The sequence below is a fragment of the Arachis hypogaea genome, chromosome 15 (assembly GCF_003086295.3).
Source record: "Arachis hypogaea cultivar Tifrunner chromosome 15, arahy.Tifrunner.gnm2.J5K5, whole genome shotgun sequence".
Lineage (NCBI taxonomy): Eukaryota > Viridiplantae > Streptophyta > Magnoliopsida > Fabales > Fabaceae > Arachis > Arachis hypogaea.
The window spans coordinates 153,026,405-153,087,352 of NC_092050.1; the positions used below are offsets into that span (position 1 = coordinate 153,026,405).

At 31.8% G+C, this 60,948-nt stretch overlaps 6 protein-coding genes and 1 non-coding gene across 7 annotated transcripts in view; 3 read left to right on the forward strand and 4 right to left on the reverse strand.

The window, feature by feature from the left end:
* LOC112751432 (CRM-domain containing factor CFM9, mitochondrial) overlaps window positions 1–2,405 on the reverse strand; it is a 3,476-nt gene extending 1,071 nt beyond the window's left edge. The window contains exons 1-4 of the mRNA XM_025800578.3: window positions 2,013–2,405; window positions 1,340–1,622; window positions 435–836; window positions 1–140 (exon numbers count right to left, since the gene is read on the reverse strand). The exon at window positions 1–140 is cut by the window's left edge and continues 1,071 nt beyond it. Of these exons, the coding sequence (XP_025656363.1) occupies window positions 1–140; window positions 435–836; window positions 1,340–1,622; window positions 2,013–2,092 (905 nt within the window). The 5' untranslated portion in view covers window positions 2,093–2,405. The remainder of the gene's footprint in view (window positions 141–434; window positions 837–1,339; window positions 1,623–2,012) is intronic.
* An 847-nt stretch (window positions 2,406–3,252) lies between these two features.
* On the reverse strand, window positions 3,253–8,439 carry LOC112749286 (SUPPRESSOR OF GAMMA RESPONSE 1). Its single transcript, XM_025797547.3, has 6 exons — window positions 8,042–8,439; window positions 6,793–6,922; window positions 6,500–6,686; window positions 4,767–5,263; window positions 4,230–4,580; window positions 3,253–3,846 (listed from the first exon to the last, which is right to left on the reverse strand). Exons 1-6 carry the CDS (start codon window positions 8,047–8,049, stop codon window positions 3,787–3,789), a joined length of 1,233 nt encoding a protein of 410 aa, XP_025653332.1. The 5' UTR covers window positions 8,050–8,439; the 3' UTR covers window positions 3,253–3,786.
* A 108-nt stretch (window positions 8,440–8,547) lies between these two features.
* TRNAD-GUC (transfer RNA aspartic acid (anticodon GUC)) lies at window positions 8,548–8,619 on the forward strand. The gene has a single exon. It is a non-coding gene; the product is annotated as a tRNA-Asp (tRNA).
* Window positions 8,620–9,013: 394 nt separating this feature from the next.
* On the reverse strand, window positions 9,014–13,141 carry LOC112751434 (serine/threonine-protein kinase STY13). Its single transcript, XM_025800580.3, has 6 exons — window positions 12,155–13,141; window positions 11,693–11,825; window positions 11,339–11,534; window positions 10,697–10,821; window positions 10,438–10,596; window positions 9,014–9,714 (listed from the first exon to the last, which is right to left on the reverse strand). Exons 1-6 carry the CDS (start codon window positions 12,283–12,285, stop codon window positions 9,400–9,402), a joined length of 1,059 nt encoding a protein of 352 aa, XP_025656365.1. The 5' UTR covers window positions 12,286–13,141; the 3' UTR covers window positions 9,014–9,399.
* Window positions 13,142–41,435: 28,294 nt separating this feature from the next.
* On the forward strand, window positions 41,436–44,413 carry LOC112751435 (glucuronokinase 1). The gene is made up of 6 exons (XM_025800581.2): window positions 41,436–41,818; window positions 41,923–42,072; window positions 42,698–42,886; window positions 42,985–43,101; window positions 43,398–43,558; window positions 44,051–44,413. Exons 1-6 carry the CDS (start codon window positions 41,615–41,617, stop codon window positions 44,286–44,288), a joined length of 1,059 nt encoding a protein of 352 aa, XP_025656366.1. The 5' UTR covers window positions 41,436–41,614; the 3' UTR covers window positions 44,289–44,413.
* Window positions 44,414–46,039: 1,626 nt separating this feature from the next.
* On the reverse strand, window positions 46,040–47,461 carry LOC112751437 (uncharacterized). Its single transcript, XM_025800584.3, has 2 exons — window positions 47,084–47,461; window positions 46,040–46,526 (listed from the first exon to the last, which is right to left on the reverse strand). The coding sequence occupies exons 1-2, from the start codon at window positions 47,459–47,461 to the stop codon at window positions 46,368–46,370; spliced, it is 537 nt and encodes a 178-aa protein (XP_025656369.1). The 3' UTR covers window positions 46,040–46,367.
* Window positions 47,462–47,610: 149 nt separating this feature from the next.
* LOC112751436 (uncharacterized) lies at window positions 47,611–52,468 on the forward strand. Its single transcript, XM_025800582.3, has 9 exons — window positions 47,611–49,177; window positions 49,905–49,960; window positions 50,082–50,164; window positions 50,286–50,364; window positions 50,695–50,805; window positions 51,171–51,280; window positions 51,647–51,730; window positions 51,931–51,968; window positions 52,062–52,468. Exons 1-9 carry the CDS (start codon window positions 48,142–48,144, stop codon window positions 52,130–52,132), a joined length of 1,668 nt encoding a protein of 555 aa, XP_025656367.1. The 5' UTR covers window positions 47,611–48,141; the 3' UTR covers window positions 52,133–52,468.
* The last annotated feature ends 8,480 nt before the right edge of the window (window positions 52,469–60,948 follow it).

Below are 60,948 nucleotides of genomic sequence, written 5' to 3' on the forward strand. Positions count from 1 at the left end.
GTGGAAGCAACTCTCTGGATGCTAGCCATGGCAGCCGGATCCTCGGGATTTACTCCCATCCGCCGGAGCTGCTGTTCTAATTTCTTTATGTTTAACTTCTGAGATTCGAGAGCTTGCTCAAATCTTGCCTTGAATAGAGCCTGCATACAATAGGAATTAGGAAATACTACATTACCTCCTCCAACATTAATTTCTTCCTATATCAGCTACTAGGGAGCAAAAGGAAGATTTCTTTTTATTTTTTATTAAAAGAAGATAAATAATAATAATAAAGGAAAAGTGCAATATATTTATCCCCTTGAACTTTGACTCACGCAATTTACCCTCAAAGCTGCATATGAATAAAGTTCAGGGGAGTAAATTGGATTTTTCAATATTGGCATCAAGAAAGATGTTATAAAGTACAACGAGGAATATAACAATGTGAAGCTCACCTTCCTCTTTGTAAGGGTGTTAACAGGTATTAAATTTTTAGGTTGACGATAATTTCTACCACGGAACATGATGATTGTTTTCACATCGTGAACATTAATCACAATCCCACCACTCAATCTTGCCAGCATTGAGGCCATCTCTTTGATTTTTTCCTTGGGGAAGTTGTCGCAACAAACTTGCACAGTCTCATGAAACTTCCAATGCATGTGCATATTTTGAACAACTCCTCCAAAGACTCCACGGACACCAACTGGAACATAATTCTTATTCTTGAATCCAATTTTTTTAAATGCCTGAAGCTGTTCGGGTGTTAAGAGCTCTGGATCATGCCGGGGGGGAGGCAGGTCTGGTAGTTCATATTTCTTGAGCTTTTGTAGTAGCAATGCCACTTTTTTCTTGGCCTGCACTAGTTGAAAAGTAAGTCAATATAGATTTAACATATAACAAGCGACACAACAATATTGACCGAACGTTAGTTCAAATGAGCAATCTACAATGTAGACGTAAAATCTATCAAAGAAATGACTTAAATGAAACTTAAAGCCAATACCAAATAATCAATTTCTATTTTCTTCGATCAAGAAACAACAGCAACCTTAAATGCTACATACTGTCTTAGAGAAACATTTGAGCTTACCCCGTTTCCCACAGACATCTAAGTTCAGGCATTATCGGTATAACATATAACACAATTCCTTTTACCAATTCAAATAAAGTCATTCAATCTTAATGAGCAATTAGAACAAAACAATTCTATTTACCGATAGCAACCACACCAACAAATGCAAATCCTTTATGCCAACTATTACAACATCATTACATGAACTTAGCATGAAGTAAATAGTCAAGTACAAACAGCTATTTCGATTTTCGAACTGCTCAAAAGAAGGAATCGAGAACTTACCCTTTTGAGATTATAAATGAGCCTCTCCTCCTCGGTCATTAGTTTCTTCTTCAGTTTCTTAGCTCTCCGAATCTCCCTTAATGTTTTACCAGACTCCTTCTGCATTCGCCTTTCCACCTTGCTTCTCATACTCCTTCCTTTCGTTGACATTGCCCGCGATGATCCATTCAAAAGATTGAATGTCTTAAAAGAAGAATACTTCGAAGTAACTTCATCATGTGGCTGAACTTGAATAATGTTGGTTGATATGTGCAGCTGTGCATGTTCTAAAGTTACAGCATTTCTGAGCAGAAAAAGAAAAGGAAAAAAAAAAATCAGAATCACAAAGGAATCTTGACAAATGGTAAAATAGCATCTCTATGCTAACAGAAAACTAGAAACACTATTAAATTAACAACAAAGAAATTCAATTTCTTGTTCATACTATACAATACACACAGACCTCGGTCACTGGTGGGATTGAAAACAAATGGGATCCCCAATCAAATTCAAACCTACGGCAAGAAAAAGCTACTGTTGCTAAACATCTAAAGTTGGAAGAGAGTAACAAAGAAATCACACTCATTTCAGCCAAAGCTATAAACTTTGAATTGAAACAGAATTGGGTATAGATGGAATTTCATTATTTAAATCCAAAAACAAAAAAACAGAGAATTAGAGAAGAAAGACATACTTGTAGAGATTGGGATGAAGTTGAAGGAGAGAGGGTAGCGACTTGAAGCAATGCTTCTGCAGATTCCTAGCAGCAAACATTGATGAATCGAAGAATCGAAGGTGGTGGTTGAATCAGTTAACAGTTAAAGTATATGCCACTATTCACTATTCAGTAGTCACTCACTCACTCACTCTTCTTCGCTGTTCTTTCAGGGTTTAATCGCTCTCTCTCATTCTCTAGCATGTCTTGAATATCATTCAAAGAAGAAGTAATCTGAATCAGTTCTCCATAGTTGTCGTTGCTATTGGAAAAAGGAAACTTTGCCAAACGCGCCCTTGAATTGTAGGTTTAGGTTTTTTGTATGGGAGAGACTAGAGAGAGGGTTTAGAAAGCTATGGCTATTGGTTAATTGAATCAATTTTATTTTATTTTCAATTTAATCTGATTCGATTTTTTTTTAATTTTTTTTTAAAGATGTTATTATTAAAAAATAAAAATAATTTTTAAATTGGTAAAATAAATATTCACTAAATAATAATATACGAATAAAATATAAATATGTAACAAATTAAAATATTATAACTAAAATTTTAAATTCAAGAATAAAATAATAATTTGATAAATGAGTGGAATGGAAATTTAACCAAGTTTTCCTTTACACAATTATTTAATGTTATCAAATTATTAATTAAATTTGTTAATAATATATAAATAATATTTGATATTATAAAATTCAGAAGAATTAAATATTATATTTGAATAAAAATATTTTTTAGTTATAAATAATATTTGTTTAGAATGCGAATAGAATTCAGATTGAGGAACTTAAACGCGGATGTAAAGTTAGGATAAAGTTTAACTTTAAACTCTATCTTACCCTATCATTATCAATATATCACCTTAGTTTTGATTAATTTTTTTATTTAAATTAAATTAAATAAATAATTTTATTTAGATTGCTTTAAATTTGAAAGCTCCTAACTTTAAAAAGGATAATATGCACTAGTTTTTTCAGTTAATAATTCTTCAATTTGTATATTTTAATTTTTAAGTTATATATAGACAGAAAAAGGATTATATCAGAGGCAAAAGCAAACTTTTTTAAACTTGCTTTTTGAAGATTAAACTTGTCTTCAACTTGTATCACTTTCAATGCTTACTTAGCACATAAACAGGACAACCATTTGTTAAAAGATATGGTTATTTTTATCATAAAATAGGCAAATATGATTATTTTCATAAGATAAGATGAGATAGAGAAGAATAAGGAGATTAGATAAAAATCTAATTGTCTATACCACAAAACAAAACAAAAAAAGATAAAAATCTAATTGTACAGTAAGAGAAATATTTCTTAAGATTAGGAGCCAATAAAATTGTGCTTACTTGTCACAACTACAAGCATTTTAAATAGTGAAACATTTAGGCAATCCAAATCTTGGTTCCTAAAAGGCTAAAACATATATTATGCTGCTATTATATGATTAGATATAACATAGATACAACTTCATATTCTCAGATGACCAAACTAACACAATATGAACTATCATATTACAATTAAACAACAATTTATTTACTAGTTAAAATATTTCATCACAACAATACGTTCTAAATTCTAAATTCTAAACTCAGACAAACAATGACAATACTTCTCACAATACAACATGGTAGAGTGAAACAGTTCACATATAGAAAAACCTTACACCTACTTAAGCTAAATGATTCAACTATATGATGATATCTCTTCTGGGATTAGCATTGGTGTCAAATACAACTTGGTTCAGCAAATACATTATGGTATGTCCAGCCATTGAAGGTCAATGATATTGTCTTGAGAACAAAATTGCAAATTCTGCATCACATATAAGTGAGAGCATGTTAACATAATCAAAAAACCACAAAGGTCATATTTGATGATTGTCTTAGAACAGAAATACAGATATATTAGAAAACACAAACTTATTTATAGAAATTTCTACTCTATGACTAAATGTGTTTATAACAGAACAAAAATTATTTCGGTATCTTTGTATTTTCTGTTCTAAGACACTTATCGAATATAAGCTAATGATATGTTTGGTTGCATGGTGACAATAGGATGGACAATTTCATGGAACAACTTTCATCTTTTAAACTTTTACATACAGTGCTCATCCATGAAAACTTTCGTTCCATTTTAATTTTACACTGCGAACCGAACATACCCTACGACGACAAGGGTGATCGAGTGCTTACAGAAAGATCAAAATCAGGAGGACTGTCCAGTCCCAGGTTATCCAGCACTGAAATTCCATAACAATCATTCACATCCCCAAACAATTCAGCTGCATTTCCATTTGCATTGCAAGCAAAGCCTTTCAGATTGTTGGACTTCAAACCAGAATCATTTAGGTAAGCAGAAGAAGAATCTAATGTCTGTTCCTTGCATAGTAAGATATCATCCAATCCAATAAAGTCAGAGTTTTCAACAGGTTGTGTTTCAACAGATAACAATGCAGTGTTGTTAAAGCCTCCATTATTTTCATCACCATGAACTTCAGATGGTGGTGGGGCAAGAGATTCTCCATGAATAGTAGGCTTTCCATCCTAGTCCATCACATGAAAATTCGATTAAAACAAATCAAAACGCGTATATAGTAAAAAAATTTAGCATAACTTAGTTCTAGGCCTATTAGTACAATCAAGAAATGTTCATAGAATTGAGGGAGTATTTCATTTCTCTTTTTCATTTGAGTTCACTAAAAGGATGATCAGCCTTCAATAGCTACCTACCTGAGTGAATAGCATAAGGTCAGTTTCATCAAAATTGTCATCACAGTCAACAGATTTTCCTGTCCGAGGCCGTTTTGGTGGATTTGGATTCGGTGTTCTTGGACTTGCTTGTAATGCCATGACAGAATCTTCAGCCACCAATGGATTCAGCTTATTCTTCTTAGTTTTCTTCTTCTGCTGATAGAAAATCTTTGAAACCACATATTCACCTTCCTTCTCACCTTCATCATTCCCTAGATGGTACTGATGCATCACCCATTTCGATTTATTCGGCTTTGCACCTCTTTTAGGCCTTATGTAAAGAACCATGATCTTCTTGAAGCCCTTGTGTACTCCATTTTCTGTTACAGCTTTGGTCTTACCGGTCTTATGCCAGCGAACATGCTCCTCACTTAGGCCTAGTTGATGATTAATCTTTCGACGCTTTCGTTGTCCGGTAGCATATGCATTAGTTGTTTTGTGAAAGAAATGAACACTGGCCCCATCTTTCTTAGCACCTGCAAACATTGCAGGTCTAATTTTTTTTGAGAATGTTGCAATGTCATTGTTATGAGGTAGTTAATTATATATGGTTCACAACTTTGAGAACTATACACAATTCATTGATTCCAAATGCTACATGAATTTCATATTCATTGTTCTTCTCTTTCCTTCTCTTGTTTCTGCTATGTGCATGAACTACTCTGAGTCTTAGGACATTGGTTTATCACACTTTGCCTTGCTGAGATAACTGTTACAGTCATGATTCGAATCTTATAATTTACACTTCGGATTGTATTACTTAACTACTGCCAAATCAAAATCAATTTGGATGCAAGGTGATCAAAAGGAACAAAGATCAAATTGAAATTGTGGCTACTATTCAAAAGGAGTTTGAACATGCATGGTGAAATGAACAAAGATCAAATTGAAATTGTTCAACTTTCAAACATATCACAAGTTGAAACTTGTGTGTTCATATGCATACATGGTAGATATACTTCGCCATCTTGTTCACATTAGTTGCTTATATAAAAGACTAAGAGTTTGGTGATTTAGATATATGGAATTTGAATTATGAGTTAATATTAGTGTTGTTAGTGAAAATTTGTAAGGTCTCATTTTGAGTGTTGTTTCTCCACATTAGTGTGTACCAAGTCTATTTGGTTACTCTTTTGGTTGTTAGAGAAGATTCGTATTAATTATTCGTGTCTCTCTTTGTATAGGGAGAAGTATTTTGTTCTTGTTTACTTCTCCTGAGAGCCAAGAGTTTATACTTTATACTATTTGATAGTACTATAAAGTATTTTTGGTGTATTTGAGACTTGGTTTAGTTTAAGTATTTGGTCATTATTTTGGTATCACATATTTTGTATTTCCTTCATATTTGTTTGTCGTCTTTGCCACGTAGGCATAAGCCGAACCACGTTAATGTATTTTGTGTCACTTTTTGTTATTCAGCTTACTTGCTCTTACTATCTAAAATCCTAACACTCAACTTGGAATTTCATGCGAAAGTAAGATCCACAATCCAAGCAAGTTTGTTATATGCCTGTTGATATTTGATTAAACCACTACATTATATATCCCAACATGCTAGAATGTATTGTATTTTTCATGCTTTTCTAGTTTCTTGGTCAAGTATAAATGTTCACAAAAAAAGAGCAATATCTTTAAGGAATAAGGTTCATAAGGAACCCTGATTTTAAGTTATTAGCTAACATTGAAAGAGAAGGTAACTAGAGAAACCTCACCTGGAAGATTTTCTGGATGTGTGTAGCATATTCCTTGGTCTCCTTCTAGTGTTGGGATGAAATCTTGGATAAAGGCATGAGGCACTTTGTTTCCAACACAACATTTTGCTGCCAAATGTTCCAACAGTTCTACGTCGGAAGGATCAAACTTCACGCCGGCCGGAAAGCCTGGCCACTCAGGAGAAACCTACAAAAGGCAAAGGAATGTTCTTAATGAAACATCTGTAATCATGAATTTATACATGAAGTTATGAACAGAGATTGAAGATTTTGTTGAATTCATTATAGCATACATCAATGTTATCAATGTGATAATGACATATTGGACATTCACAATATGCTCCACAGTCATTGATTTGATCAGCTAATGGCAGTGTATTATTCTTCACTTTCTTTGCAAGTCCTCCAATGTCAATAACCCAGCTAGAAAAAGAAGCATATTTGGGTTTTGAGAAATAAAAAAGAAAAAGAAGCAACTAGACTGATACATAAAGAGGTTGTGAAACTGTATTAGATAAGATATGAAGAAATGAGCCATAATATCATAAGAAGGATTCATAGAAATTAGAATTAGCATGCTTTGTGTTCTATATAGTTTCTAAGATATAACTATACGTCAAGTGAAAAATCTACTATTTCTAATGATTGCACTGATCATGTTTAAGGACATCAATGATAGAAGCCTTGATCTTTCAAACCTATGAGTTAAATTTAGACATGAAAACTAGTTTTTATGTGATGCCATTGATCATTAAAATTAGGGTAATAATTAAGAAAGGCTTGTGCATTGTAAGTGATCTCCAACTGTATCCTCTTCAGAAAATTTGTTCTACCAACTTCATTTTGAGGAACACAAAGGACAGATTTCAGACTCAAGGATGATGAACTGAAGTTCTTTATTTATGAATTAATTCTTGTTCATAAACAATGTAGTATATTTGGAAATCCAGCTAAACCATCTTGGCTTTTTTACTTCACATTTCAATCATCCAGGTAACTATGATCATCATTGAGTACCTCTCAAATGTTTCTTTCGCGCCAGAAAATAAGATTTAGGACATCTATATATCCTTTCTAAGCCCCAGTTCAGTGCATGCATGTCCAAATTTGCTTAAAATTTAGGTTTAACAATCACATTTTCTTCAAAAACACAAAAAATAAGCTAAGGTAAACTCATTGTAATGGGAATATGTAACATAATCCATCATCCATTTTCCCATGATTATTATTTAGGGGGAATATAAAAGCCAAAACATGCTATCATCCATGATCCATTCATCATCAAAACTCAACCACATAGTTTTATATTTTAATATATATATTTGTTAGGAAACTGAAAAGAAGAGAAAACAAAAACAAAGCTGAGAAACAGGGGAACATTCCTCTGACACCACCCTAAAAAAAACCCCAGTTGAAAAAGTTGAATTTTTATTCATCAACGCTATAAAGGGTCTCCAAATCACAAGAAGAAGAAGGTAGTGAAAGCTTTATCAGATGCAAAAATAAAAAATCTCCACATTCTGTTAAAAATCTATAGCTCACCTAGCCATTATTGCAATTCAAGAAACAACTTGCCAAAAATGGAGAAACCAATCAAGAATCAGAATCTAAGACACAAAGAAGAAATGATCATAGATAGATAGAGAGATAATCAAAAAGAGAAAGGCTCGTTTTGAAAGCGAGTTTGAGTATTTATGCTGTCGCGGTTTGCTTGAGCAAGTGAGTAAGGTAGTCAGAGAATGAGAGAGAAAGCGGGAAAACACTCTCGTTGGTTCGGTTATCCGAACCTAAACTCTTGTAAGAACAACATCTCTATGTCTTTGGTTCGGAGTGGGACCCACGATTGACTCCACCAATCCGAACCTTTGCTTTGGCGTTAAGTCTTCACTCGTTGACACTTGACAGTGGCATTATGGTAAATTACTCTTTCTTGTTCACCAAGCTGAACTTTAATAACGTTATTAACAATCTTCTCAGCACTAACCCCGAGATGACTCGAGTATGTAAGATTTGACAAATAACTGATTTTGTTGACAACCTCCCATCTTGTCGTTGTAGTATAGTGGTGAGTATTTCCGCCTGTCACGCGGACGACCCGGGTTCGATCCCCGGCAACGGCGATTATATTTTGTCAACTTTGTTTTCCAACTTATCATGGCTTCTTTTAATTTCAAATGCGAATGAATTCTCTTGGTTTTTTTACTATCAAGTAATGTTATTAAGTGTGATTTTTTTTTTTTACGACTTTTGATTATTAATTCAATTAGCCACAATTTTAATATTAGAATTTATATGCCAAATTACCAATTGTAAAGGGACAATATGTTCCCATTTTCTCATTTTACTTTTGTTGTTTCTCAATTACTTAAAAAACTATAGTCGTTTCAGTTCAATAACTAATACATGTTTTTAGCTCCTACAATATTAGGTTCATCTTTCAATCTGAATTTAGTTGTTCCATGAACATTTTTGCTGCTTAATGACTGACAAACACTCATGAATGGAACAAATAAATGGACCAACAGAACATTTTTCACCCTTATGATTTTATTATCCATGCCACATCTATATGTATATATAACAAGAGGGGGTGAAGGCAATTATATGAACCTTATAATTTACAATGATATTACATCTCAGCAACCTTGACCCCAAAATTTTCTGAGCTTTTCTTGGATATGCCAGTCAGAAATAAGTCAACATAATGTTAAAAAGCTTGCAACTCTTGCTGAGAGCTAAGGTGCCTTCTTTGTTACAATTGCTACTAAACTTGACTTATTTGATAATCATAGTTAACATTTTCTTATCAAGATTCTAGCAGTTACAATTGGTGCATGTGATTTTTATTTAGTTTTTCTTCCCTAACTGATATTGAGGGGTGCCCTTTTGTGGGATCATAATCAGTAACATTGGTTAAAGCAGAAGAAAAACCCTTTAGGTCTGTCTTCCATACCGGCTTTTGGGATTTCCCCGGAGTCGTCTCTCCTAGACATCAAAGCGCTTGTGCCGGGGGATTCCGGTGGCAATACAGCGTTCTCCGATGAATTCATCCGCTGAGGAACAACCGGCTCTTGTGGAGAAATGGTGGAGAGATATCGGAGAAGCATCTGTATGATTTGCGTGAAATTCGGCCGGTCATTTGGATCCTCCTTCCAACATGAAGTTACAATCATGGCTAAATCCTCAGGAAGGTCATCAGCACTAGGCCTTGTGTTCTGAAAGAGTAAAATAGTTGTATAATGAATCTTAGTAAAATCAAATAATAATGAGAATATAACAACTAGAAACTATAACAACCCAATGGCATAACCTAAGAAGTACAGTTGTTTATGAAAACAACAAAAACAAAACCTTATCCACCAAGTTCCTTGGTGAACTAATTTATTTACTCTCATCCGTTCACGAAATCGTTGGAACCTTTACTCATTTTGCACTACACCTGGGCAATAAGGTGTTTGGTCTATGTCATAAAGATTCGACAAAGTTTTTATACTAGGTGTTAAAGGCCTAACACAAACCTCCTCCTGTATTCTTTATGAAAACCTTTTTTTTTTTTTCGAAATAAGTTGAAACAAACACATACAATGAAATGGTTCCTTCAAATTTTTGAAGTCTGATAATCAAAATGTTGCATATTTTTTGCTCATTTTGATCATACTTGAATAAAAAAATTGAATAGACTTTTAACATTCTACGAAAATTGTCGATTTTTCATGACAGTATAAATATTGAATATACATTAATATATCAGACCAAATTAGACTCCAAATGAAAAGGTTAAATATGCCTATATGGACCCTTCAAAAAATGTAACTCAGCATAACTGTTCTACTACCAGAATGGAGACCTTTTGAGTTTTGTAAGTGGCGCAACAAAATTCTATATGATCATCTTAAGCCGAATTGAATATGAAGCCGAGTATTGAAATGTCATCTTACCTTAAAAGCAGCTGCGTATGCGGCCTGTAAATTAGACATGCCTTCAAATGGCAACTTATTATGGATCAGCTCCCACAACACAATCGCGAAGCTGTAAGCATCAACCTTATGGTTGTAATGTTTCTTCTCGCCTTGTCGCAGAGTGACGGTGCTATAAAGCTGCCACCAAACAAGAAAGTAATGATGAGTTCCATAATAATACGGCACCACCTATTGGAAATTTAATAAATGTTCAAAGCTTTTGAGAATAGATTCATACTTCTGGAGCCATCCAACGGTATGTCCCAGTTTCCGCAGTCATCATCTCCGTTAAAGACTCTTCTCTGGCCAGACCGAAATCAGCAAGTTTAACTGTTTTATGATCTCCTGTTAAGATCAAATTATCTGGGAAGTAAAGAAGAAACAAGTTATCAGAATTATGCTTTTTCTTTGATACATAAGATACATGCTAATATTATCAAAATATTCTATCATCTCAAACTCAGTGGCCTAGAATTTCCGGATAATATTAAAATAACAGTGATTTGCTAACTACCCACTCACTTTTGGCATGGGATAATAGTGGCCAAGAAAGAAAAGGCGCCACTTGCACTTTTCAATTTGCTTGAACGGTTTAACAATATTATCAAATGAGATTTAAATATAAATGATAATTACTTATTAAACATATATATGATTCACAAATCACAATAGAGCACTTTGGCATCGCTCAATCGATGTAGTGAACCCCACCTAATGGAACAAATCTTATTTGTTGGAAGGTCTAATTAATCAGGAGAACAAACTCCTTGCAATGTAACATGAAAAATGTGACCTAACTAGGATAGTTAACCGTGTCATAATCATTTCCATTAACAGCTACCAGCTCATTGTGAAAATTTTCAACAATCATAGAGCATACCCGGTTTAAGGTCCCGATGAATGATCCCATGGGAGTGTAAGCATTCCATTGCTCGAGCAATATCAAGAGCAAATCCAACTGCCACACGCATATCCAAGCAGTTTGGCCGCATACTCAAGAGATATTTGCGCAGCGTTCCACCTAATAGAAGTTCAGTTACTATAACCATAACAGGTTCTTTGCAGGCCCCAATAAACTGGCATCAAACCGAAACAACAATAAACATAAAAACTTTCATGAGACAACCAAACATGGCTTTTGTACCTGTCAACCAAACATAATGAAATGAAGCTATATATCTAACTTGGATTCAAAAGAAGAAAAGCACACAGTTCATGATATGGGGCTAACAACCTTAACCAGATTCTTGTGTTGAACTTTCGATAGCATGGCTACCTCTCTTCCGAACCGAGCTTCCCTCCTCGAAATCTCTTCTGGGGTTTCTCCTTTGTTGATAATCTTAACAGCAACATTCTGATTTTTATACCTGCATCCAGAAAATTCCAAAAATAGCAAGTAAGCAAACTACACAATTCATCAAATAATACCATCGAATGAATGCATAGTGTGAACTTAATCTAGATTGGACTTAATCTGAGATCAGAGGAGAACGAGATTAATGCTAACTAATGATTTACTAGTAAAACAAAAATTTGCACAAACCATGAAGAAAAAACAAAGGAAAGTAGAAATTGTTATGACTTATAAGGACAAAAACAAAAGTTGATTCCAAAATTAGATTTCAACTACAAAATCAAAGAGAGAAAAAAAAAAAAAAGAGAGAGAAAAGGAACCAGAGAAGAAGGGTTGACTTACTTTCCCTCATAGACCTTGGCATGAGCACCTTCCCCAATTTTTGGGCCAACAAAGAGTTGTTTGGGATCTATAAGCCACTTGGCATCTAAATTGAACTCTCCAACAGAATGAACTTCATTACCAGATCCCATTTTATATTTTATTTTATTTTATTTTTATTCTTTTTTTTTTCCTTTCCACCTTCAACAAATGGAACTACCTAACAAAAAGTATCAACACTTAAAACACTTTTCAAAACTCTCAGCATGCCATTCTTCTTCTTCCTCTTCTCTGCATCAATCACACACAAAACAAAACAAAACAACACAAGACCAACTAACTTAACTGAAATGAATCAAAGCTATTACACACAGAATACACAAAGGGAAAGATTTGGTTCCATGGTTTGAGAAGAGAACCAAAAAAAGGGATTTTTTTATTTTATTTTTATATGCAACACAACACAGACTCTATCCCCAAAATCACGCTCATAGACCAATTAAAGAAAACAAAAACAAAAATAAAAAATTCAACATTTGCCTTTGTTTAGGGGGCAAAGAATAAAACCCCACATGTTCAGAAGCACTCATCAACAAACCCAGTTTTAATAAATTAAATAAAGAAATCAAAATTTTAAAACCAAAGATCCAAAACAATAGGCTCTGTCACTACTCACTACCACTTGCAACGCACTGAAAATAAAAATCAACAAATACCCACAAAAAAAGAAGAAAAAAAGTTTACTTTTTTATGAATAATGACTAATATTAAGAATTAAGAGGGAAGAGATAAGGGTGAAGCTTGAACGGAAGGTTGAAAAGTGAAAGAAAGAAGAGAAAGTGAACGACCCAGATTGAGAGTTGGAGAGAAGAAGATGGTGGAAGATGAAAAGGAAATATCTTTTTTAAAATAATTATTCAATTATTAAAAAAAAAAAGTAATCTGCTACGCGTATTCAATTCTCTTTCTCTTTAGTAAAGTAAAAGCCGCGGAAGAAATGGCGTCCATGTCAGAAAAACAGTACTATTTTCCTTTTTAATTTACGTTTTTAGTTCTTAATAAATATATAAATCAATAATAATTATTATTATACTTATAGTTATAGAGTTATCAGTTATAGGACCAATTTGTATAATTATATTACTAACTTTTTCCTTCTAGAAGTGTACATTGCTAACCATTTTATAGAATTTTACATCCAGTCAATATAATTTTTTTGGAAAATAATTTAAATAAATTATTATTTTTATCTATAAAATTTAAAATTCTAAGATATTTATCTATAAATAAATTAAATTAACTTATATTCACAAAAAATATATTTATCTAATTATTAATTTTATTCATGAATAAATTTATTAATATTTTAAACTTTTATAAATAAAATATAGTTTATTCATCTTTTATTGATCTAATTTTGCTTATTTATAAATATATTTATTAATATTTTAAAATTTTATGAATAAAAAAAATAATTTACTAAAATAATTTGTAAAGAAAACATAGATGGATGAACAAAATATAGGAGTGGAAGAAAGGAGGAATCTGTAGTTGCCTTGAATATATAAAATTAGGTATTTAGTAGATCTCATTTGAATTGTGGATGTGCATGTGAGTGTGGTCAATTTTTATCATTTAGTTAAATTTACCTAAATTTAACTTGATTAAAATTGATTAATAATAATAAATTTTACATAATTTAATTTTTTTATTTTTTTTAGATAATTTTTATTATCATTGTTATTATCTTTTTCTTCTTTTACATTTTTATAATTTTTTATTTTATATTCTGATAATTTTTTTTGTTTCACTTTTTTAATAAAAGTTTATGTTATGATTAAAAAATTTTACTATTAAAATTAAAAAATTTCTTGTGTTACGGTTAAAAAATTTTAGTACTATTTTTTTAATAAATTCTACACAATTTAAAACTTTCTTCCTACTTTTCCTTTTTTTTTCATTATTATCTTTTTCTTCTTCTTTTTATTTTTATTTTTTTTATTTTACCTTTTTATAATTCTTCTTCTTTCATCTTCTTAATAAGAATAAAAAAATTAAACAAAAAAATAAAAAATACTGCAACAACCACTAGAAAGAGAAAAAGGAGAAATAAAAAAAATGCAACAACATCAAATAAGTTCCAAACTCAATAAGTGGAAGGCTTCTTCCTTATCTCTGGCAGGGAGAGCAATTCTAGTGAAATATATCATAACATCTATTCCTAGTTATACTATGCAAATTGCTTTTATTCTTATTGCTACTTGTAATATGATTAATCGTCATTGCAGGAACTTCCTTTGGGAAAAAACTGAACAATCAAAGAAAGTTCATCTTATAAATTAAAAGGATATTAGTAAACCAAAGAGAGCAGAAGGCCTGGGTATTCAGCATGCCAAGGGCTTAAACCATGTTTTTATGATAAAAATTGGATGGGGACTTATGAAACAGAAGGACTCCCTCTGAGCTAGAGTCCTCAGAGCAAAGTACAATTATGGGAATGATATAATACCAATATTTCAAATAGGAGAAGCAACTCAAATCTTTAGAATTGGATCTGTTCCACCTAGGAGGATGTTAATTGAAACTTTATTTGTTGTGTTCACATCAGTTTTTAGGAAAATAACTAGGTGCCAACAATGGGCAAACTTCACCAATATGCAACTCAGGTAATATCTACTACTGAATGTAACACATCGCTGAATGACTTCCTTTTCGTTTCAGGTACATGGGATACTAGGAAGCTCATGAAATGGCTATCGGATGAGGTAGTTATCAAGATTTTAACTATTATCCTGCCATCCCCATGAAAGACACCAGATCATGTAGCCTGGGCTGCCTCTACTGATGGCTCCGTCAACCTCAAATCAGCTTATCAGACCATTATGGGAGACAATTACAATTCGGAATGAGTGTTTAATATTAAATGGAATGAATAAGGTCTAGAAAAAATTCATTTTTTCTTCTGGTTGGCAGCCAAAAATGTCTTGCTGACCAATGATGAACGAAGGAGGAGGCATATGACCACTGTTGTTGCATGCCCAAGCTGTCACAATGAAGATGAAACTATTCTGCGTGTGCTGAGAGATTGTCACTATGCTCATATTATTTGGAATGAGTTGCTGCCAAGGAATGCGCTTACAGAATTCTTTCATATGGCCAAGAGGGATTGACTTATCGGTAGTCTTTCCTATTCTAGGAGTTGAGCTTGTCTATTTGGTGTTGCAATCTCCTCATTGTAGTTTTACCGTAACAAGTGCGTGTCTGAAGGAAGTGACATGAGTCCCACCACTGCGACAAGTCTCATCAAAGTTAGAAGCATGGAAATTTGGAATATGCACGGAGTAGGACTCTTCAAAGTTGGAGTAATTTAGCACACGAGTGCTAGATCTATTGGAGACTCTGCCGGAGCAGTCCATTAAAATAGATCATTTTTTCTCAATCTCAGAGTGCAGCTTATAGGGGCGTGTTTAGGGATCATTTAGATATGTTCACTACTGGGTTCTCCTACAATCTAGGTAGTTGCTCGATCATGCATGCCGAGCTTTGGGCCATAGTGAAAGCTATAAGAATCGGAAATTAATTAACCATTTAATTAAAATAAAATAAAAATATAATTATCTGAAATAGGTTGAAAATGATAAGAAATATTAAAATAGAAAATCTAATGAAGAAAATAGAATTTAGCGTAAAAATATGATTTATCGCGTAAAAGAACATACTGGCTTAAATTGGACCAGCACTGTGAGTGAGAAAACAAATTTAATTATAAGTGAATAAATTTAGAAAATTGAATTTATTAATTAGGAAAGATGAAAATAATTTAGAATTGAAAACCGAACACTAATCTTAAAAGTTTTTACCTCAAAGTTGGGCCAAATGAATTAAAAACCATAAATGATTGGACCGGACTCAAATTGGACACAAGGCCCAACATATATAACCTTGTTAAGTGTCCATTTCAACCACATTCTTCACAAAGAAAAGGAAGAGCAGCTGAGAATTGAGAAGGGAGAAGAAAAATTAAACATTATTTATCATCACCTTCCTTGGCTCATAACTTGAGCTACAAAGCTCTGATTTGCGTGCCGTTTGCGTCCACGCGAAGTTCTTGCCGAACTCTTCAATTCTATTTAAATAAAGTAGTAAGAATATCGAAATTCATGCTCCAATTTTTTGTCCTATATATTTTTACATTTTGGGTTTAATTATTAAGTGAATTTTGTGGTTTTAATTATTTAGGTGATAATTAACCTTGGGTTATTGTTGGATTTTATCCTAATCCACAGCAAGTAAGGTAAGAACGCTTTATACCCTTGTGGTTTGTCATATTTGTTAACCTTAGGATTAATTTTTAGTAAATTATACGTAGTAGCTTGAAATTCTTGTTGATTAGAATAAACTTGAAGGATTTGGAGCATTCGGATGTGAGTTAAAGTGATGATTGAGCTTTGAAAGCTTGTTTGGAATTATTTTGGTGTTTTGAGCTTGTGTAGAAATCGGACAAGATATGATTTCGGTCTTCTTTAAATAATATGTAATGTTGTGGGTAACTTAGACTAGTGGACCCTAAGATAGAACTAAATTGTAGATGATTATTGATATTGTTGATAGATGATGAGGATTATGAATTTCGATAATGATAAATGGAGAAACAACAATTGTGATGGTTTGGAATGCTGAAAATGTGGTTTAATTAATGTGTGGATTGATAATTGTTGAGTTTATTGTGGTGATACGAAGTTGACGACGATTGTTGGTGTTGATGGGGAGTTTTAAGAATTATTGATGTTGATGATAATTGATGATAATTATGTTTAATTGAATGAAAGAAGGAATACATGTAAAATTGATGATAGATGGAAATTTTGAATAGTAATATTAAGGTTGATGTGGATTAATGGAAATTGAGGAGTTTTGATGTGATTTATGTTGAATTTGGAGTTGTTGAATGAATTGGATGAGGTGAAAATTGAATGGTTTAGATAGTTGAATTATTGAGAAAATGGTTGAGAAATGTTGGTAAGGATTTTGAGTTGTTTTGGTATTGTTTGGGTTGTGAGTAAGTTGGTTTGAGTTTTGAAAGCATAGAGGATTCGGCACAATTTTGATAAAATAGATTTTTAACCAACTTCGTTAGACTATAACCTGAGCCTTGAATTTTGGATTTGATTGGACTTTATTTCAAATTGAATTAATTTTAATATCGTTAAAATGGTTTAAAGATTGAGAAAATCAGAATTTTGTAGAGAAAATTTTGGACATCAGAAGTTAGGTACAAAAGACTAAATTTGGCTAAGTTACAGCAAACCTGATTTTCTGGTTTGGGTACGCACGCACCCTATAGTGCGCACGCACGCAACGGAGCAGGTGTTGACGCTCGTGCGTATACACGCCCTACAAATTTTACAAGCTGTGCATACGCACAATATCATGTTTTTCACACAAACTTCTATTTTTAATTGTTTGATTTCCTCACAAGCTTGTAAACCCTTGTTTTAGCTGAAAATGATATTTTTAAATGTTTAACCAATCTTCTAGCCTTTAAAACCTCTTTAGTCATTGTTCAAAATCCCTTAGCTAATGATTAGGCTTTGAAATGAGTGAGAGAGTTTTGTGCAGATTAAAAAGGTTATTTATTATTAGTTTAGAGCCAGTGACTTAGATTTTGGAAGTCATGTGGATGAAATTAGCGAGAGTTGATTTGTGGAGTATTTTATTAATGAGGAATTGAGAATTGGTTAAAAGTGAGCTAAGCATTATATCTCATAATTGAAAGTGAGTTAGACACTATATCTCAGGGTATTTATATAGTTTATGAACTTGAGAACTGAGAATGATTATGATTAGTTGAGATAACGAAAGTTGACGAGAAATTGTGAAAGATTAAGGTTGATGAATCAGTTGAGTGCGAGTAGTGAATCACTGAATGATGAGTCATGATATGTTATTGTTGGTAAGTTGCTATGCACCTCAGGTAAGGATGGTGATGAATTTTGCTTGTCGAGATAGCGGCGCCGATGTAGGAGTTGTGGCAGTCTTCTACCTACGTTCAGATGTGAGGGCTGAGGTGATGTCCCACTCACATAACCTTCTCTACCACAAGAGTGAGTCTGGCACTATATCCCTAGGATGCGCATGAAAGTGGGTCGGACACTATATCCCAGGAATGATAGTGAGCAGGGCACTATATTCCTAGGTGCACAGAGTGAGTCGGGCACTATATTCCAGGATGTGGCAGAAAGGCTACATCCTAAAGGATGTGGCGGGTTGGCAGTTGAACCAACAAGTGATATCACTGCCAATAGGATAGACATTCATCATATGCATCTTCTATATGCTTGTTTGCTTTGCTTAACTTCAATTATGCCTAAATGAATCACATTTCTACTTGCTATTTGTTTTACTTGTTGTATATGTATACTACTTATGCTTTACTTATTTGCATTACCTATGTTTTCTGCTGGAATTGAGGAGGTTCGGTAGGTGGTGGCGATGGAATCGCATAGAGGATAGGTTGGCGAAGGCTGTGAAATAGCAGTGACTGTTAGAGTAGAAATTTCTTAAGTTAGATTACCCTGTTTATGGTTTAACTTATATATTTCATTAAGCTTTAATATCTTGTATCGATGTGAAGTTTTAGGATTGTCTTTGACTTCCCAAAACTTTTGTTTTATCTATTGGCCCATAGTTGGGGCAAACAAACCAAAAACGCTAAACAGTTAGATTGGACCTAAGTTAGGCCCAAGACCCAACATATATAGGCTTGTTAAGTGGCCATTTTAACAACATTATTCACAAAGAAAGGGAAGAGCAGCTGAGAATTGAGAAGGGAGAAGAAAACAAACACTATTCATCATCACCTTCTTCGACTCATAACTTGAGCTACGGAGTTCCGATTTGCATGTCGTTTGTGGCCATGCGAAACTCTCACTAAACTTTTTGATTCTATCCAAACAAAGTGGTAAGAATCTTGCAATCCATGTTCCAATTTTCTACTCTATACATTTTCGCATTTTGGGTTTAATTATTGAGTGTGTTTTGTGGTTTTGGTTATTTAGGTGGTGATTAACCTTGGGTTATTGTTGGGTTTTGTCCCAACCCACAGCAGATAAGATAAGAACGCTCTATACCCTTGTGGTTTGTCATATTTGTGAACTCTAGGATTAATTTTTGGTAAATTATATGTAGTAGCTTGGAATTCTTGTTGATTGGAGTTAACTTGGTGGATTTGAAGCATTTGGATTTGAGTTAAAGTGGTGGCTGAGCTTTGGAAACTTGTTTGAAAATATTTTGGTATTTTGAGCTTGTGTGGGAATCGGCCAAGGTATGGTTTCGATTTTCTTTAGATAATATGTAATGTTGTGGGCAACTTAGGCTAATGGACCCTAAAATAGGATTGAATTGTTGATGATTATTGATGTTGTTGATATATGATGAGAATTTTGAGTTTTGATAATGATAAATGGAGAAAATGATTGTGATAGTTTGGAATGGTGAAAATGTGGTTTAATTAATGTATAGATTGATAATTATTGAGCTTGTTGTGGTGATACAAAATTAATAGATAAGATATAAACAAAAATATTGTGTCCTGAAACACTAAATTAATATATTTTGTATTCTTTCTAATAGAAGAATACAAAATCAACAAACGAAAATATAACTTATTTATTTTTTTTATTATTATTTTTAATTTTTATAATTATATTTTTTATTCTAAATTTTATATAAAAATAAAAAAAAATTAATTTTTTTATTATTTATTTTATATTATATTTAATTTATTACTAAACAAAAAATATAAAATCATTAAATTTTATATTTCTACTTTTATATTATATTTTAAATATTTTATTTTATCTGATTCTTGAAAACAATCTTAGCTTACTGGCCTTGGTAGATGCTTGCCACTCCTTGATGACTCTAAGTCTCAGATGTCTACATTGGAATGGAGGTCAACTGCTGTTTATCACAACCTCCTGGTAGAAGTTTGACCTTGTACCAATGATTATTTATTATGTGAGGATTGAGGTGTCATTGGTAAATAAAGTTTTATTTATTTATTAGCTTTAAAATTTACGGTGCTTTTAAAAATATTTATGATATATTTTTAAAAATTAATTTGTATTTTTAAAATTATAATATTTAATATCACTTCATATAAGTAATTAATATCTAGATTTATTTTTACTCTTTATTAATGTTACATGACATAGTTCACAAGATATTTATATAAAATTCAGTTATTAATGGATTTTCTGTTAGTTAGCTAAGAGTTAGTTAAGTTATTACAGTTAGTTAACTCATATGCTGGTTGTTTGTTATAGGTAGTGACTAGTGAGTCGGCTTTTTAGATGTTTTTTTTCTGCATAAAAAGAAAATAACGAGTGACGAATCTGTTGATCCAAGAATAGAGCAAAAATAAATTCCATCAGGTTTTTTCTCACTACCAAAAACAAGGAATTTAGCTACAGAAAAAATTGTAACTAAACTCTAAAAAAATTGTGACAATTTTGTTTTTTACAATAAATGAACATCTGTAGCTAAAGAGAATGACACGTTTTTAATTAGCCACATTTTTTATTTTGATAACCATAGTTTTAACATCCATGAAAACATTTTGTTAGCCACCACTTTAGCACGTTTAGACACACTCTTTTTCATGGCAAAATAAAAGGATGCGCAACAAAATAATTATTTTTGTCATACTTTATCCGTGACAAAATTGGCCAGACTGAACTTTTTTGCCACACTTTTTTTCGTAGCTAAGATAAAAATTAAATTAAAAAAATCATAATAAAAATGCTCCTTAATATAAAAATTACATCATATAATATTAAAAAAATAATCACATTTCTATACTTATTATCCATAGTATAAAAATATAAAATTAACTAATACTTAGTATTGAAAAGCAAATATCCTAAATTAAATAGGTTTAATGTTAAAAAAATATTCAAATGAAACTATTACAAAATAAATATTAGACTTTACTAAAATAATATAGAAAACTAAAAGTCTGAAAGTACTAAGGTAAAATAAATTTATCAAACTCTGTATTTTTTGTTACACAGACAATCCACATGCAAAAATATTTTTAGATAAATAGCAAAAATGACACATAACTCCAGTCACTGAATTATACACCCCGTCAATACTCCAGTTGCTTTGTATGCTCCAATAAAATTTGCTAAATAAGACAGAGATCAGGAATTAAGCTAAGAAATTAGTAGATCATGATTTGACTCCTTTGAGAATGATCAGAAAAATTAAGGTACAACACTTACTTTTCGGATGTAATTTGTAATTGCTTTGCAGCCTTTCGTTGCCAGTTGCATAACATTTTTCAAAATGTCAATTGATAGTTTAGAATCTATCTACATCCAACAACAAAAGAAATAATGCATATTGGAATAATAAAAAAGAAAGGTCTAAAATTAACTTACATTATTAACTAAAAAAATATATAAAAAATAAAATGATGTCATAAAAATTAACCTAAAAAAGTGTCATTTTATCCAACTTTGACAGAATTCCAACAACAATATTAGGACCTCCAGCACTATCTTTTACATAGCTTAAATCTTTTCATATTCATACAAGTTTTAGTAATTACAAAGTCACAAAGCTAAATCAAAAGTTAAGCAGTTTAAAAGAAAATACAAACTTGAATTTAGTCCATTAAAAAATCAAGTAAAATAGATGCATACCAAGCAAAGGGGTGCAATTAAAGTATCCAGCACTACATGAAGTTACAAGATCATGCATGGGATCCCAGCATTGGTAAGAGTCAAAATTGCATCGTTAATACATGTAGATCTAGTTCTTGCACAAGGAATATTGAAAAAAAGAGTTAGTGAATGGTAAAAAAAAGTAGTGTCGAGTTATGTATATAACTAATTTTAATTTGATGATGACAAACATTATTTTATTAGACTAAACACCCAATTAGTTTTGATGGTCTTATTTAGTGTTGCAGGCTAAAGATATAAACATAGCAACAGCCCAAGATGGAACAAAGAAACAAAATCTGCTATTGTGGGTAATATTTACAAACGAAACCCAAATAAAAATTGACAAAGAAATCACATGGATTGAGAGGTAAGTGAAGAGAATCTAAACCCTAGGTACATCACTCAAGTTGAAGCCTTTCAATGCACTTCACAAGTGTGCTTCGGTCAGAGAGAGAGAGAGCTTCTTCTTCTCCATTCATTCACCAGAGAAGAAAAAAAGAGAAAGGTTAAGCAAAAAGTAAAGGTCTAATCACTCAAATCAAACCCATTTAAGCTAAGTCAGAATTTAAAGGTGATTTATTTTTATTTGCATGCAATTTACTTTCTTCACTCCTTTCCCAACTCTCTGCTACTCTAATTTGGGATAAATGGAGAAAGTGATCTCTGATAATCACTGCTGTAAATCAAAGGCCAAAATTGTTCTTGAGGACAAAGCTCTAGCTCAAGGGTTCAGATCTGGGTTTACCACTGAACAAATTTTTCATTGCTATCCTGAAATTTTCGGTCAAGCAAAAAGACTTAGATTCAAATTTCTTAATTTAGGGATTAATTAAAAATAGTGAAAAGGTAAGTTAGTGAAGCACATAGTTCGAGAAGTTGACTTAGAAGAAAGCAACTCAGCAACATTGAAAGAGGTACAAAAGAAAATTTTTTCTTCTTTCTAAAGACAAGGAGAGAGAACCAATGTTTGGCAGTTTGGGTATTGTTCTAAAGAGCTTCTCTGTGAAGAGTTCATTAACTTTGGACAATATTTTCCAAGTTAAAGAAGCATTTCACCAAGATGAGAAACTCAATTAGAGTTAGCTGAATTCGGTTCAACTTATAGCAACAAAGGTTGTTGAAGCATTAATCTCCTTCATGTTTTATCGTTTGTAATTTATTTTCAATATATATATTTCTGTAATTTCTTGAGAGGTAAAAGGCTGAGTGAAACACATGAGAGGAAAGTCTAGAGTGATTTCAGATTTCTTTAGGTGTTTCAGATGTCTTGTGTCTTATACCTGTGAGGTACCCCCTTTCTAAGTTGGGTTAGCACTTAAAGTGAAGAATTATGTATTAGCATAACCAAGTCAAGTTAGTTGAGAACTTAAGAGAAAAGAATTGGGTAAATCCTATGAATTGGTGTATGTAATACTTTAACTATAGTGAAAATTTCACCACTGGTGTATGTAATACTTTAATCCTTCATGCTTGTGTCATTCTTCTTATCTTCTTCTAAGTTCTGTTCTTTATTATTTATGAGATAAAACGAAATTGTCTTATAAGGTTTTTGCTGCACAGTTTAAACAGATTCTAAGTAAAAATTTGTAAGCAAAGCCTTATTTCATTAAAGTAAAAGAAGGCCATAGATTCAACCCCCTTCTCTGAGCCTTCTACAACCTTCAAGTAGTCTTTTAAATACAAAAAAGTAGTTAATAGTAAAAAATTAACAACTTACATCACTAGCGAAAGCACCTATTTTTTTACTTTATCTTTGAACTAAATGCTCTCTTAGTTTCAGATAAATAATTCAGTAAGCAAATTGCTAATCCCTTTAATTAGAGAGAGATCCAATAAAGAAAAAATAAACATAAAAAAGGGATGGTGGCGGCGGCTTCTGAGGAGGTTTGGGGTAGGATTCTTTACTCTCCAGAGAGAGTAATCGAACAAAAAAATTAGATGTTACATTATAATTTGTTTAGCTGCCAAAATAATCAGCTACGGAGACCATATTAAGGTTGTAAAATATTGTATTTTTATAAAAAGTATTTTAAATAAGCACAATATGTGACTTACCTCAAAAAATAGCTAAAATGTTTGCTTGAGAAGGGAAGAAGTGGTTGATCAGCAAAACCGTAGCCGGGATGTAATGAATTAAAAGTAAAGGACCTAATCAAATTAGTTATTATTTCAATTGATCATACTTAATAAATTTTACTTTTAAAATTAATTAGATCTATCCTCTTAAAGATAAACATGTACTCTTCTTATATTCTTTTGGTATTCTTTTTGTAATTTTAATATTCATTCTCAATTGAATCATTTTATTCTATCACTAAAGTCTCTAAATTAATGTATATTGTAAAATTAGGTACTAAAACTGTATTTAGCCAGAAAGAACACGGACAAAAAATATAATAATTAAAAAATATAAATTAATGTATAGTGAACACAATCACACTACAAAAATAACTATAAAATCATGAAAAAAAATTAATAAAATCAGTGCATAATCAATACTAAAGAAAAAAGTAAGATTCAGAGATATGACAGAGTTTAAAAATCATACTAAATGAAAAAATTATACATCATCAATAATATCTAAAATCAAATAATTAATATACCTTGTTAATTTTTCCGTGGCAATACGGGAAAAAAGAGAAAAGAAACCAATGATTGGAAAATTTAAAAGATCTGCACCCTCCCTAGTAAATTGAATTTACCTTAGGCGATGGTTTAAATTTAAGAAAAGTATAAACTGCATAAAAATATTTAAAAAGGATGGAAAAAAACACTTAATTAAGTGCAGAATTTAAAAGTGAAAATTATTTGATTTCGCCACAGTGATCATTGAATCTGTAATTATTGAGAGAACTCATCTCAAGTTGGCCATGAACAAATAAAATCGTCGAAAAACTTCACAAAATTTGTCCACATTTGCTACTATTTTTGGGTATCTTCTCAATGGTAACTTCCATGTTTCTGGTAGTATCTTCGTCAAGGACATTCTAAACTTACAATTCATGCGGTGCACTTTCAACAAATATAGTTTATTAAAATCATTTTAAAATATTATAAGTAATTTTATCAAATATTATTTTGTAACTTATATTTATTAAAAATATATTGATTTTGATTGATTAAATATAACTATTACAATTTCTAAAAAATTAGTTTTAAAAAGGTTCACTTTAATAAGTTACTTTTAAAAACTAAATTGGATAAAATATATTTTTATTTTGTTTTAATTTTGTCCCTAAAATTTTTTATTTATATTAAATATATCTCTAACAACTAAATTTTTAAAAAATTATGATAAATCCAATAATAATACATAACAATTATATTTGATTTACTTGTGTTAAATATTTCTTGTAAAATTATTATTAAATGAGTCTTAAATTTTTTAAAAGTTAACCATAAAAAATATATTTAATATAATTTAATTTTAAGATAAATTTAAAATAAAATAAAACTTAAAAAATATTTTTAAAATTTTTAACAAATTTAAAAAACTAAAAACATACTTTACCGAACTAAATTTTACCAAACAGCAGTAATTTGAGCTAAAATTTGTTGACATTGACATGGACTTCTATATTACTGACCAATTTTATCGTGGACTTTGCATAAGACCTTTTTTAATTGCCAATTAAGACGATAAATGCCTTAGCGTGGCAAAGTCCTTCGGCTGGTATATAATAATGTGTTGAATAACAAAATGGAAAATCACCAAATTAAAATTAACAAAACTATAATAATTGGTGCATTGTCAGTGTCATAACTTGGGTAGGGCTTTTGAAATGTCCCACACGTGTCGTTAGTTCCTTCCATGATGAAGATGTTGTGAATTGTGATGTGAAAATTAGATCTGAAAAGGTGCCGCTAATAATTCACATGTTTTGTTTTGTGTTTATTTATTTATTTGTCTTCTTGTGTATGTGGGGTGAATGAACTCAAAGCAAAAGGATAAGGTTGTTTGAAAGTGAAAAGAGGAAGTGACTATATTGATTTCTTAGAATGATATTATTATACTAGCAAGCATAAGTATTTTAGACTTATTTCAACGAATAATGTCTTATATTTTAAATATATTTTTACCCTTAAAATTGATAAAAAATTTAAAATAATCTATAAATTTTATTTTATTTTAATTTTAAATTATTCTCCACATACAAACATTTTTTTTATACAAGTCTTTATAAATTATTTTTTTACAAGCATTTTATTTTTTTTTTTTCTTCTTATATCCCTGCAGGTTCTTCTTCTTCTTCGTTATTTTTCTTCTTCGTTATCGTCGTCATCAACACTACTTCTTTCTCCTTTTTTTATTGGAATTCCTTCTCTTCCTTTTATCGTTTTGAATCCAATCAAGTGGTTGAAGTATGGTTCAATTCATAAGAAAAAAATGTAGCATTAGAGAAACATTTTTCTATATTTGCAGCAAATTTGGGTGTAATATGCAGATATTTGGGTGTAATACGAAGATATTTGAGTGTATTTTTATTCTGATAAGTTCTGCATAATTCAAAATTTTTCTTTTTTCTCTTCCTTCTAATCATCTTCTACTGCTCTCTCTTTTTATCATCATCACTATCTTCTTTTTTTCTTCTTATTTATCTTTTTTTTTACCTTCTCAAGTTTCTTTTTGTTTTACTCTCTTAACAAGAATAAAAACAAAAAAAATCAAACAAAGAAGAAGAAGAAACACATAATGCTGCAAAATTACTTGGAAGATGATGAACTAACATTCAGTTAACTAAAAGAAAGAAAGCAATAAGGAAAAAAAGAAGAAAAAAGTGCAGCATTAGAGAAAATATTTTTCTGTATTTGCAGCAAATTTGGGTGTAACACGAAAATATTTGGGTATAACACGAAGACATTTGGATGTATTTTAAGAATTTTGGATGTATTTTTATTCTGATAAGTTCTGCATAATTCAAAATTCTTCCTCTTCCTCTTCCTCCTCTTCATCTTCTACTGCTGCTTCTTTTTTTTTATCATCATCACCATCTTCTTTTTCTTTTTTTTCTTATTCTTCTTTTTCTTTTTGTTTTACCTTCTCAAGTTTCTTCTTATTTTACTCTCTTAACAAGAATAAAAACAAAAAAATCAAACAAAGAAGAAGAAGAAACACATAATGCTGCAAAATTACTTGGAAGATGATGAACTTACATTCATTTAACTAAAAGAAAGAAAGAAATAAGGAAAAAAAGAAGAAAAAAATGCAGTATTAGAGGAAATATTTTTCTGTATTTGCAGCAAATTTGGGTGTAACACGAAGATATTTGGGTGTATTTTTATTTTAATAAGTTCTGCATAATTCAAAACTCTTTTTCTTCCTCTTTCTCATCTGATCTTCTACTGCTTCTTCTTCCTCATCTTCTTATTTCGTTTTCTTATAATTCTTCTTGGGAGAAAAAATCAAACAAAGAAGAAAAAATACATAATATCGCAAAATCAATAGAAAGAGGAGGAGGAAAAAAATGCAGCAACAATAACAACAATAAAAAAAACCACGATGAGGATGAAAATGCGAAGAACAAGAAGAAGGAATGCGAAGAAAAATGAGGAGGAATGCAAAGAAGAAGGAGAAGGAGCAGGAGGAAAAATGTGGAATATAAACGTTAAAGAAGAACCGTTTCTCATTTTGCGCTATTCAAAGTTGAAAAAGCGCGTATTTACACTTTACACGTTCTTTGAATTGAGAGTTATTTTTGTTGGGTTTGGACAGACTTGTATGCTAAAAAGACTTGTATGTGTAGCAAGTCTCTTCAATTTTATAGTAACAATTTTTTATTTGTATTAAATATATTCGTGATAACTAATTTTTAAAAAAATTTAAGATCAAATCAACAATAATTTCATAAATAACTTTTAATACAAGTAAATAAGACATATTACAAGAAAATAGAATATTTGTAACAAAAACTTTGTAACAAATTTAAAATTGTTACAAAAAATTATTTTTTGTAACAAAAATTAGTAATGGTTACATAATAATAATGTTTTGTAATAACAATACAATTTGTTACAAAATGTTTTGATATTTTGTAACGACTTGATTTTTTTTGTTATAAATTATATTGACTTTTGTAACGAACTAGTATTTTGTTGCAAAATTTTAAAATATTTTGTAACAAAAGATGAAGTTGTTGCAAAAGTTTTAGCTAAATCTTTTGTTGCTGTAAATTTTTTTGTTCATTTGCCAAGTATATTGATTTTTTTTGTTGAATGAAAAATCTAGGATGGGTGTATAATTTCTGTGATGATGATATTGATGCTTTGATAAGCATGTGCTTATGCCTTCGGTTAGTAATGCAATAGGGTTTTGAATTTCAGCAGATTGTTGATATTGGCAAAACTCTGCCATTGTTCATGGAGATTCAAACCTTAGGTGACAGGACGTGAAGAACCATGTTCTGCAAAGTGTCTTGTTTTCAATGTTGCAGGTCTCATTTAATTTGAGTTGAACCGTTTGGTTATGTTGGCTGTGTGATTTTCTCACATGTTTGTGCTAACAGAACAATTTGAAACTCTAGGTACTAGAGACAGTAAAGCTCAAATTTTCTAGACAATTTTTTAGAATTGCATTAATTGACATCATATTGTTATTGTTGGTTGTCTTTTCAGATGTATGGCACTTATTAGAAGCTTCTCCATGAGAAAGAAGATGTATGAACATGATGGGTTTGTAATTTGTAGTTTACTTTTGGAGATTTATAATTCCTTATTTTTTTGTCCTATGTATCTATCTAGTTCATTAGGCTTCTTCAATGTGTCTTGTTAGTTTGTACTTTAAAGTTTATAATATGTTGAAGATTTATAAAACACTCTTAGTTAAATGAAAGATATTTGAACTATCTATATTATTATATATTATATGAATGTTGACTTGTTGAGTAAATTAGTTAATATATTAACTAATTAAAAAATAATATAATTTGACAAATTATGCGTGTAATTTGTATTAAAAAAATTATTACAAAATAAATAGTATTTTGTAACTAAAGAAAAAAATGTTACAAAATCAAGTTATATTTTGTAACAAAATTTTATGATAGGAAAAAATATATTGTCACAAAAAATATTTTGAAGATAAAAATTTGTTATCACTTTTGTAACGACTTTTATTTTTTTGTATCAGAAAAATTTGTTATAAAATATTACCTTGAATTGTAACAGTTCCATTTTTTGTTATAAAAACTTTTTGTTTTAATTTATTTCAAAATTTCGATTTTTTGTAACAATTTTTTTAGTTACAAATATTTTTTTTCTTGTAGTGGTTGTCAACTTATCATGCATTGTTGTTTGATTGATCATAAACTTTTTAAAATTTTAGTTGTTAGGATTATATTTGATGCAAATAGAAAATTTTAGGATAAAATTAAAACAAAATAAAATTTAAGGATATTTTTAAAATTTTTGACAAATTTTAAAGACAAAAATAATATTTTATCCTAAATTTTATTAATACAATAATTACTAAATATGTCTTGATAATTAAATTTATTAAATTTTTATAAAATTTGAATATAAAAGAGGGAAAATAGTATTAAAAGTCAATTCTTTTTAACTAATAAATAATCAATTATTAAAAAATATTCAAAATTTTAAAAAATATTTAAAAGTGAAACAAAATAAAAGTGTGATAAAAATAATTTTTTTTAGATTAAAGTTAATTATTTATAATTTATTTTTTATTTTTACGATATTTCTATTTTCTGCTGAGAATGTATAGATTTATTCTTACCCTAAAATTTTTTAACTTTTTTCAGAGACACAGATAGAAAAATCCATTATAAAGCTGCGGAACAGATGGTAAAATTCTTTGCTAAAACGATTGTATTTTGTAAAATTTATTTATTCTAGCCTTTATTATTTAGAGTCTTATTTTTCTATAAAAGGACATATACTATATTTTAATTTGTATTAACTAATTATACTGTTTTAAGAACTATGTGGATATATATTTATTTGAATATACTTGTATCTAATAAATGATTTTGGTGAATGAATTTAAACAAAAAAAATATTAACTTTTTCTTAAAACTGTAAACAAATTATCATCGTAAAAATTTATATATTAAATAGTTAATATTAAGAATGTCTCACGTAATATTATTTATCAATTTTGTTAGAGAGACAATGAAAAATTTAAATAATGTGAATAATGGACTATAAATTTAGTTTAATACATGTAAAAGATAAAAAATATTTTATAAATTATCTAAATAAAAAAAATTCATTTAGTTATTCCAAAAAAAAAAAACCATTCTAAATCCCAATTTACCAAAACATTTCATTTTAATACCCTCTTTTTTTCAACCTGCTGCCACCCAACATTAATCAATAATCATCCCATTTTACCATTGATATTTGGCTTGCCACACGCCGTTACCGGCATCGCTCATCCGTGAAAATAACCATTTACTTAAAGATAAAAATAATCATCCGTATACCTAATGAATTGAATATCCAACATATTTTAATTATATATAACTACATCCAATCCAATCAAAATAATCATCTACATAAAAATTAAAATAACCATTCACATACCTATTAAAATGATCATCATAAACTAACCATTGAAATAGAAAAAGAAAAAGATGAATGAACATAAGAAGCAACTATGACCAAGCTCCCTTCACTCCACGCCCACGCGTCACTTCCGTTACGGGACTTGCTATGTAGCGCCAGCTGCAATTGCGATGGTAAGGCCGGCGCTCCATGCAGTGGTCTCCCATTTCAGACAACTGGAGGCGCTTTAAATGTGTTAGGCCACTCAATGATATTGATAAAATATTAGATTGTCCTACTGCAGCTGCTGATGATGATGCCACAAATTTAGAATCAAAGTAAATATTTGTGAAACAATACCTTGTTAAGTGGAAGGGACTCTCATGCTTGCACTGCACATGGATTCCAAAGAAAGAGTTTGTGAAAGCTTTCAAGGCTTATCCTCGTTTAAAGACTAAAAAGTGAATATCCCCTCGAAGATCGGCCGAAAAAGATCATCTACAGCAATGTCGGAGACCATGTCAAACAGCACCCAAACCAAGAAGAAAAAATATATATTACCTTTCGCTTTCTTCCTTAGTTGTTATCGCTTCGTGCAACGGGGGCGGATCGATCTACATGTAGAGTTCATCGACCTTTGCTATGGAGGGAGGCTGTGGCGGCATTAGTGCGGCCGACGGGAGTGCAGCGGCGTGAGGTGAGGGCTACGATGACAGCAAAGACGTATATTAGAGTTTATGATGAGATTAGAAATAACCGTTGGTAGATTGAATGCTTTTAAATGTTAATTCTAATTTTCAAATTTTAAAATTTAAAATTAAATAATTAATTATGATATAAATTTTTATTTTAGTTTTATTTTTTTAATAATTTATTGTTCATATTGTTTATTATTATTATTATTATTATTATTATTATTATTATTATTATTATATTTTTTTATAATTTTTAATAGAAGTACCATGAGTTAAATAAATTATTTTATTGAAGGAGACGATACACCTATAACCACCGTTTACATATTTGGTTTGTCTTCAAACACGCTGCATTCTCTTAGCTCATTCCATGCTTATGCTTTGCACCGGAAAGAGAATGGCTAGAAGCTAGATGCTACCGAAGCATAAGATAAATTAAATAAATAAATTATTAGTCGACCAGTATTAGAATGATTTTTCAGATAAATAAATAGAGTCTGATCCCTTTTTTTTCTGGAAATGACTTATTTGCTATATAACTTAGATTTATAAAAAAAAAAAAAGTCGAAATCGTTGAGTACAGGCAATAAGTCCAAATAGTAAAGACAAATTGGTAGTTTGTAAAAAAATGTGAGAACAGCATTAAAAATAGAGGTAAAATTTGATGGGCATTTTCGTCTTTTAAAGATACGGTATTGAGAGGATTTTGACCTCCTAAAAAGAAGAATTATTGGAGAGACGCCAAAAATCTTAACATACAGCTGCGTTGGAAGGAGACATTCGTAGAACGTTATTTTCTTATTTTCTTTTCCTATACTCAGTGATATCAAAACTAAAGTCTAAATAAAAAAAAAGCTGCAGTTATTTTCTAACTTTCATCTTTACTCACCAAATTTTAATATAGAGAAAGAAAAAATTTGCTTTTTTTTTTAATTGTGAATGTGATTAATAAAGTTTAAAAAATAAAAATAAAAATAATAATTTGTAATTTCACTAAACTTAAAAAATATATTATTTAATTTTTAAACTATTTTATATATATAAATAAGTTAATTTATTTAATATTAATTTTAATTAGTATTAGTTAGTGTTGTTTAGAGACTGTTATTGTATTAAAATTTGTTAATGTAGTTTAAACTTTAAAACCTTAGTTTAGTTACTTAGTTAAAATATTAGTAATTAATGCTGTAATTTTTTTAATATGTTATTTAGGGATAAATGCTTTAATAAAAAAATTAAAAGGTAAGAATGAGATCGATCCCACAAAGATTAAAGGATTAAGCAAGTAATAGTTAATTGATTATTCTAGTTACACAAACATAATTGAGTGATTAGCAACTAAAAATGTAAATGACATGAAATTAAAGGAAGCAATAAAGTGCAAGAAAGTAAATGACAAGAAAAGTAAAGTACGAAAAAGTAAAGTGCAATAAAATAAATGACTATAAAATAAACATAAGAACCAAAGATAAAATGAACATTGGGATCAAGAGATATTATTCTTCGAATCAATTGTTTTACATCTCATCTTCAATCATGCAACTTATTGATCTCTTGGCAATCATGAGTAATTGAATCACAATTCCTTGGTAATTCAATTTCTCTAACTTTGAACAGTTGCCAATTTCTTAATCTAATTGCTCATGAGAAGAGACGAAGATTGGTTCCTAATTATACCACACACTTTTCTAAATCCAAGAATTAGAAAGATTACATATCACAATATCCAACCCAAACCCAAACCTATTCAAGTGTGAGAAAGATTTTCAAGTATGATTCTATGATCTCTTTTTCCAAAGTTTACATAGAATTCATATGAACTCAATCTCTTTCCCTTGATAATTGAGTTCTTGAATGAAGAACGCAAATCTTTCTAGCAAATCAAAGAAAAATGAAGAGAAGAGAAAGAATGAAAACAAATTAATCCATTAAATTGCAAAAAAGCTCTCTTTCCTAATGAAAAGAGTTAGTGATTCATGACTAAAATATTTACAAAGTAATAAAGGGAATGGAGGAGAAGAAGAATGTGAAGTGTGTGAATGGAGAGTCCGAAGACCCCTCCCAGTGGTATGTAGAGTAAAAGTTTTTTAATATATTTAGAGTTAATATAAAATTAATATGATTAGTTAAAATTTTAGATTATGTTATAATTTTTTGTAATATTTAGGTATAACAAAAATAATATGTGATTAATAAGAGTGAAATATTAAAAGTTATAATTAATATTTTTTAAAATCATTTTTACTAACGTTAATAATATGTTTATAATTGTAATATTGAAATATTAAAAGTTTTTTTTAATAAATTTAATTATATGAATAATTAATTTTGGTTAGAAATAATAATTTTTACATTCAAATGTTGATGCACTTGTTGTTATGAATTTAGTTGTGATTGTGCTTATGCCTGTGGTTGTCCGTAATGGTTAGTCTTCACGAATATTGTTTTGGACTAGTAATAAGTGACAAAAAAATTGACTTCTGTATCAATTTATATAAAACTTGGATGTATCATAAGTAATGATTGGATTGAGATTTTAAAGTTTGTGATTATATCTGTTTTGCCATATTGATATTCACTTGTCGTGCGCTATGATCCAATTCAAATTTTTAGGACCTATTAAGACATTATTATGGACACCACCAAAATTTGTTGCGACTCTTAGAATACTTTGTTACATATCGAATTGTCTTGTCACTCTACACACTCAAATAATGAGATTAGAGGACCCGTTGTATTCCATATTCTTCCATCGTTACGGACATTGGCTAAAACCAAGTGGGGAGGAAGCTTGTCGTAATTGTATAAATTTCAAACAAACTGCATCAACACGGCAATAAACACATTTCAGGACAACTTATGAGTACAATAGATGCTAAATATTTTAAGTAAAGATTAAATGACAGTTACTATATGAATTTTCACTCTAATAGCATCTTCCATTGTGTTAAGTATCTCCCTAAACTGTCTTGTTATCCAATTTTTAAATCATTTGATGGAATTATCCAATTAATCCACCTATTGACACAAATTTTATTACTCAAGTAACTAAGTTATTATGTGAAATAAAAAAAAATGAAATAAAAAGTATAAAATTAAAACACATATGCATCATATTATACAATTAACAATATCGGCAAGCTAGTGGAAATCATGGGGATCGAAAAAATAAAGCTAGTAAAGACATCCGCTCTCAAACTCATACTTGGAGAAGAAGTAGTGAATTATCTATGTCTTTATAATCAAAACGTGTTGTCCGACACAATAATCGATACAAATGGACAAGACATGCTAAACTCCAACTAAATTTTCTTATTCAGTTGTAGTTATGGAGTAATGGTAAAAATTTTCAATGGACTCCAATGTTAGATTTATCACAGAACAACGTTGTACCAAATAGGGTCATAACGTGAGTTTTGATATACATTTGTATGACATCAATATCAATCAAGTTAAAACTATTTTTATAACTCCTAAATCACGTCAATTTAATAAAAATTTTCTGTAATTCCTTGATGTGGATGCACTCTTAAATTGATTTGTGCACTCATCCATTAGGAGGTTATAACTGCTTATTGTTAATCGTGAAATTGGTATGGTACAATATTATTTCGGAGGCTAAAAATCATTGCTACATCTTCTAAAATTGTGGTGTATTCATCAGTTAAAAGATTGAAAATATATATATCGAAATGTCATCTTTCAACCAAAATTGTTAACATTGTAAAATATTCTTATATTGTTTTAATATGAGATATACGTCTAAATTGAGTCTCATTTAAAAATTTAACATCAATTGAATGACAACGTCTAATATATTTAGATATGTAAGTTTTAATAATCTTGAATCTTAATAAACAAATAAAAAAGTTACCATAAAAAATAAATTTAAAATATATTATAAAATATGAACATGTGTATAATTATTAAATAGAAACTAACATTTTAATAAAAAAAATAAAATAGTTATAAAATTACATAATTTTATACGATATAATATAAAAAAACTACTCTAACAATTATAGTAATTAGTTATACACATTACTACAATTCAAAAAAAAATTAGTCTAACAATATCATACCAGTTATTATTACAAATTGCTAAATATATTTTCAGTGGCTAATCATATCACAAAATATCATCTTATCTTCAAACGAAAATACAACATTGTACCTTTGGGATCAATCACATCTGTTGAATCTAAATTTAAATTGTTTACTCAATTCTTATTCTGAACCATATGAGATAATCATCAATATACACATCTATATATGGTGCTTTAGGCCAGGTTCCTCCGTGTTTAGTTTAGATATAAATTTTATAGGCATTTTTACCTATATACGCATGAGAAAATCATTTATTCCCAAAATGCGCATGGTGGAAATTGTTCTCAAAAGCGCAGCTCCATTTCATGGAGGCCAACCACGAAATGGAATTAAACTTCATTTCAGCCTTGGTGCCCGTGAATTCGAGACACCATCTCTGCTGCACCAGTCACGAAATGGAGCTCTCATGTCATGCATGGCAGCCGCAAAATGGACATACAAACCCAAGGACGATAGACGCAAAATGGTGCCATGCTAGACGTGAAATGGAGAGCATGTCAAGTTGGCTCACATGAAATGGACACCTCGTTTCTAGTGTACCGCACACGAAATGAAGCAACTAAGTGTGTACCACACACGAATTAGAACGAAAGCTAGGCTATATAAACCCTTCTCTTGCAGAAGTGATGCCACAATTCCGATTCTCACTTTTCTACTTTCTCTTCCTCTCCGCGAATTTCATTTCCATAGAGCTTGGTATCATCAATTTTTGGTGTGGAAATGGCCTCTGAACACATTTATGTGGTTGTATATCCGGATGGAGAAATTTCTCATACAGTCGAAGGTGTGACATTTATGTATGGTGACCTACTTTGGTTAATGATTCCCCCAAATTCATCTTTGCAACAACTTAAAAATCTGATTCTGATGAACACTGGGTTGGTTGGGAAAAAGGAGATCAGTACCCTAATTTACAGGATGCCAGTTGTAGTAGCCAGTTCGTTTGCATATCAGAAAATGCATATTAAATATGACCAACATATTTCGATGATGTTTTTGTTTCATCGTAGCATTGAAAGCATCTATTCCATGGAACTTTGTGTGAAGCTTCAAGATGTGGGGGTAGCTCATCTAGTTCGAATAACGTGGAGGAAATGCAAAATTTCGGCACTGGTGAAGCCATTCCCTTTCCGGAGATTGGTAGGACTCGGAGTCCCTCTTTTAATGCCTTCGTGGCGCCGGCCCAAAATGCAGAAAATATTCATGGATGTCTCTCCCTCACCACTCATGTTGCATCTCTGGAAGGTATTGTAGACGGGTTGGCTGACTCTTCTGACGAAGATGAGATTGAGGGTGATAGCAGAGAGGAAGCAGAAGTTGTTTCAAAAACCCAACCGCTTCAGGGCGAAAAGGGTTATCCCAACTCGGGTCGAACCGATAAATATGATGGGGGTAGGCGGTGTTTCCAGCAGCACTCCCGACCACTATCTTCAACTGAGTCTTGGTCCAATGAACTCGACTACTGTAAAAGACATATCGAGCAACTATGCTTTGATCGGTGAAATGGAGCTGGAGATCGGCTTGAAATTCCTGAATAAAGAAACAGCGATGCTTGTTGTTAAGAACTATAACATTCGTAGAAGTATAGAATTCAAAGTGATAGAGTCAGATCATACTCGGTATGTATGTTGATGCAAACTTTTTGGTGACCAATGTCATTGGATGGTAAGAATTGTGAAGACGAGGGCTTCCGTATTTTGAGAAATCCGAAAATACCAAGGTGCTCACAGTTGTTTGGCATCTGTGACGTCACAAGATCATGCTCAACTTGATAGCAATGTCATATGCTAGCACATATTCCCCATGGTTCAGGCAGACACGACCATTTGCATAAAGGTGTTGCAGGGTTCTGTGGAGTCAGCGCACGGATACAAGGTGTCTTACAAGAAGGTTTGTCTAGCAAAGCAAAAGGTAATAGCCAGAATCTATGGAGACTGGGATGATTCATACAACCAGTTGCGGAGATATTTTAACGCATTGCAAGCTTTCATTCCAGGTAAGAAAATACGCGTGACTTTTGTAAGATTGCGTCGTTGTTTGTGTTTGCTACTTTGTTTTGATAAATTTGCAATATCGTCGTAGGTACAATTGTCGATCTTCAAACCTGACCATACTACGTCAGAAACACGCTCGACCATGACAGTGTCATGTTTCATCAAGTGTTCTAGTCATTCCCATCGTGTGTTGAAGCATTCAAGTACTGTAAGCCACTAGTATCGATTGACGGAGCACACTTGTATGGTAAGTACACGGGCACCTTATTGATGGGAATAGGACAGGATGGAAACAACAACATACTTCCCATAGCTTTCACGCTTGTGGAAAGGGAGAACACATACTCGTGGTACTTCTTTCTGACCAACTTAAGGAGGCATGTGGCTACTCAGCTGGGGATTCTACTTATCTCTGACAAGCATGCAGCTATAAAGGCTGTGCTGGAGCGAGATGGGTGTGGATGGGAACACAATATTTATTGTGTCAGACATATTGCCTTTAACTTTGCAACAAACTTCAGGAGCAAGGAAGCCAAAAGGCACCTTGTTAACGCGGTATACTCGAAGACGCAAGAGTAGGCGCAATACTACCTTGAGTTAATCAACGCTGAGGATCCTGCCACCTCCCCGACAATGATGGCTTGGATTAGAGGTTTAGAGCCATTGAAATGGCTCCAACACCGCGACGAGGGTCATCGCTACGGTCACATGAGAATGATATTAACAACGGAGGGTTTGACGGACCTTGTTTTCCGCCAAGCTGCCGCATGAATATGTCGATGTTAACAATCTCGATCCACTGGAACAATATTAGTGGCATGACCGCAGTATAGAAACCACCATGTGGGGCTCCAAGAAATTCTGCAGACACTCTCGACAGAATACGTGCATCCCTGTACAGCATCCACGTAAACTACAAATACTGAACATCCCGAAAAATGTTAAACGAATCTACTTGTGAAAAGATAATCCTGCTCTAACAAACGGCGTGAATAATGACCTCATCCACTTTCAGAGTGTCCAACTCAGGCGGTGCCTAAGCAAGCGTTGCTCAGCGTAGTCATTCTTTCCTCTCTTACCCGCGCACCTATAAAGAAACATGTTGGTCATAACCTTATTTGAATACCGACGCACATGAAATAGCACAAACTCATAACCACACATGTTATGTCACATAATATATTACCTTGTAGCTAATGGAAATGTATATGGACTCGTCACATCCGGTGCCCAAAAAGGAAGCCTGAATTATATTCATGACATCAGCAACGTATGACAGCCAGCCATTCCCTCGACGTTATAATCAGTTGCTGGGTACATGGCTCTATATAACCAACAGAGAACGACACTGCCCAACTATAGGTACTAATGGTGTCATAGTTGGCCAAGAGAGGAAGACAACGAACGTAAACCGTGTTGTTCACCTTGTCCGGAAGTAGAACGCCCCCAATAAATATATAATATAACAACGTGCATACCATCCTCAGGAGAGTCAAGAGGCATCTATTGGAGTCAACTTCTGAGCCACTTCAATTTTATGTTATACTTCGTGGTCCTGACATGCCCATCAGGAACTTCGCTAAGGAGCTCTTCACACCATTGCCAAATATCCCTCTGATGGAACTTACTCCAAGATCTCAGAGTGGCACTCACCAGCTCACCATCAATTGGTAACCCCAACTGCATAGCAACATCTTCCAAAGTAACAGTACACTCACCCTATGGGAGGTGGAACGTGTGGGTTTCATGACGCCATCTTTCCACAAGCGCACTAATCAGTGGATTATCGTATTCAAAACGCTTTATCAAAGACGCATAATAGAATCCAACTCTTCTTAAATACGGTTCAAGCATTTGCTAACTAATCTCCTTGGCTGGATCTGCTTGATCTAAAGTAAAGACGTCGACTAGTGTGCCATGCAGAGTTAGCACACATGCCGGCTGAAATAGAGAAGGGACAAAACACAATTATTCAATTTATAAATTTATTATTAATCACAATTATTTTTTTACTAATAAAAAAACTGACCTTCAGATGTAAATGCGCAGAAATATAAAATTCATCCAACTTATTAAGATTTTCCTCTACGTTGATTCCACTACCACTCATTTTACTAAATACTAATTTTTTTTTTCAATATTTTAACCCCACCAAAAAAATCACACTTCTTGTTTCCTATTTTCCTACCACACGGTTATGGTCCCTCCCGTTCACCCCTTTTATATTCATGCAGCTACAAGCTTTCAAAACGTTGCCTGCCAAACCAGCCACTCGAAGCTCGTACGGGAACTGCTTCCTTCAGGCCACATTTCGTGTGCGCCAGTCCCTAGTTGGGCCATTTCGTGGCTAGCTCCTCTGAGGTTTCCAATTCGCGGGTGTCAGGGATGGATTGGGCCATTTCGTGGGTGCCCCACCTGACCTGTTCCATTTTGTGGTTGGCAGACATGAATTGCAGCCTCTGACACGCACAGTACCGAGTTTAACCATTTCGCATGTAGCAGAGTTGAAATGGTGTATTTATCCAATTCGTGGATGCCTAGTCGAAAACAAAGCTGCGTATTTTGAGAATACTTTTCATGCATGCGCATTTTGAGTATAAATGATTTTTTCATGCGTATATAGGTAAAAAAGACAATTTTATATTATAATATAAAATATATATTAAAAATGAATTAAATAATATTTTTATATTTATATAAAAATATATAATAATTAATTTTAATATATAAATAATATTTTATAAATTTTAAGATATTTAACCACAACTTTTATTTGGATGAAAAGACAACCAATCACTTTTTTTTTTCTCCTTTCCCTTGAATTTTATTTTTAATTTTTTATATTCAACTGCAGCTTAACTCGCACCCTTTTTTTTATCATTATAATTAGGGTTGCTGCCGTTTAATTTGGGAGTTCTAGAACAGTAAAATTCAGGTGCTCATTAATCATTATGTAATAATCTGCCTTACCAGACTGAGTGAACTTTTTCTGCGTTAGTGTTATATATTCTAAAAAATAAATATATACCTTCATTTCTAAAATATAAAATGTACTAAATATGTGAACTGTGAAGATATATTTAAAAAAATTAGAAAATAATTCTTTTTTTAACACTTAGTTAAAAACATGAGATAATTTTTTTTCTAAATATGAGTTATTTTTATGTTAATGTCTGAATGATAAAAAATTAAGAAAAATAAAAAATTCTAAATATTGAATTTTATTTTAATTTTTTATGTGTATTTCTCAATAATTATATAAATATCTTCACACAAAAATAAAATCAAATATACTATTAATTTATCACTTAAAAATATAACAAACATTAATTTTATTGTAATAATATTTTTGTTTAAGTGTTTGTTTGGGTGCTATTAAATTGATAAAAAAATTTTCAATGAAAAATTTTTTTTTTATTTTTTAGTGTGTTTGGTAAATTTTTAATAGTAAAAGTAAAAATACTAGAAAATAAAAAAATATATTTTCTAAGAAGTTACAATTTACATATTTTTTAAAAATCTTTTTTCTTAAAAAATGATATTTTTTACATAATAAATGAACAAAAAGGTATTTTTATCTTATTTTATCCAAACATAGTGCTTGTTTGGGCACCATTATTTTGTTAAAAAAAAGATTTTTTAATGAAAAAGATTTTTTTTTAATTTTTTAGCGTGTTTCACAAATTTTTAGTAGTAAAAGTAAAAGCACTAGAAAAATAAAAAAAACATTTTTTTTGAGAAGTTGTAATTTATATCTTTTTTTAAAAGATATTTTTTCTTTAAAAAAATATTTTTTATGTAATAAATAAACAAAAAGTACTTTTATATTATTAAACCCAAACATAATTGATAGATAAAAAGATCTTTTTACACGAGATACCCAAACATAAAATTACTTTTACTTTTCCATAAGATCTTTTAAAAAAAGATAACTAAAAAAAATCTTTTCTTAAAAGCTCACCCAAATAAGTCCATAATTGATAAATAAATTTTTTTATTTATATGAGATATTAGATTTGGATCTTCTAAATTTTGAATTTCACTTTAAAAGATAAATTATAATCTCTCAATTTCATAAATAAATAAAATATAAAAAAATATTAAAAGATCACATTTTATCTTTTAAAATAAAAATTTAAATTTAAAAAATTCAAATTTGTAAACATAAAATCATTTTTATTTTTATAAAAAAACTTTTAAAAAAATATCTTTAAAAAAAAATCTTTTTTAAAATTAACGTCTAAACAAACCCTTAACAACTGAATGTAATAAATAACTAAATATAGTTAGCACTTATCCGAAAGTTGCAATGCAATCCATGCCACCTCAGCTTTCCATTTATAGTGTGTAAGCAAAACAAACAAACAAAGATGATTGCAGAAACTCACAGTAATTTATATAAAGCAATTTGGAAGAAAACGAAGAAAGAAGGAAAGAGAGAAAATAGCAATGGAAGGAGAGGGTGTTATAAAGCACAAGGCTTACGCGCGCGTGGGGCTTCTCGGCAACCCAAGCGACGTGTATTACGGCAACACAATCTCTCTCAGCCTCGCCAACTTCTCCGCCACCGTCACCCTCCACCCTTCCAACGACCTCTTAATTCAGCCGCATCCTATTCACGATTTCGTCCGCTTCACCTCTCTTCCTCAATTGGTCGGTCAGATCTATCGCCTTTCTTTTTTTCTGATCTCATTGAATCAGATCCGATCTCATCCTCACCGTTGATTTCTGATTCTGATTTGCATGTGCATGTGCAGGTGAATAGGTTGAATAATGAAGGTTACTATGGTGGAGTACGGTTGCTTATGGCGATTTGCAAGGTTTTCCACAATTACTGCAAGGAGAATTCCATTAGTCTCGCTGAGAAGAATTTTACTCTCTCTTATGATACTGATATACCTCGTCAGGTACTAGCTTGCTTGCTCTAATTTCCATTATTCTCAATTTTGTTGAAACTTGGAAGATATTGCAATTGCGTTACCGCGTTGTTTAATTAAACATTGATGACGATGATGATTGTGTTGCACTGCTTAGGGATTGGATTATTGTTATTCGATTTAAACGTTTTATGTTAATTGAGGATTCAAATTTCAAACATGAAAAGTATCAGATAGAAATTTGATTTTTATTAGGGTTCTAGTGACTATAATATAATGCATTGTATTATTTTCTGAAAACGTTAGAATAATTTTGTAATATTTAACATTTGTCCTAACTCCTAATGGTAATGGTTACCAAAATCTATGTCTACATTCTTACTTGCCGCTTGAGCTGAGCTTTTTCTTCATAGTAATCTATTTGAAGTATTTCATTTGAACTGTTTGCATACTGATCTCAATTGCAGTCCGTTGAAATTAGGAAGATTTCTTTTTTCCTGATTATAATTATCATTGCCGATGTTATCCGTTGTCTTATCCTGATATTTATTATTTTCTTTTGCTATAATTTTAATATATTCCTTTTTTTTTATTTTTTTCCTTAATTTCTCATTTTGCTGAGTCATTGTTGCTTATTGTAAATTTGACCTTTCAGACAGGACTTTCAGGTTCTAGTGCAATTGTCTGTGCTGCCTTAAACTGCCTTCTTGATTTCTATGATGTCCGTCATCTAATCAAGGTTGAGGTGAGGCCTGGCCTTGTCCTCGCGGCAGAGAATGAGCTAGGCATAGTTGCTGGTCTTCAGGATCGTGTCGCACAAGTCTATGGGGGCCTAGTTTACATGGTATGTTTCCTTGTAATTTCTATCAAACGATATATTTCAGAGGTGAATGATGAATGAATGCTAATAAGTCATTTGACTTTGTTTGGGTGCTTTTATAGGATTTCAGCAAGGAAAACATGGATAAACTGGGGCATGGAGTTTATGAGCCTTTGGATGTGAATCTCCTCCCACCTCTGCATCTAATCTATGCTGAGAATCCTAGTGATTCTGGGAAGGTTAGTCACGTGGAATAATTTAATAGTCTGCTATTACTTTATTATGTTCCCTGCCTCCGGCTATTAATCACATCCCTTAATCTCTTTGGCAAAGAATAGTCCTTACAAGAGGATTACCAATTAGTTAGCATTGGATTGATCTATATATATACTATATAAAAGATAATTAAGTTGGGTGGCAACATTATAAAAGCCATACTCTTACAAATCTTGTAATAGAAAAAGGACTTTCCACTTCAGAACTTGCATCATGATTTTCTTTTCATTTATAAATTTTAAGCTACAGTAACATGTAGGTTCATAGTCAAGTAAGGCAGAGGTGGCTAAATGGTGAAGAGTTCATTGTATCATCAATGAAAGAAGTTGCAAATTTAGCAAAAGAAGGAAGAAAGGCATTAGAAGAAAAGGATTATTCTAAATTTGCAGCACTCATGAATCGGAATTTTGACCTGCGAAGGTAACTCAATTTATCTTTGTCATCTAAGATAGATGAATTTATCTGTGACTGATAGCAGTTACAAAAAAATCAGTTTTGAAACTTACATATGATTCTTTTAACTTATAAGGTGCAGTTTAAATATTGATAGTAAGTTAATATTTATTTTGACAAGCTCTCATTATCAAAACCACCAAACCATGATTAGCATTTAGACTAATCTCTTCATCTTGCAGGTCTACTAAACATTACTGTGGTCTACCAATACAATTAACATAATCTAAATTAGGGTCTTGCTTACATGTAGCCTAAGAGCACAGTTTAAGAATACCATAAAAATAAATATTTTATTAAAAGATGTTGAAAAGATAAATTTATTTACATTTCGAATGCATTGAATACATTAAAAACTTAAAAGTTTCTATTATTATATTCTTAAAATATGTCATTAGAACACGAAATAGCTAAATCCTCTAAATTATGCATGTTCTGTACCTATGGGATATTGTATAGGTCAATGTTTGGAGATGCTGCTCTTGGTGATTTAAACATCAAAATGGTAGAGGTAGCTAGAAAAGTTGGAGCTGCATCAAAATTTACAGGTAGTGGAGGAGCTGTTGTCGTATATTGTCCCCATGGGGATTCTCAGGTAAAGCAGCTACAACAAGAATGTGACCAAGCAGGATTTGTGTTACAACCAATTGAACTTGTTCCTTCCCGTCTAAATGACATTGACTTGAAAACCTTATAAATGATGTAATCCATTATACTCTCCACTAAAAAAAATGTCTTTTCATTGAAAGACGAACTAAAATTTCCAATGATTTATTGCTGTATTTCAGAATAATCAATATTAATTCAGTTGAATTTGTTGAATTAGAGCATTTCTTTTTGGTACATTTCTGTTGGACGTTCAAACAATGTTTCTGCACAATCTTATTTTTTTTGCATAAATAACTAATTTATACAATAAAAGACTGGATGCTAATTAAAAAAAAAAAGAAATTATATTTGCACTATTTTTTTGATACACTACTATAGTACTATAGGAAGGTTTTCAAGTATGTCATTGTCCTTTCCTGACACATTGGTATTTCAAATCTCATAACCATTAAGATTTATATTAAATAATTTATACGGTTTAGATTGGGTTGGTAACATTATTGTGAGCATGCAATTTAGAAAGTTCATAAAACACTTACAACTGGTCTTTTCTTTTCCCAGTTTATATTGGTTCAAAATTTCATGTTTGTGCAGCTTGTATGTGCATTGCAAAATTTTTAGCCTTTTTTTTCTCAAGTTATATGTTACAGAATTAACTAAGTCATACTAACTACTAAGTTTAAAGTCACTTTTTTTTAATAACCCTTTCATATGTTAGAAGTTAGAACCAAATAAAAATAAATATATAACTAGTATAAAAAAATATATATATATTTGATAATTTGAACAATTAATTAATATTCAATTTTGACAAATTATTTATTCATTTTTAGTCATATTAAAAAATATACTGTAAGTCTCAAAATAATTATCAAGTATAAATATTTTTAAAATAACTATCAATTATATATATATGTATAGACCAAAGAGAATTAATGTTACAATATTTCAATTTAATTAACAAGTATAGTTTATTAAATATTGTTAAAAATGTAATAATAATAATAATAATAATAATAATAAGTTATTTTTTATCATTCTATTTATTTGGAATAAAAAATTAAGTGCAAAAGATTTTTTAAAGATGACATCCTATTTAACATTATTTGATTTCTTATATATACACAAGTTAAAACAAAAAAGATAAATAATTAGTATAATGAAAATTTTTTCATTAATAAAAAAACGAGTTTTATTTTGACATCATTGCTAAGTAGTATCATATATATTTTTATTAGTAACTACATCCGTAATAGTGTAATTTGCTGAATAGACATTGATTTGGTTGCATAGGTATTATGGTGATTTGTCCGTTGGATGTTGAATGTTAATCAGTCCACCCCTGTTAGTAACCTGCAGAACAAGAATGAGTCTTTCCATTCTCTTTTATCTTTGACATTTTGATGCATTTTTATTTGATACTTATTTAGCTAAAATAATCTAAAAATGCACCAAAAAATTACAATGAGTGAAATTTAAAACAGAATTTAGAAAGATAGTAAGGATTTCCTACACTTGAACAGGGGTCTCCTACGCTGAATTGATGACACCTTACAATACAAGACATCTTAAAGAAAAGAATTTAAATCTTCTGAAGTGAGGAAGTTGGTAAAATAATAAAGTGAGGAGTTAATCACCATTGAATTTGTAGCTGTCATGAACTATCATAATTTAAGAGTGATTAATCTCTCCCTTTACCACTTTACCAACTTCTTCACTTTAGAAAATCTTAAATTCATGATCCTATAGAAAAGTCATTCACTCCCTACTTCAATTTTCTTTTTATAAAAAATGTCACAATTTTCTAAACAAAACCAGTGAAAAATTCACAACAACTCATTAGATTCTAAAACTTAAATGAATATACTAATATACAGTAACTACAGAATTCAATCTTTGTGCTTCACTGAATACTTCAGAGAAGCTTGCCTTCCACAATTTCGAGGAAATCAGGGATTCTCTCTATCTTGGTCGTTCCAATTTCATAATTCCAGCCAAAACCTTGATTCCCTTAAATCTAACACGTCTAAAAAATATTTACCAATCTGCATAGTTGTACATGACATCAAGGGTTGTTCTCTGTAATATCTATCTTTTGTCACTTACGCAACCATCACCTTCACCCCAGAAAAGAATAACATTAATTCACAAAAAGAAAGAACCTAATTCATTCATCACACAATGCTTGCATGAGCTCAACTGGAGAAGCCCATATGGGAAGATCAAACAGAGATTTTTTAAACTGCCCTTCTCGCTTAAAGCACACTGATTCTGCTACGTTACATAAATTTGAAATGTCTTGGATTATAGCTTCCTGGGTTTCCACCTGCATGTTTAACCAGTTCTCCAAATTATTATATGAAGTAAAGCCTACAAATACCCATGATCTAAAACACTTGTTATTCTAAATATTAATTCTAATAATGTACTACTATTAATCTAATTTGTGCTGACGTTTGACCTACCACAGGATAAAAGCTCTTATAACATTAGTTTTGCAACTCGAAAAACCTGGAACAGATTCTTAACAATTGTCAGAACAACATTTAGCTCCTTGATGAATTCTCCACACACTTATGCTAAGAAGAACAAAGTTATTATTGCAACTAGCTTGATTAAAAGACTAAAGGCCCTCTTCCAGAAGCACCAAATTAGGGCAATTAGGTTTAGACCAAGCTTCCTGATAAAGAAGCTGATTCGCGAGCAAGAGCTACAAAATTGGGAGTACTATTCACTTTAATATCAGTTTAATTAATAGAATTTACAATCTTTCTGGTGAAAGAATAGTGGGCTTTTATTTTCCCCCATTAGAATTCGAAACCAAAACGAAGAAAACATTATAGCAATGCCGAAATTACAAGACCCAATGTTCAAATATGTTACCTGCAAGAGAAGCTCATCAAGCAAGGACCCACCAACGGAATCCGTCGAAGAAGTGGAAGGGAGCGAAGATGGGTCTCGCGTTTGCTCCTCCGAAGCGCGTTGTTCTTGTTGCCGTTGTTGCTGTTGCTGCAACGCTGCGTTTTGCATTGCACGCAAGGTGTTCGACAATGTGTCCCACTCGCGGATCTCATTCTCGTACTTCGATTTCAGCTTCAGCAGCGTTCGCTTCTTCCTCTCCCTTCGCCGGCTCTCATTCTCCGCCGCCGCCGCTGCCTCTGCATTCTCCACTGCCGTCGACGACGGATCTATACGGCGGCGTTTGCGCTTGTAGACGAATCCATCGTCGTTACAAAGCTCCCATTCGTCATCTTCTTCCATGGGAACGAAGAGAAAGTAGAAAAGAGGGGAAATTTGGGGGATTCAAAAATTGGAAGGAGTGAGTGGGATACTGTGAGAGCGCGGGATTTTGAGTTTTCACGCTCTTTCTCTCTCTTCGATTTCAAGTTCTTACTCTATTTTCTCTCTCTTTTGTTATTTATAAGCAAAGGTTTTATCCTTTTTCATTTGTGCATTATTTTTTATTTTTATCTTTAAAATGTTTCTATACTTTCAGTACAAAAATATTACATACGGAAACTTAACTTTTTAGCATTTAATGTTTTTTTTTTATATAAAATAATTAACAATATACCTTTTCTATTCTCCTTTTGTTAGTTACTGTTTCATCATCACTTCGTTATTACTCCAACTATTTCCTCTTGTAATTCAGGTAAATCAAATTGGGAGTTGTAACTGTCAAGTGTTAAGCAATCTAAGCAGAAGTTCTAAAATGTTAGATAGCTCTATATGTTTGATTTTCATATACCAAGAATTTCTCAACCTTAATAAACACGAACACTAGCATTTCACCAGTCCCCTCTGCTTTCACCTTCACGGCTTCACTTGTCACTCAGTGAGAGGAGGTAGCAATTAGCATCATCATCATCATCATCATCATCATCATCATCTTCTTCTTCTTCTTCTTCTTCTTCTTCACCACCTCGCTTCTTTCTACTTCAATGGCGAAATCATTCTCTCTAACCCACCACCTTTCCCTCCTACTCCTCCATTCCCGTTCTCACCGTCTCTTCATCCCCTCCACGACACTCCTCCCTCTCCCTCTTCATCACCATCACCCCTTCTCTCTCTCCCCATTCCACAAATCCCTCTCTACCAACCCCACCCCATACCCTCTTCAATACGAACTCATCATAAATCGCCCCGTTCAAAAACACCCACCACGTGTTCGACGAAATGCCCCACAAGCCCTCCCTGAACCCCACGAACCAGACGAACCTGAGGAACAAGAACCGACTTCGGAGCTTCGCCTTGACAGCTGGGTCGACCGGAAATTGAGCTTTGACTCCGATTCTGGTCAATCCAGTTCGTCAAATTTGGAACTTGACAAGGCCAAGAGGAAGTACTACAACAAGAGAAGGAAGAGGATGTACGGGTCGGATTCCGAGGAAGAAGAGGCACGGTTACGGAACGAGGAGAAGTTTGTGGAGCTGAAGCCTGAGGTGGTGGAGCTTCCAACTCTGCACCGTAGAGAAGAAGAGTTGTATTTTTATGATGCTTTTGCTTACCCTTGGGAGAAGGAGAAGCACTACAAGATGGTGTATCAGTTGGAGAAGAAGTACTTCCCTAATCAATGCCTTGACAAGGCATTTCTCAAACCGGGAGAGTCGAATTTGAATGCGAATGCAAATGCAAATTTAAATGAAAATGAAAATGTAGATAGTGGTGTGAGGAGCAAGGGGAAGGGTAGGAAGACTGCTGGTGTTAGGGAGGAGAAGAAGGATGATAAGGGTGATAACAAGTTGGTCTTTTTTGATGAGAAGACGGAAGAGGAAAAGAAGGGTGATGGGGGTTTGGTGAAGGATCTTAGGGAGAAGAAGGTCGAGGAATTCTTTAAGGGCTTGAAGAGAGTTGACAAAAAGGATGGTGAAGTTAGTAGTGTCAATGCAGAGCCTTTTCTTTCGTCGAGGAGGACTGGACTCCCCCCGGTATGGGACAGTCCACATGGCACTGTGGTTTTGATTAACAAACCAAAGGGTGAGTTAGCGTGACATATTCTCACAACAAGAAAAATAGACTGTGCAATGAACTGCATTCGTAACTGAACTTATTAGCTTTTTTGTGAATGTCCTTTTTATATTTTTAACACAATAGTTGATGTGTTGAAGATTTTGAGAACTTAAGCGGAAGGGAATGGAATGGAAGAATTTGGAAAGAATGATCTGAATTCTGAATTGATTTCATTCATTTAAGCCAGCAGACTTCATATATATGAGTTAAATCGTCTAACTAGATACCAGAAAGAGTAACTAACGATTTGTATATTATAATTATGTGTATATTTTAGCTTAGTAAGAATTTTGCTTGCATGGCATCAGTTTGATTCCCCTTTTGAATTCAAAAGGATAGTTTCTTCCCTGTTGAAAACCTGAGAATCAAAATTGCTTTTTCATGTGGTTGTTACATTCAATGCAAGTCTAGAAAACTATTCATTGCATGACTCGATGAAAAGGTTGCCTTATGTACATACTGCATGACTAGTGTTGCATCAGTCACGACTTGGTGTTGTCATGACTTGGTAGACACTTCTGCTACTCTTAAGTTGTCAGTGTGCAATTCTTTGATTCTTTATGAAACGGGGCCAAAGGCCAGAGTGCACAATGTTTTGTTGAATACAGTAAATTTGGAATGATTTGAAAGTTTAAGTGTCAAGGTTTATATTTTATCTTTGATGAAAATAAATTGCCGTGTAAATTTATGGTAGGCTGGACCTCATTCACAGTTTGTGGTAAGCTGCGCCGTGTTGTTAAAGTAAAAAAGGTTAGTTTTTAGTTACTTCACATTTAAATTTATATTAAGATTAACTTTATCATGCAGACTTTTGTGTTCTTTCTCTTATTTATTTATTTATTCTTTTGGGTTTGGGCCTTCTAATTTACAGGTAGGCCATGCTGGAACACTTGATCCCATGGCTACTGGTTTATTGATTGTTTGTGTTGGAAAAGCAACAAAACTGGTAGACAGGTAATAAAATAATAAAAATCAAGTAGAAATTTTTTTCAATCTGAGTACCAGTCGATGTTGATTGTTTCACAATACTACAACTTTCCTTTTTGGTTGTAAATCTTGAACTTTTCTGTTTCAGATATCAAGGGATGATCAAGGGTTATAGTGGGGTCTTCCGTCTAGGGGAGGCTACTTCAACATGGGATGCTGATTCACCAGTGAGTTTGTCAATTTGTTATTGTTATTTTGAAGTTTAAGAAACCAAAAATAGATAAACTATAGGTCATCAATATCAGAAGTTAATTAAGTAATTCTTAATGAAGTTTTCCTCTAAAATGACAACTTTGAATGGGGAATACAGCTGGATATTGTAATCATATTTAGGGTCTGATTAATTTTTAAGTCCCAGAAGCAAATTATGTAACTCTTCTCCAATTAAAACACTAGAACCACAGCTTTGAACAGAGCATCCAGCTGCATATTGTAATATTTGGGGGTTTAAAAATGTTCAAGATAGTGAAAATGGTATAATCAGTGTGTTTATTTAGGTCATTCAGCGTGAGCCATGGGAACACATCAAAGATGAGGACATAAAGAGAAACGCTGCATCTTTTTGCGGGGAGATTTGGCAAGTTCCTCCTATGTTCTCTGCTATTAAAGTAAGAACTTTTTCATGCTTAAAAAAATTGATCCCCCCCCCCCCCCAAACACCACACACACATAACTTCTTTATGTTTTGAGATCAGATGGTTTGCTTAATGCGAAAGGTGTTAAAATATTCGAAGGTGGTAAACTTATTAACTTATGGGAAACATGATACAAATTGAGACTCTTTGTCGATTTAAATATTGGTATTAAATAGTAATTTGAATTATATTATCAGCAAGTATTATCCTTTGTTTCCGAAACAGTTCACGATATGCAATTTCATCCAACTTTTTCCCCTTCAAAATGCAGTACTTTATGTTACTTATTTTGAGGCAACTGGTCCATTTGCTTACACATTTTTTCTCATTCATGATAGGTTGGGGGTGAAAGGATGTACGACAAGGCGAGGAGAGGAGAAAACGTTGAACTTTCACCTAGACGAATCTCAATACTCCAGTTTGACATAGAGCGCAGCTTGGATGACAGGTAACGTGGGATGCGCCGATGCAGGAAGCCTCCCAGCCGTGTCTTAAACTTGGCTCTTTAGAATTGATAATTCTGTTGACCATTGACAGTTGTTCAAAACTTGAAATTGACCTCAGAATACCAAAATCAATCATTATTGCTAATATATTAGCTTCAAACATTAAACACAAAGTTCGGAGACATTGCACCTAACCAATTATTTGCTGAATTGTAATCATAATAGTAGCAAATAGTAATATCACTGTCCAAATGAAAGCTTTTATGGTTTTTACTATTATAGGGCCTTCTACAATGGTAATCATTTAGAGTTTTTGATTTGTTCTTCTCTTTATCATCATTTGATACACTCGTGTTATATTTTTCCAGACAAAATTTGATTTTTAGGGTGACGTGTTCTAAAGGGACATACATTCGGTCATTGTGCGCGGATTTTGGGAAGGCTGTTGGCAGGTAGTTATTCTTTATTTAAAAAATTGTGTTCCTTATATCTTCAGCGATGTAATATGTAGAAAATTTGTCAACGCTACGTTATAATTTTGTTGTTTATCGGTTTATGTAACTCGGCATGTTACCTGTATGAGAAGTTTATGATTTGATATTTGTCTAGTTACCAATACTAAGAAGAATCATTATTTGCTGCAATTTTGCAGTTGCGCCCATTTAACTGCTCTGCGAAGAGATTCAATTGGTGAGTGTCTTTGATCTTCCAAAGCTCTGAATGTGTTGTTATTTGTGTAAAGCTGTTGCTGAATTCAGCGTGGTTCTCCTCACTTTTCTTCAGGGCAATATTCAGCAGATGATGCTTGGGACTTCCAAGAACTTGAAGAGGCTATTACCAAAACTTACCTCTAACTGTTGTTGATTGGAGCCATGATCTGCAAATTGCTGCGTCTTTCCCTTATTTTGGTAAATAGATACGCAGTGGTTTATAAACCGATTTTATGTTTATTCTTTATAGTTTCATTTTTTACCTTCAATGTTCTATTCTTATATGTTTTCTTTTAAGTTATATAGTCATGATATACTAGGCTCAAAGTCTTCTTCCTTTTTTACCTTTTTAAGTAGATGTAGTAATTGAGCAAGGAAACATTTGACCATTCATTTATACCAACCGTATGTAAAGGAAAAAAGTAAAAATTCTTGCACAAATTTCACATGTTGTGCCAAAAATGAGTTTCTCATTTTTCATATCAGTTTCTACAATATTGGCTATACTTATTTTGTTGAAGTTCAATGTTGGTATAAGTGGTTTAGGAGATTTCCCTCCTCACACCATTTGTATCACCATTAACAATAAACTAGAGATTAAGACTGATGTGCAGAGAGCTAAATTAATTATATTATATAGTATAAATTTAAAATGCTAATATTGCTTAGGGACATATTAAATAATATGTAAATTAATATTAAACTTAGAAATTAATTTGTAAAAAATATTCTACAATATATTCATTTAATTTGACAATTTATATATAATAATATTATTATTCAACAAAAAAGATATACAAAGAAAAAATATACTGTTTTAATATAGAGAATAATTGTGCTTAACCGTTATTTTATAATTTAATTGAATAATAATATGAATTAAGTTTAATTAATTAAGAAATTTAAAATTTTGTCTAGTAGCATATAATTATCAATTTAAATTTTATAATGATTGATGATAAATGACAATTTAAAATAAAATAAATTCAAAATTTAATAATTATAAAAAATTATACATAAATTAGATTATAAATAATAAAAACATTCAATTAAAGTTTATTCACTTGATTTTATATTATTATTTTTTATTTTTATTTTTAAATAGTTACTTTTGCTTTTTTTTTTAGGTTATATTTAAATACTATGGTACTGTGATGAAACTATTAGATAAAATACAACTATGAATATTATTAAAGTTTTGATAATAAAAAAATGAAATTTAATTTTTTAATTTAATTTTTTATGAATTATGATAATATGTATTTTTAACAATATTATTACAATTAAATGATATTAAAAAAAATGTAAATTATTGAAAGAAAAAAGAAGTGATATATAGATGACAGACACTATATAACTTATGAATACAATTACACAAAGAAATAGAAAAATTAATGAATACAAGCATACAATCACCTGATACATACGTTTAGTAAATTTATATATATATATATAAAAAAACTATAGTTATCAACTAAATTTTAGTTGTGCAAAAAATTAGCAAGAATGGAGAAAGAGAAAGAGAGAGAGAGAAGTATGAAAGTATGTGAGAGAAGATAAAAAAATGTGTGAAGTGGATGTTGATTTATATAGTAAATATAAAAATGAGCGATGAGTATAAAAGGAGAAGGGAAGGAATTAGATTTTAATTAAATTTATACCTATAAAAAAGAATTAACATTAACATTAAAAGTAATAGTGTAACCTACATAAAAATAAAGGGTAAGAAAATATGAAAAGTTAAGATTAAGAATAAATCCATCCTATAATATTATAGAAAGATAGGTTAATATGATGAGATAAAAATACCATGAGAATCCTATGACATAATGCAAGATAGAAGATTATGTCATCTAGCGAAAAAAAAAAAAAAAACTTATGTGGTAACGTAGAGTGAATCAAATGTTTAAGAATGATTATGAAACTACGTTGTGCTCTCTTTTAATATATTATAATAAGTAATAACAAAATTTAATTGAAGTTTATTCACCTGATTTCATATAATTATTTTTTTATTTTTATTCTTTAAATAGTTAATTTTGTTTTTTTTTTTTATGTTTTTAGTTTATATTTAATATTATAGTACAATGATAAAACTATTAGATAAAATACAAGTATGGATATTATTAATGTTTTGATAATCAAAAATGATATTTAATTTTTTAATTTTATTTTTCATGAATTATGACAACATGTATTTTCATCGATATTATTACAACTAAATGATATTAAAAAAATGTAAATTGTTAAAAGGAAAAAGAAGTTATATATAGGCGACAAAGACAATACATAACTCATGAATACAATTACACAAAGAAATAGAAAAACTAATGAATACAATCACACAATCACCTAATACATACGTTTGACAAATTAAAAAAAAATAAAAATAAAAAAACTATGGTTATGAACTAGATTCTAGTTATGCAAAAAATTAGCAAGAATTGAGAGGGAGAAGGAGAAAGAAAAAGAGGTATGAGATAATGTGAGAAGAGATAAAAAAAGAAATGTGTGAAGTGAATGTTGATTTATATAGTAAATATAAGAATGAGTAATAAGTATGAAAGAAGAAGAGAAGAAATAAGTTTTTAATTAAATTCATACATATTAAAAAAAATTAATATTAGCATTGAAAACAATAATGTAACCTACATAAAAATAAAGGGTAAGAGAATATAAAAAGTTAAAGTAAAAAAAGAATCCTATAATATTATATAAAGATAGGTTATTATGAAGAGATAAAAATACAATGAGAATTCTATGGTATAATGCAAAGATAGAAGTTGTTATTTGTAACCGTTATAGTTTCCATTGTAATATCTGATTACATAAAAAAAAATGAAAAAGTATGAGGAGCCAATGTATATTTTATACAATATATACAATTGGGTTAAATTGAAATTAGAATTAAATTAGAGGCAATTAATCAATTTTGAGTAGTTTCCAATTTAAAGTTTGAATTAAATCATGATTCCCGTTAGTTATGGTAATTAATTAATTTTGAGTAGTTATGGTAATTAATTAATTTTGAGTAGTTTTCCATTTAAAATTTGAATCAAATCATGATTTCCGTCAGAATCAAATTAGGATTATCTCCCTCTCTCAATACGGTGTAAACTCTTCTCTCACTCTCTCCTCGAAGCAAAAACTAGTACAGTGCCACCACGGCTACCATTCGCTGTCGGACATCGCGCCGACACTCTTCCGACTGGCGCCGTCGTCTGCACAGGCCACCGTACGTAGAGAGGACGCGCATATTGTGTGAGTCGAGCTCGCAGCAACGCAGCAACCCGGACGTCCAGCGCCTCCATCACAGCCGGTTTGTGCCTTCTTCCTGTCGCCGGATGTTCACTTTCTCTGTGAACGTGGATGGTTATTCTTGGGTGCTTAGTTGTAGACGATGATTGCTGGTTATGATTTATACACGTTCACATTGGATGTTCGTTTTTGTATGATTTTGGATGTTCACTTTCTCAGTTTTCGTGGATGTTTATTCTTCGAGTAATTCAACAAGACCCTGGCAGCAGCGCTGGATGATGCGAGCGCTGGATTCGGGGCTGCAACTCACGTCGATGACGCTGACAGTTGCAGGTCACGGATGTTCGGCCGCGTGAGGAGTGACGGAGGTTCTTCCGGCGAGGGCGTTGGCGCAAGGAGGCGGAGCGCAACAGTTCCGGTCGGCAGGAACGGAAGCTACACGTCACGCAGAAACAGAGCGGTAGAATGCAGGTTGCTGCGCACATGGCGGAGTGGCGAAGAAAGGGGGTTTTTCTACGGAACAAACAATGGGTTTTTTGGAGGGTAGGTAATGGTGGGTGATGAAGGGTTAATGTGAAAAAATTTGGAGTAAATTGGGGGTAGAAATCACAAAAAGCAACTAGAAATTAGGGATAATAATGTTTAATTTACATTATTAATATATATTAGGCCAAATAAACAGCCAATTGTACATATTGTATAGATACCTTATTGTCTCTCTAGTAGGACTAAAAAAAAATTATGTATTTAAATGTACATATATTTATATTGTTCTTTGTTATTTATGACCGTTAAAGTTATTGTTGTAATATCTAATTATATAAAATATAATTATGTTATATTTAATTATATTTAAAAATTCGTTTAGTTACATTTTAAAACTATTGTTACAATTGATTATATGTAAAATAGATTGGTTATCCTAACTTTAGTAGAAGCTTAACAAAATTTATACGTTTATTTTTTATTTCTTGTAACATTTGATTATTTTAGTGGGATCTTAAGAATAAATTAATTTTTTCTTGTACATTGAATTTTATTAAGTGTAACGTTTTATAATTTTAATGGAAACTTAAGATGAAATTTACATTGATTTTAGTGAGACCTTTATTAGGCGTAACGTTTCATAATTTTAATGGGACCTTAAGGTAGAATTGACATTGATGTATTCCTAGTAACGTTTGATAAATTTAATGGGACGTTAAGGTGTAAAAAATAAATAATGAGATATATGAAGAGAGGAGTAAAAAGTTACCAATGAATCTAAAGCCACTTAAGTTGACGGGCATCATGTTAAAAATCTAGGAGACTAAGAATAAATTTAGAAGTTATCTTTAGCTCGCTTTTAATATATTACTAATAAATAGTTATACATAGCTCTTAATTTAATGCTGTCCAAGTTGGTAGTATTAAACTTATTTGTTAAGAATTAATTTGTTATGATTCTGTTAAGAGTAGTCAGCATCAGTTATAGTAAGTTAGTGACTACTATAGTTAGTCCGAGTTCCCGTAGATAATCAATTAGAAGTGGAGTTAACTAGTTGAAAAATAGGTCCGTTTTAAGAAAAAAAAAAAACGAAAACAATCTCTTACTACTCTAATTTTTTTAATTTCAAAATTAGAAATAAAAAAGAATTGATTGAGTTAGCTTATATTATAGTTGGTCCTTAGATTTTTTTTTTATTATCGCACCGCTATAAGATCGGCTATGCGGTATGGTACGGAGTGTTGGGCGGCTAAAGGGGAGCACGAACATAAGCTGAGTGTGGCAGAGATGAAGATGTTGAGATGGATGAGTGATCATACGCGATTGGATAAAATAAGGAATGAAGATATAAGGGAGAGAGTTGGAGTAGCACCCATTGTGAAAAAGATGGTTGAATTGCGTCTCAGGTGGTTTGGACATGTGAGAAGAAGACCGATAGAACATCCAGTCAGGAGGGTGGATGAGATGGAAGATGGACAAAGGGCGAAAGGCAGAGGAAGACCTAAGAAGACCATCCATGAGGTAGTCAAACGAGATTTACATGTAAACGGTCTCTTTGTAGACATGATACATGACAGAGCACAATGGCGTCGTTTGATTCATGTAGCTGACCCCACTTAGTGGGACAAGGCTTTATTGTTGTTGTTGTATTTCGTAATTCTCTTGCCTTTCATTCAATTTTTTCACTCGTTATGAGAGCACACACAAATTCATCGCTCCAAACTCACTTTCATCATTGTGCTACATGAATAAGAACAAACCTATACATAGTTACTATAAGAATCGGCTTAACCGTTTTAATAAAATAATAATTTTTAACTGTCCAAACTAGATTTGAAAATATTGAAATGATATTTTAAAAATATAATGGTGAAATTTGAATTCAATAAATTTTTTTGAGTGGAAAAATGTATCTTTTATGAAAAATTTTTGTAAAAATTGGCAGTACCGGCTCTAGTCTATCCAGTACCGCGTATTTTGAAAAATAAGATTTTGAAAATTGAATATTTTGTTTTGAAAGGACAAAAATATTTTAGAATTGAAAACCGGGTGCTAATCTTAAAGGTTTTGGCCCAAAGTGGGTCAAACGGGCTAAAAATGTTAACGGGTTAGATCGGGTCCAAACCGGATCCAAAGTCCAATATATATAAGGCCATTTAATGAGCATTCAGCTCATTTCTCCCCCAAGAAAGAGTGAGGGTTCGAGCATGAGAGAAGATGAGAGGGTACTATTCACCTGCCATATCTTGAGCTACGGAACTCCGATTGACGAGCTGTTTGCTGCCATGCGAAACTCTTGTCGAGCCCGTCATTTCTAACTAAGCTTTTCTGGTAAGAAACTCTTTCTCTAGCTTCAGTTTTCTGCTCTATCCCAAAACTCGAAAATGGCTTTGGATTTTTGAGTTTCTGTGTGTTTTGTTTGTTTAGGGGTGATCTAGCATTGGAATATTGTTGGGTTTTGCCCATAATCTCGTTGGATAAGGTAATGTTTCACTAAACTCTTGTGTTTAGTTATTTTTGTGAACCCTATGTTTGATGTGATGTGTTGTATGATGTTGGATTGAGTTTTGGAGTTTGTTGGAGTGATGCTTGGTGGTTTTGAGCTTGGTGGCTTTGCTTGGTGTTTTGAGTTGCGTGAGAATCGGCCAAGGTATGGTTTCGGTTTTTTTTTTTATGTAATATGTAATGTTTTTGGACACTTAGGCTAGTGGATCTTAGGATAGGATTAAATTGGTTGTTGAAATTTATTTGGATTGATGATGTATGATGATTTTGATGAATTATGATGGAAATTATTGATGTTGGGTAATGAATGTAGATGATGAATTAAGTATTGATTGTGTGGATGATACTTGTGATATAATGATTGTGATGTGATGATGTTGTAAATTGATGAAGGGTGTATATGAGGAATTAGATTGTGTGAATTATTGGTATGGAAGTATTGAATTGGAATTATGGATTTTGTGTTGATTTATGGTGGAAAGGTTGAGTGAAATAGGTATTGAAATTGATGGAAATGATATGAAAGGGTAAATTGTTGTGTGTGGTGGTGTTTTATGATGATTGAGTAGGCTTTGATTTGGTTTGGTTATGAATTTTGGAAGTTTGAGAACCTAGTTAATTTTTGGTGAACTTTGACGGATCATAACTTGAGCCTCAGTTTTTGAAATTGGTTGAAATTTGTCTTAAATTAAAGTTCATTCAAAGATCTTTAAATTGATATAAAGTTTGATGAAAATAGATTTTTGTAGAGAAAGTTATGAACATTTAAAGTTTTGGGTTTAAAACTGATTTCTGCAACTTTGCAAAATTTTCTAAGTCGGGGAGTGCATGCGTACGCAAACCACCCATACGCATACAAGCTATTCTGTTTGGTACCTATGCATACGCGTACATGTGTATGCGTACGCAAGAGGGTTAAATATGGGGGAGTATGCGTACCCGAACACCCCATACGCGAGCGTGCCATTCTATTTGCCACCAATGGGTACGCGAAATCGGAAAAGTTGTATGCATGTGTACGCATACAATGTGCATGCGTGCGCATAGGCCTGTTTTGCAGAAAAATGTTTTTTCTTCGTTTTTAAGGGTATTCTAACTTTTCAAACTTCTTCCACATGCTGTTTAAGAGTACTATCTAGTAATTAGGTTCTAATATTATTAAAGATGAGTTAGATACTTAAATAGATGAAATTTTATATGAGTTTAGAAGACGGGGACTTAGGTTTATAAAGTTGTGGTTGAGCGGGCGGAGTATTATATTGGTGATGATTCAAAGAAATTAAGAGGTGTTGATAATAATTTGAGAAATTGGAAACCGATGATGGTTATGATGAGTTGAGAACTTGGAAAGGAATGATGAAATTATTGGATTATATGGGAATGTGCGGAGCCTATATCTCCGGCGTGGCAGTTTTTCTGCTACATGAGTGTGCGGAGCCTATATCTCCGGCGTGGCAATTTTTCTGCTGTAAGAGTGTGCCCAACACTATATCTTTGGAATGATTTATGATGAGACAGTTGTGATTTTCCTTCCTTGTCGCATGAGTGTGCAGAGCCTATATCTTTGGCGTAGCAGACTCCCTGCTGCATGGGTGTGCGGAGCCTATATTCCCGGCGTGGTAGATTTCTCTGCTGCATGAGTGTGCAGAGTCTATATCTCTGGGCGTGGAAGGAAGGCTACATCCAAAAGAATGTGTCAGGTTGGCATTCATAGACCAACAAGTGATATCACGAGCCAATAGGACAAGCATTCATCATATGTATTTTCTATGTGTTTGTTTGCTTTGCTTATCTTCAGTATGCCTACATGAATCACATGTCTACTTGCTATTTGATTACTTGCTGTATATGTATATTACTTGTGCTTTACTTGTATGCATTATCTGTGTCTTCTGCTGTGATTGAGGAGGCTCGATAAGCGGTGGTGATAGGATCGCACGGAGGGTAGGTTGGTGAAGGTTGTGGGACAATGGTGACTAGTATTAGTTAGAAATCCCTTAAGTAGATTCCCCTATTTATAGTTTAAGTTATTTATTTATTTTTTTTTGTTAAGCTTGAATATCTATTTGGTGTGAAGTTCTAGGATTGCCTTTGGCATCCCGGAACCTTACATCTTACATATTGGGCACTGTTACCATACTAAGAACATCCGGTTCTCATACCATATGTTGTTGTTTTTCAGATGCAGGTCGTAACCCACCTTAGTGAGTTGTGAGATGGTGACAGAGCGGAGTATGGTTTCATCTTTATTTTATTCTGCTTTATTTTGATATAGTCACTCTCTCATCCTTTGTATTTATATAACCTTGTTGCCTTAGAGGCTTTATTTCTAAAAACTTTGAGAGATAGGTTGTTGCTGTTTTAAAACTTCAAAACTCTTTTGTATTTCAGTTTGACTAGCCGGCCTAAACTCCGCACGCTGTGACTAGTTCTCTTTTTGGTATTTTATGCTTATATATATATGTCTTGTTTAATTTAAGTATTACCTTGTGTATCCTGGAGCTATCGACAAAGTTTTATATTCATTATGTCTTGTTCCGTCCATGCCTACGCGTTTAGTATCGTGCGAACGTTTCGCATATTGTAATTCCGCTTTATACGACTTTGAGCTTTATTCCTTCATCGGGCTTTTAGTTCTATAAATTCTTGGATATATATTATATATTATAAGCATTAGAACTGTTGTGGCACTTTGTTATCCTTTACTTTA

Coding starts and splice junctions, on each gene's coding strand:
- LOC112751435 (XM_025800581.2), top strand. CDS start 41,615: ATGGAAGGAGAGGGTGTTATAAAGCACAAGGCTTACGCGCGCGTGGGG. Junction 42,887..42,984: donor ATGGGGGCCTAGTTTACATG/GTATGTTTCCTT, acceptor GTGCTTTTATAG/GATTTCAGCAAGGAAAACAT. Junction 43,559..44,050: donor CGGAATTTTGACCTGCGAAG/GTAACTCAATTT, acceptor GATATTGTATAG/GTCAATGTTTGGAGATGCTG.
- LOC112751437 (XM_025800584.3), bottom strand. CDS start 47,461: ATGGAAGAAGATGACGAATGGGAGCTTTGTAACGACGATGGATTCGTC. Junction 46,527..47,083: donor TTGATGAGCTTCTCTTGCAG/GTAACATATTTG, acceptor TTAAACATGCAG/GTGGAAACCCAGGAAGCTAT.
- LOC112751434 (XM_025800580.3), bottom strand. CDS start 12,285: ATGGGATCTGGTAATGAAGTTCATTCTGTTGGAGAGTTCAATTTAGAT. Junction 11,535..11,692: donor AACACAAGAATCTGGTTAAG/GTTGTTAGCCCC, acceptor GTTTGATGCCAG/TTTATTGGGGCCTGCAAAGA. Junction 9,715..10,437: donor CATACGCAGCTGCTTTTAAG/GTAAGATGACAT, acceptor TTACTCTTTCAG/AACACAAGGCCTAGTGCTGA.
- LOC112751436 (XM_025800582.3), top strand. CDS start 48,142: ATGGCGAAATCATTCTCTCTAACCCACCACCTTTCCCTCCTACTCCTC. Junction 50,806..51,170: donor CTATGTTCTCTGCTATTAAA/GTAAGAACTTTT, acceptor CATTCATGATAG/GTTGGGGGTGAAAGGATGTA. Junction 51,281..51,646: donor GAGCGCAGCTTGGATGACAG/GTAACGTGGGAT, acceptor ATATTTTTCCAG/ACAAAATTTGATTTTTAGGG.
- LOC112749286 (XM_025797547.3), bottom strand. Junction 6,687..6,792: donor ATCACATTGATAACATTGAT/GTATGCTATAAT, acceptor TGCCTTTTGTAG/GTTTCTCCTGAGTGGCCAGG. Junction 5,264..6,499: donor ACATCCAGAAAATCTTCCAG/GTGAGGTTTCTC, acceptor CAATGTTTGCAG/GTGCTAAGAAAGATGGGGCC.